General features: G+C 42.0%; 2 long non-coding RNA genes across 4 annotated transcripts; one reads left to right on the forward strand and one right to left on the reverse strand.

The window, feature by feature from the left end:
• Positions 1-441: 441 nt before the first annotated feature.
• On the reverse strand, positions 442-60,175 carry LOC113601344 (uncharacterized). Of its 2 annotated transcripts, none has more exons than XR_003422557.2 (7): positions 59,962-60,175; positions 32,533-32,661; positions 15,570-15,778; positions 7,202-7,395; positions 6,840-6,943; positions 6,211-6,396; positions 442-1,259 (listed from the first exon to the last, which is right to left on the reverse strand). It is a non-coding gene; the product is annotated as an uncharacterized LOC113601344 (long non-coding RNA). The 2 variants fall into 2 exon arrangements; XR_008299468.1 differs by lacking the exon at positions 59,962-60,175 and adding an exon at positions 57,939-58,403.
• Positions 34,259-51,497, forward strand: LOC113601345 (uncharacterized). Of its 2 annotated transcripts, XR_008299469.1 has the most exons (4): positions 34,259-34,513; positions 41,438-41,513; positions 42,618-43,106; positions 51,088-51,497. It is a non-coding gene; the product is annotated as an uncharacterized LOC113601345 (long non-coding RNA). The 2 variants fall into 2 exon arrangements; XR_008299470.1 differs by lacking the exon at positions 41,438-41,513 and having other exon boundaries at positions 34,262-34,513; positions 51,088-51,496.
• Positions 60,176-72,089: the final 11,914 nt, after the last annotated feature.

Consider the following 72,089-nt stretch of genomic DNA (forward strand, 5'->3'; position numbering starts at 1 on the left):
CCCCGGATCAGAGGTTGAGAAGGTTGAATCTTTTGCCTTCATTAACCTACCGAGCTGTTCTCTACCATCTTGAACTGACTATTCTGTGTCTTTCCGTGTTAACTGGCTCTGCCAGTATAGTGAGGGCCAAGACGGGAAGGAGGTGGAAGAAGGGGAGAAAAGAGGGCATCTCTAATATTACTGTCACAGGAACTCTGAGGACATCTATTCATGCTTTCCACACATGTTAATTGGATGCCTGCATGTGTCGGGACCTATTCTAGGAGCTTGGGACACAGTGGAGAATAAAATAGGTAATCAGTTCTGCCCTTGAGAGTCTTGTATTCTAATAGGGGACAAGAATAATAAGGGATAAATAAATAATAAATAAGTAAATTCCATGGCAGTTTCAAAGGAGATGAGCCACTTAGAAAAAGAAAAAAAAGATTAGGACAAAGAGGATCAGGAGTGGGTGGTGAAGGGCAGTGTGGTATTAAACAGCGTGGTCTAGAGAGACCTCACTTGAGCAAATTTGAAGGATGTGAGGAAGGTCCCAGAGCATCAGCTTGAGGGAGCCGCTAGAGAAAAGACCTTGGGGCGATGGGTCATGGTCTGTTTAAGGACAAGGACAGGTGTGCCTGGAGCTGGGGAGGCTAGGAAAAGATGTAGGAGGGCACTCAGGGAGTTGACAGGGGCTAGATTCCATAGAATTTTACAGGCTTTTTTTTTTTTTAATTTTTAAAAACACTTTACTTATTTTTGAGAGAGAGAAAGAGAAACAGAGTGCAAGTGAGGGTGGGGCAAAGAGAGAGCAAGACATAGAATCCCAAGCAGGCTCCAGGCTCCGAGCTGTCAGCACAGAGCCCAACTCGAGGCTTGAACTCACCAACTGCAAGATCATGACCTGAACTGAAGTTGGAGGTTTAACCAACTGAACCACCCGGGGACCCTGAATTTTACAGGCTTTTACTCTGAAAAATGAAGGATGTATTCATTTCCTGTGGCCACTATAACAAATTACCACAAATTTGGTGGGTTAAAACAATAGAAAAACATTTTCTCACAGTTCCAGGAGTCAGAAGTCCAAAATCAGTGTCCCTGGGTTGAAGTCAGAATATCAGCATGGCTGTGCGCCACAACGGCTTTAGGGAAGAATCTGTTTTTGCCTCTTCCAGCTTCGGTGCCTCCATGATCACATTGAATCCTCCTGTTTATTGGTCAAGTCTCCCTCTGCCTCCCTTTTATAAGCATACATGTGGGCTGCTCCAGTCTCAGAAGTTCTGGGGGGAGGGGAGAGTGGCAGTAAAGGAGCAAGCCTAAGAAGACATGACAGCAGATGCTAGGGCCTTTGGGGGCCAGAGACAGGAATGGCTGCTCAGCCCCAGATGCCCTCTGACCCTGCACTGGGGGCTTCCTTCTAAAATACCTGAAAAAGAAAATTACCTGACAGAAAGGACCATAAACTGAAAGGGCCAAGCAAACATCCAAAAGTTCAAAAAGGCTGTGACCATTTAGGGGCCAGGACAAATATTCAGAGTCATAGTGTCCCTGGTGGAGGGTGGAGGGCAGCCAGAGCAGAGACATAGAACAGAGATCATGGCAGTGAGTTATGTGACTCACCTGGGGTGAGGCTGTCCCCAGCTGTTGTCACTAGCCTTCTGACCAGGAGGGAATGAGCCCAGCCCCAGATTCCATCTTGCAAGTTGTTCTTCAGAAAACGGATATTCTGCCAAGTAGCCTAGCCTCATGCAATTTGGCCAGACCTATTTTGGAGGTTGTCTGACCCTTCCCAGCACTGAGAGGAAATGGGAGAGACTAAAGAATGTGCGTTAAGCGCCTCCAGCTGCTGACATGCTGCTGACAGTGGCAGATAAGAGGAGTTGAGTGGCATACGTGAATGCAAGCTCCAATAGTCCTTGACTTGACTGCATTCAGATGGCTGGTGTGCAGTGTACTTGAAATTATTTATGCAGACCCATCAGCTCTGTTTGGGAAGGCTGATTAATGTTTGCAGGAGTTAGGGAAGAAGCAAATCAAATATTATCATGGCTCACACTGGCCCAGCCCACACACCGTCACCCCTGACCCCAGACACATGGTCCTTGAATGGACTTCCTCTTCCTTTTTGTCATTGTGAAAGAGACTTGTGTCTTAGGGATCCAGGCAACTCTCTGACTATCCAAAGGGCAGGTTTGTATGCTATTAACTCCTGTACTTCCCAAGCAAGGAGAATATATCATTTTTATAAGCACCCAAAATGGAGGTTAGAGCAAAGAACTGTAGCACATTGATATAGTAGGCCCTACGGAGTAGGGAAGGCACTCTATTCATGAGATGGGGAGTTGGGTCACTACTCATATTATATTGGGTGGGACATATCATGTCTCTGAGCTTCCATGTTCTCATTAGTAAATGGAGAGAATCAGATTAGAATAGAAACAATTCTTTCTTTTTTCTTCTTTTGCCTTGCTTCCTTCCTGTCTTCTCTCTCTCTCTCTCTCTCTGTCTCTCTCTCTCTCTCATTTTCTTTTAAAGTATGGAACAATTTTCTCAATGATGAAAATAATTGCACTGGCATTACTTCTGTTTGGTTCTTGGGGCGCCTGGGTGGCGCAGTCGGTTAAGCGTCCGACTTCAGCCAGGTCACGATCTCGCGGTCCGTGAGTTCGAGCCCCACGTCAGGCTCTGGGCTGATGGCTCAGAGCCTGGAGCCTGTTTCCGATTCTGTGTCTCCCTCTCTCTCTGCCCCTCCCCCGTTCATGCTCTGTCTCTCTCTGTCCCAAAAATAAATAAACGTTGAAAAAAAAATTAAAAAAAAAAATAAAGTACGGAACAATTTTCTCAATGATGAAAATAATTGCACTGGCATTACTTCTGTTTGGTTCTTGTTCCTAGCTTTTTAGGGTTAAATCATCATTCACAGAATAATTTATGGACAATCTGGTATATCTAAGGGTCAGTAAACTTCTTCTTTAAAGAGCCAGATAGTAAATATTTTAGGCTTTGTGGGCCATTCAGTCAAGTGAAAAAGCAGCAACTGACAAAGGTAAACCAATGGGAGTGACTGTCTTCCAATAAAACTTTATTTCAAAAAATATCGGGGCGCCTGGGTGGCGCAGTCGGTTAAGCGTCCGACTTCAGCCAGGTCACGATCTCGCGCTCCGGGAGTTGGAGCCCCGCGTCAGGCTCTGGGCTGATGGCTCAGGGCCTGGAGCCTGTTTCCGATTCTGTGTCTCCCTCTCTCTCTGCCCCTCCCCCGTTCATGCTGTGTCTCTCTCTGTCCCCAAAATAAATAAACATTGAAAAAAAAATTAAAAAAAAAAACCAAAAAATAGGTGACAGGCTGGATTTGGCTTATGGGCTATCTTTTGCCCACCCCTGGGATAGTTATCCCAGCAATCTCCTTCACTCTTGAACCCTATCAAAGAACTCCAGAGTTAACCTCAGCGAGGGAGGAGTGGAGACAAAAGAACTAGATAACCTCATTTTCCTGACCCTAAACCAATAGCATTTCTCTTACACCCCAGCCTAGTAGTAGAATATATATAGGCTCTATAAGGAATATTTTGTATTTAGAAGTAAATTGCTCTGTATTCATAGAGGGAAAAGAGGTGAGAGACAAAAACCTAAACTGTTGTTGACTTACCTGATGAGCAAATTGACAATCATTCCCCTCTGCCCCACAGGGCCAATGTCAAGTCCAGACTAGATACTGGAATTTATGGGGTCCTGCCATCTTCTTCTACCACAGCCCATAGAATGTCCCACTCTGTTTTCATAGTACTGGTTATATCAATAGCTTCCCAAAAAACCCAGTGTCAGGTTGTTAATTATATAATTAATCTGCCCATGTGAGGATGGAGATTCTAATAAGACTCTCAGGTCTCCACTGTTTTATAGTCATAGGGAACACCTCCTAGGCTAATGGTCCATCCATTTTTTCTGAATACCATTTCTCCCCACCTCCAGGAATCACATCCTATAGGATATGTGCCTAAAGAAGGCCCAAAGCCCCAATTTCCTGCCTCAGGACCTTTGTACATGCTGTACCTGGGCCTAGATGTCTCTTCCTCCAGTTCTTACTCTGATTAATTCCTATTTAAGTTTCAGGCCTCAATTTACATATCATTTCTAAGAATTACCTTCCCTGGCCCTCCAATGTAAACCATTCCCCTTTATTATTCTCTCTTAGTATCCTAATCTCCTCCCACATTTATCATAGGTGTTATTACATATTTAATTTTTGTCTTTTGGTTTAAGTCTGTCTTCTCCAAAAGAATTTAGGGGGAGAATATGAGGACCATATCTCTTTTGTACAACACTGCATCCCCAACTTCTCACACCATGCAGTGAGTTGGCACTTACTTAACACTTGCTGAATGAATGACCCATCATTTTCCATTTTTGCAAAAGAAAAGAGAGACATCGTTCCAGTGGGCTGGAGTCTAAGCACTCTCTCCACTCTGCAATTTGGATTGAGGTTCTGTTATGGACTGCATGTTTATGTTCCTATAAAATTCTTATGTCAAAATCCTAACCACCAATGTGATGGTATTAGTAGGTGGGCCTTTGGGAGGTGATTAGGTCATGAGGGTGGAGCCTCATGTATGGGACTAGTGCCCTTATACAGGAGGCCCGAGAGGACACCCTTGTCCTTTCCACTCTAGGAGGACACAGTCAGCAGTCTGAACAAGGAAGAGGGTCCTCACCATAACCTAACTGAGCTGGCACTCTGACCTTGGACCTCCAGCCTCTGTAACTGTAGGAAATAAATTTCTGTGGTTTATAATCCAGATAGTTTATGGTGTTTTGTTATAGCAGTTGACTAAGACAGGTTCTTACTCATCACATGCAGGACTGCTCACGGGAAGATGTAAGTGATGCACTCTGGAAACTTGCACTGGCATTAACAGGGGAAAAGAGTAGGAGGAACAGTCAGCAGAGTACAATGTCCTTGTTTCCAGAGTGCTAAAGGAAACTTTGGAACTCTAAACCAGATGGGCACGTGTTGTGTCTTCTTCCTCTTGTGGGTTTTCTTCTCCCTTGAGGAGAACTACCTACTCCTTGACATTTCCCAAACATATGGTAACCCTACAACTGTCCCCACTCCCATACTCCATCCCCAACACACCCAGTTACTTGGTCCACACTTAACCATGATCATGTAAAGTCCCTTTCTTGAGAATCCCAGTGGAAACTGAGAGGGAGAGATTCAGTCTCTCCCACATGTCAGTTGGGTGACCATGATTTATGTAGATCAGGAAAGCAGAAGGGATTTGTCTGCAGGTAAAAAAAGAATCAAACAGATGTGAAGGGAGGAGGAGAGAGAGCACTGTTGGATTCTAGTCCCTGATTCCATTCCTTCCCTGAAGCCCTGCCAATCTGCCCTCAGGTGATTTGAGAAACTCACCTTTTTGATTAGACAGATTACCTGCTGAAAAATGAATTTTAGGTAAATAGAATGATTTCACACAGTGCATCCTCTTTAATCCTCATAGCAGTGCAGCAGGGGAAGAAATTTACATTTTACAGATGCTTTTTGGTTACACAAAAATTAGTCCTGGGCTTGAGTTTTAGTCTAATTTCTATCATAACCATATCATCTGAAGCAAATTAACTTCAGGCTGAGGAGCCTCAGTCTTCCTCAAGAAACAATTTGAGGCTGCGGGAAGGGTCTAGCAAGAGGTTAAGCATGAATCTTGTGTGTAACTTATGAAATCAATGACCCTAACCTAGAAGATTTTGAACAGGTGGGAGCTATCAATAAACTTGGCCTCAGTCTGTCTTCTCGTTCCTAAATGTGTGAATTGGATTATACAGTATCTAAGATACTTCCAGCTCTAACAGCCAACAGATTATTTTCCAGCTTCAGTCACCAAAAGGTTTACTCTCCATCACAAAAGAGCTGAAAATGGCCAATAAATTTGGTGGGACATTTGGACAACACAATTATAGACCCACTTGTATCTGCAATAATTCTTTCTGGCTCTGAAGACCTTTGAAAATTTTCCCTTTTATTATGACTACAGGGATCATTACTTGGCAAAGAAATTTCCCCCTAATATTGATCTATGAACATCAAGAATTACGTGCCAGGATAAAAAGATATAAAAATAAAATCTATTAACTTATTGAGAATAAAAGCCAAGGCTGAATTTTCATGAAAATTAACCAACAAATGTGACTAGCAAAACTGGATGAGCTAAGAAAATACTAGCTTAATTGACTTACCCTGCATCAGTGATTTTCAAGTAAATGTTTTCCAGTTGTGGGCCTCCAAGTTTTTCTTGATTGTTCAATGGGGAAAATTGATCCCCCAACTCTTAGTCTATTGTTGGCTCACTGAGAGCTGCAGCGTTGGTTGATGTCTTCACTGTTCTAGCCAGGCACCTCCTAGGCACACTTGCTATAGCATTCCTTGAATGAACGAAATACCAGAAAACCAAGAATCTGTAATCTCACTACATTAGTGGGGAAACACAAAAACAAACTGCTAGCTTTGGATCTGAGTTCCTAATCTGAAAACTCATTAAAATAGATTCTGAGTATGATGGCCTACCAGTTGGATTGAAAGCACTTTCCCAAATTGTCACCAAACTTAGAAGTAAGTGATATTCAGAAACTACCTATGATTTTTAAACATGCGATATTGAGAAAATCCAAAGGCATTCAATACATGACTTTTGAATGAATAAAATAGCTTTACATATTTATGTGACTATCAAAGTTTTTAAGTGTGTATACATAAGGTGTTTATGTTTCCTTACACATAAAAGAACAAAATGGTTTGGTTTGTTGTTTGTTTTGTTTTTGTTTTTTTTTGTTTTGTTTTGCATTTTCTGTCTGTTTAAATTCTTTACCTTAGTTTCAATGTCCACACTTTGCTCAGCCATTCCAAAGTATATTCTTCTGTATTTCCTTTGGAGGCTCATCTTCTGACCTTTGGTGACCTCATCATCTGAAACTTGAATGAGAATGGGGAAAATGGGATTAACTGGGCCACATAAGAAGAGTCCTTTGCCTATCCAAGACATATTATTATTTTCTTCCTCTTGTCACACACACACACACACACACACACACACACGGATATAGATAGATGATAGATAGATGAACATAGATACATATTTATATAAATAGAGATTAGTAAGACATAAATGGAAATAGAGGTATATTTCAATTTTACCTGCCTTGTAGAGCACAATAAAAATCCTGAATTTACCTCTTTTCCTGCTCCAAGCGGCATGTGATATGGTGGCGTCCTCTCCCTGTAACAGAGCTGTTCATCTTCATTAGATCCCTGGGTCATTGGCCTTCATTAGCTTGCCCGTGGCCTCTCATTTGATTTGCATTGCAGGCTTCCCATATAGGTAATGATTCTAATTTAGAAAATCTCCAGAGGTCACAGCAAAGAAGCTGGGCCAGAAAAAAAGATGGACAGAAATGACAGGAAGGTGCTGACTTCCCTCACCTCTGCCTCACTCTGCCTCCTCCAGAGAGAGGAGACAGCTGCAGACTGCTTGGGACTGTGGAGCTTCAGAGCTATCCTGGTTTTGCTTCAGTAAGTGGGTACTCTTAGTTAATGCCACAGGGAGCTTGACGAAGGGAACACAGAACCTTAGCCTGAAACCACCAAAGGCTTTAAAAAGGCGCCAGCTCCTCTTGTGCCCTTTTCTCCTTTCTATACCATACACCTGCCGCAGCAACTCCCCCCTTCCTTCTTGTCTCAGGGCCTTTGCACATGATATTCCTTGAGCCTAGATCTCTCATCCTTCAGCTTGTCCCTGATAAATTCCTACTCCTCTTTCAGGTCTCAGTTCACATATGGTTTCCTATAAAAATACCTCACTTGGTCCTCTAGTCTAAATTTAGTTCCCCCTTTTATTCTTTTCTAGTATCCTAGTCTCCTCCCTCATCACATTTATCGTTAAGTGTTTTAGATTTATTCATTGTCTCTTGCTTTGAAATCTGTCTTCCCCAGAGGAAAGTAGAAGCATGCTGTGGACTGAATGTTTGTATCTCCCTACCCCAAATTCTTATGTTAAAGCCCAAATCCCCAATATGATGGCATTTGGAAGTGGAATTTGAGGGAGGCAGTTAGTTTTGGAGGAGGTCTTGGGGATGGAACCTCCATGATGAAATTGGCATCTGTAGAAAGAGATTAAGAGAGCAGTGCTCTCTCTCTCTGCCATGTGAGGACATAGGGAAAAAGTAGCTGTCTACAAGTCAAGAAGAAGTCCCCCACCATAACCTGACCATACTGGCACCCTATCTTGGACTTGTAGCCTCCAGAATGGTGAGAAGTAAATATTTATTGTTTAAGCCATCCAGCCTATGGTATTTTTTGTTAAAGCAGCCTAAGCCTGGGGTACCTGGGTGGCTCAGCCAGTTAAGCGTCTATTGATTTTGGCTCAGGTCATGACCTCACGGTTCATGAGTTTGAGTCCCATGTCAGATTCCATGCTGACAGTGCAGTCTGCTTGGGATTCTCTGTCTCCCTTTCTCTCTGCCCTTCCCTGGCTCATTCTCTCATTCTCTCTCTCTCTCTCTCTCCAAAATAAATAAATAAGCATTTAAAACATTTTTTTTTAAAGTAGCCCAAGCCTACTAAGACGGGGGAGAATATGGAGAACATATCTGTTTTATACAACAACACTGTATCCCTAGCATCTCATACTATGCAGTGAATTGGCACTTAACTCATATTTATTGAGTGAATGACCATTAATTGTTGCTGTCGATAAGAGAAAAGGCCAGCATCCTTCCAGTGGATCAGAGTCTGAGCATACTCTCCACCTTATTACTTTGGCAGAGGGTCTTACCGACTGCTCAGTAGACCCTTATGTCCTATGAGGACTGCTCATTGGACGTAAGTGATGCACTTTGGGCACTCAGCCAAGGTCCTTGTCTCCAAAGTATTAAAGGACACTTTAGAACTCCAAGGCTATGTGGCCCTGTTCATCTTTCATCTCATGGAGGAGGGGGTCTTTTCCCTTGAGAACTACCAACTCTTTGATACTTCCCAAACTACATCAACTCCACAACTGAGCCCAGCCACCCTCTGGCTTGGGCTTAAGTTTATGTTTTATCATTTTCTCCCTCAGTCAGGCAGCACCCAGCCACTTGCATGAAGCAGAGGTGTTCAGTTTTGCAGTCAATACAGCCAATTATTTGTATCAGTTTCCTGTGGCTACTATAACAAATTACCACAAATTAAACACATATTTATTACCTTACAGTTCTGCAGGTAGACACCTGAAGCAAGTCTCACTGGGCTAAAATTACTGTGTTGGGAGAACTGTGTTCTCTTCTGGAAGCTATAGGGGGAGAATCCCATTCCTTGCCTCTTGCCCATTCTACAGGCTGCCCACATTCCCGGGCTTTCACCCCTTTCCTTCATCTTCAAAACCAACAGGTTACATCTCTCTGCTCATTCTTCCATAGTCACATGTTCCTTTCCTGCTCTTCCTGAATTTCCCCCTTCCACATTTAAGGATTCTTGTGACTATATGGAGGTCCACTCAGATGATCCAGGATAATCTCCTCATCTCAGGATGAGGACCTTACCTTAATCACATCTGTAAAGTCACTTTTGCCTTGTAAAGGTTCCAAGGATTAGAACACATGGACTAGTTTGTGGGGACTAGGGTGGGGGCATTATTCTCTCTACTGCACTGGTAAATTATTCCCAGGACAAGTCTCAAAAAACAGGTGAAGAGGTTGTAGCTCCACAACTGACAGTTCCTCTAAGGATTCAAGGAATACAATAAGAAAGAGGTGAGGATTGGAACACTGATTAATAAACAAAAGGAGTGGTAGAATCCTCATGCCAGTGAGACCCATTCTCTAGCACATCATCCACTGCAATCAATAAAAGCCAGCTGTGAAAACATTCTAAGCCTGAAGAAAACGATGTTAAATAATAGACTCAAGAAATGGGAAGTCTCTGATATTTGCTAATAACAAATTTGGGGTATTCTGGGGTAAATCTTAAAGCTATTTGTGCCAGGAATTATTTCAACTGCAAATAACAGATGCAAATAACTGCAAATATTTGCAAATAACTGCAAATAACCACATGAAAATGGCTTAAGCAATAAAGACATTTTATTATTTCATGTAACAGAAAACTCAGAGGTAGGTAGTCCAACATGCGGGCAGCAGCTGAGCATCAGCCAAGACCCAGGCTCTCTCATCTTTCTGCTCCTTCTCAGGTCAGTCATGTCTCCCCTTGTGGTAGTAAGATGGCTGCCACAGTTCCAAGAATCATGTCCTTACAGAACATCATCCCAAGCACAAGAGGTGAGCATGGGGAAGAGGACCCTTTCTTCTCCTCCTGCTATCTTTCATCAGACATGAAAACTTTCCCACAGTAGCCAGTAGACTTCACCTCAGATCTCACTCTCAGTGGGCCAGTTAGGTCACATGCCCACTCATTGGCTATTTCTTGGCAAAGAGGAATGACATTCCATAATTGGCCTAGACTAACCAGAGTTGTCCCTCTGGGGGTGAGCACATTGCCACTCCAAGTAGAACTGGGGGTCTCCTAAAACAGAAGAAGGAGAATAGCTATTGGGTTGACAACCAATGGTGTGTGTCTCAAAAACATTAGCTGCTATTTATTTTTCAGTGTGCTAACACATAAGTAGGTGGCTCTCCATTCAGAACAAAACAAGTTTTTTGTTTAGATCTGAGATACATATCAAGCTAATCTTCTCATCAATTTGGACCAGAATGATTATGGTAATATACACAGTTAGTCTAACTTTACCTAATTTTGTGTCAAAAATAAGCAAAGACATTAAAATTTGTATCCAGGGACAGGAACATTAAAATTTATATCCTATGTGGTAATCATCCATTGTAAGCTATTTATTAAACACCTGTAATATCCCTGGCACAGGAGCTAAGCACTAGGTTTAAGATATAGTTCCTCTCCTTGAATAGTTACAATAGAGATGGTTAAGTATTATTACAGGTGCAAGTACATGGAACAAGGAGAGCCCTATGTTGGGGTTATGGAGAATGTTTGGAGGATGTGACACTTTAGAGATAACTGAAGGACAAATGGAGTTAGCCAAATGAGGCATGAGATGGGGACTAAGTTATGGGGTGAGGAGAGGATGAGGAAGTATTCCAGATGAAGGAACTAGCTGTGAAAAGACCTAGAGGTAAGACTTCTTTTTTGAAAGACTTTATTTTTGAAAATAAATATAATTCAATATGGCAGGACCAGAGTGATTAGTGGTGTGAGGAGATAGACTGGAGTCACATCATGAATTCAGACTCTCTCTCAAGGACAGTGGTGAGTTACATAATCAGATTTGCATGTTAGAAATCTAGCTGTTGGTGGGGCACCTGGATGGCTCACTCGGTTGGGTATCCAACCTTGGCTCAGGTCATTGTCTCACAGTCTGTGAGTTTGAGCCCCATGTTGGGCTCTATGCTGACAGCTCAAAGCCTGCTTTGGATTCTGTCTCCCTCTCTCTCTGTCCACCACCCCCTCCCGTCCGCTCTCACTCTGTCTCTCTCTCAAAAAAAAACAAAACAAAACAAAACAAAAAACAAACACACATAAAAATTAAATCTAGCTGTTGGTGGAAAATGGATTAGAGAGGTCCAGTGGTAGACTGTATTATTGGCCCTATTGCTTACTGCTCCCTGCATCCACACGGTTGCCATGGCCTCATAGTGAGCCAAATGTATTTCTCCACCTTTTGACTTTAGGCCAGGACATGTGACTTGTTTTGGCCAATGGCATGTGGGTAGAAGCAATCATGTGCCATTTCTAAGCTGAGTCCTTAAGAAACCTTGGGTATTTCCTCTCGCCCTTTTGTACCTCTGTCTTTGCCATGAGGAGAACGTGCTGTGGCCGGTTCACTGGGTCCAGGAGGAAGAGAGGAGACAAGTGGAGCAGAACCACTCCAGCTGCTATAGTCTAAAGCATAGCCGACTCAGTTGCCCCACAAACTCATAAATGTTTTTGCCTTTATGGGATGTTGAGATTCTTCACTATGCAGCATCATTGTGACAACTACTAACTAAGAGAGGGCCACACTAAAAACAGAGTGGTGTATTAGGAGACTATTGTAGCTGAAGGAGAAAGCTTATAGTCACCTGAACCAAGATAATGAGGATGGGGATGGACAAAAACAGACAGATTCAAAAGATATGAGAAAACAGAATTGCTATGACATAGTAGGTATAGAAAGGAGTTGCTTATGAAAGTCCCCTGAGGTTGTTTCTTGGATAATTATCCACTGAGATGGGGAGCACAAAGGGAGGATGATGTGTTTTGTTATGTTGAATTTGAGGCATCTGTGAGATATCCAAGAGGAGAGGTCCAGTAGACATGGATCTAGAGCTTGGGAAAGGTCTAAGCTGAGCCATAAATGAATATGCAGGTGGTCAACAAAGCCATGGGCCTAGATAAAGACCCTTGAGGAAAAGTACAGAGCAAAAATGTGGAGGATAGAATTCTAAGGAAGCTGCACTCAAGGACAAAACTACAAGAGTCTTCAAAGAAGACCAAGGAAAAGTAGCCAAAAAATAAAAAGAAATACCCAGGGAGTGTAGTGTCTGGGAGCAAAGAATAAAAGGGCTCTAAAAAAAAAGGAGGGTGTGGTCAATTGTGCAGAAAACTGGTGAGGAAAGAGGTAAAGAATTTATGAGGAACCACAAAGAATCTACCTAATTTACAAAGAAAGGAAAGATATTTTTGCCCCAGAAAGTCAACATAGTCCTAACCCCAAGGTCAGACGCTGAGATTCGTTGAGATGTTCAGAAAGTGAGCAAAAGCAAAATTCAGGGCATTTTGAGACATTATCCTCTCCTGGTCCCTCTGGATGAGCGGTGCATTGGAGAAGAACTCTGCTTTCCCTGCAGCAGGTTACCATGTCATCCATGCTACTCTACCAAGAGGTCTTGGCAAGCCTGATAAGTCCAGTAGAAGCAGTGTCTGATAGGTGCCAGGGCTGTCCACAGTCCCTCTGACTCATTTCCCATTAATTCGGGTGAATTTTCTGAATGCCTTGGAAGCCTCTAATCGATCCAGCCTGGCTTCTGCTGTTGGGACCCATGGTAATGCCTGCTTTCAACAGCATAGTTGGCTCTTTCCCCTTGTGTTCTGGAGTCTGAGTTCTATAGACCAGCTGGGGGCTAAAATATCAATACCCCTCTGAGGGAGAACAGGAGGACACGCTGGAGAGGAGGTGAGAACGTGAGCATGTTGAGGAGTGAAAGCCTTGCATGGCTCACATGCAAACACACATGGCCACAGTGCCCAACACAGGATCTGCTGGGGCTCTCAAACAAGTACCACATTTATGACCTCGGTGATTGCTCAGGTTGGGGAACACCAGAAGTTTGTTTTCTTTTTCAATTGGAACTGACATTTCCCCACGATTGGATTCCTTTGAAATCACGGAATTGCAGCCCAGATAGTTCATAAATTTATTCTGTTCCACCTTGTAGCATTTATTACGAAGACCGATCAGCCAAAGAATATGGCCTTTCTGCTTTTTATTTCCTGCTTTACTGCAGTCACTTTTAAGATATGGTGGTGTGGTTGGCAGGATGGGGGTGACTCACAGGCAGTGGTAAGGGTGTGACTGAGTAGAGAGAGGCATCCTGATGCTCTCTGGGACTCCATCTGTTGCCTACTCCAGCCAGTCTCCTGGAGGAAGGGTCTGGAAAAAGATATCAAGCGTCCTGGGGGAAGCAGGTACAGAGGGGAAACTGCACACCACGGTGGAGGCCACCCCAGAAGAATTAGAGTAGAACAGCCATTCTCTCCCACCTCCACCCCCTTCAGCCATCTTTGAGTCTAAAGGAAAGAATCATTGGTTAAAGTGTTCTGGAGAGGAATTCTGGGACTTTGGGCAGCTGAAGTTTGTGAGTCCTCATGTGCTGGGGGGGATGGTGTGAGACAGAAAGACTTATTTGTTATACAAACATTTACCTATTAGTGGCAGACTTTGGGTGAGAGCATGAGGATTCAACATTGAATTGTCTCTGTCCTCCAGATGCTCCCAGTCACACGGGGTCACTGAGCTGAGAGTCAGGACAGGGTGGGCCCAGGGTGCCACAAGAGCACTAGGAAGAGCTTCCCGGAGGAAGTAGAGGCTGCTGCTCGGAAGGCCCCTTTGATGTGAGATAAGTGCCCTCTAAGTTGTTAGGCCCCAGGTGCTGAATAGGAAAGAAGGTAGAGGTGCAGGACCAAAGCCCATTCCAAGAACGACAGTTGTGTATTTGGTAGGCCAGCAGGGTGGAGAAGAATTCTCCTGTGTTGATATCGTGGCCCTCTCATTTGCTGGCTCTGTGGCCATAACCTTTTTGTATCTCTATTTCTTTAGTGTATAAAGTGTGCGAAGATAACTTGCCTCATCGGGTTGCTGAGGGGACTGAGTGAGAAAATCCACGTAAAGTCCGAGGAGTGCTTTCCCACCAGGTGCTCTCGATAAGTACCAGCTCTTACCAGGGCAGGACCCGACGCTGTATGAGTTTCAGAAAGGACAGGGAGAACAAGGAACACCAGGGTCTGCACCTTTGTTCCTTGGGCCCTATTCACACAGAATGGGTGGCCGACCCCGTCAGAATTGGCCCGAGAGTTAATGTACAATTACTTTAAATGGAAAAAGGAGAGCAAAGTTTTTCTTCATCTCTTGTATGCCTTATTCAGGGTTTAAATACCAGTCGTAATTCTCATTCATTTCCTTGTGAAATAAATGGCAAGGAGCATGGTCTACTTCTCCTAATGGGGAGAATGAAACCTCCCATTGGTTAACTCATCCCCAATCCCACACTGAGATTATTGAAGAGTGGGGACCTGAACTCTGATCCTCTAAACCACAGGCTCAGGCCTCCTAATAAATCACCAGGCTTCCTGTCTGTCATTTACTACCCAGCTAGATCTTCCCTCCACCGTTGCTGAACTGCTCACACAAGGTGGAATGATTTCATCGCGCAAGTCACGGCTCAGAAACAGAAAATGTTGCCTCAGGCATTTTCTTGGATGTTTGATTTTAATATCAAAGCTGGTTCTGACCATAAGGAGCAAATACCAAGTGACTGACTCTCTTAGATTTCTCAGACAGCTGAGAATGGAGGCTAGAAGCAAACTAGCCTTAAAGGGTCAGCAGAAGGGACAGGGGCACCAGGTGACTTTTATTGGTGTGAGTGGGAACTTGACTCTGCCGTCTAACTCTGCTCTGCTGTTCACCCAAAGGAAGACTGTGGCTTTTAATTACAGAAAATCAGTAGCTAGAATTATTAATAATAACAAAAGAAGCTGTTTGCACAGCAAGTAATTTGTGGTAATGTTTTGCAATTGATAGTCATTTCTATTATTTAAACACTAATTAATTCATGGACTCAGGAATGTATTGACTTTACTTACAGTGTTATGGCAGCCCTCCTAGCTTAAAACCATTCCTTACTGGTTCCTTTAGATAATTCAAATGCACTGGTTATTTGTTGTAGTTGTGGGTGTTTATAGGGCTTGCACCTTCTGAGAGAGCCTTATGGGCAGTTTACATAAAAATGACCACTCATAAGGTCCTTCTAAAGAGTTAGTCTGATGCTTTTCTTACCAGTAGAATTCCCAGAACATCCCTCCGTTATTTGTTGAAAAGTCTCCTGTTGTTGTTGGTTTTCTATGGCCCATCTGCAAACTGAGAAGAGTGGATTCTGTGAATGCAGCTGTCATTTTGCAGCAATGTCCTGGCAGGTCTGGCTTTTCTGCAGACAAGTTTCACAGAAATCCTTCCACCTCCCCAGGCCCACAGGTCTGCTCTCTGGGCTGCAAAATGAGGGAGATGAAGTGGTCAGCCTTGCAAGTTTTCGAAGCTATAAATTTGAATAAGTTAAGAGAATAAGTGAATATGCTTTCTTGCAGGTACATGAAGGTTCTCACTGATGGCAAGGGAAAAAACAGAGGAAGATTCATGGGCCAGTGTCACTAGAGGATTCACTGCCGACAGACATGAGCTGCCTGTTCCAGTTTAGTATCTCTGCATCTTCCTGAAGGCTGAGTTTTACTATTTGACTCCTATCCCTTTAAACAACAGGCTGCGCATAAAATAAAATCTACTGAATCTCAACTGAGGCTCTAGGCTGCTATTTTATAGAAGATATTCCAGAATATTTTTCCAAGTTTATTTACAAGATGGGAGTCTTTACATTCCATTTATTGGACATATTAATTTTGTTTTTGTTTTTGTCTCAGGAAGACAAAGGAAGGCATTTATAAACTGTCAGGCTTCACCTTACAAGGTCAGAGCTGAAATCCCCATTTAGAAAAAGTCAACTCTAGAATGCAAATATGTTGTACTGTTACTGCTGGCTTGTGGCTGTGAAAGTCAGCTGGTTTCAGTCACCTTGAGAGATCACAATCATGGATTAATGTTCTTATAATTCCATTAGCTTTGTTCTGTTTTATGGTTTCATACCATAGTCCTAACTTCACTCAGCTCTTACAAATGTGTGTTACTGGTTGTAAGAAACATTTATTCTAAACTGAAGTTTGGTACTATGTTCTTGTTACCTGTGGATGGAATTTCTTCTCATCTTGGACCTACCAACGTTGAGCACTTTCCTGAATCACAACTGGAAAGGTCAAGTCTCTTGGTATAGGAAGCCTTGTCTGCCTGGTTGAATCCTGACTTTCATATAGCATCCCCCAGCTCAATGGCTTTCCTATCATTTTCCTAAGCAAGTCTAATGTCAGGTGTAAACCTTACCCCACACTTCTCTGCCGAGCCTTGAGTAAGCTGTTGTGAGCCTTGCCAACCCATCATGAGATGCAGCCAGGGACAGAACCTCTTAGGATATTGTACAACATTTGGAAGAGATCAAACAAGCAGACATGGTCACATTTTAAATAACGAAATTGTCAGAGAACCAAAGGGCTACCCAAAAAATTGACTTTGGACTTTCCTTTTGCTGGAATTCATCAAGAAATAATGTGGATGAAAGCAACTAAGCTTTGGGGCTGCTGGGTGGCTCAGTTGGTTGAGCGTCTGACTTTGACTTAGGTCATGATCTCGCTGTTTGTGGGTTTGAGCCCTGCATCGGGCTCTGTGCTGACAACTTGGAGCCTGGAGCCTGCTTCAGATTCTGTGTCTCCCTCTCTCTCTGCTCCTCCCCCCCCCTGCACTCTCTCTCTCAAGAATAAATAAATATTAAAAAAATTCTTTAAAAAAAAAGAAAGCTAAGCTTTTCTTTTTTAATAAAATAAAAATAATGAGGAGGGACATGCCCTAGACTTCAAAATATACTATTAAGCTGAAAAATAAAATAAATAAACATTTTGGTACAACTAGAAAAATACACATATTAAGAAGACATAACCTAGATATAGACCTTGAGATTTATAATTGATCTATAACAAAGGAAGAATTACAAATTCAACAAATGGATTTGGGGTAATTAGATGTTTCAGGAGGAAAAGAATTAACTTAAATATTACTCCCACAGCATTTTATAAAATAATTTCAAATGAGTGAGATATATGAGAGAAGTGTATACACACACACACATATACACACATATGTACACACACATACACATATGTACACACACATACACACACACACACAATGAAACTTAAAATATCATAAGAAATTGTAAAAAGATTTTTATGTGACATCTATATGGCAAAGGACTTTCTAAACATAAAAATAATAGAAGTTCAAATAGATTTGACTAAATAAAAATTTAAAACACTGTATCTATTTAAAAAAATCATTGTCAATATTCAAAGACAAACTATGAAAAAATGCTTATCAAATGAGGAAAGCAAATGACAGTGGATCAGTTTTTAAGTCTCCCAGAATTCCCACACAAAGATGAAGCAGCTAGAGAGCAAAAAATTAAAAAGCCATGGACAACGCTTCCAACAAGTCCAAGCGACAAGGTATCCCCAGAAACCCCAAAACACAAGTAGGCAGGGCACGTCACCAGTAGCTTCAAGATTTGCAAGGTATTAGCAGGTGTATCAGAGGAAGCTGAAGGAGGGAGGGGAAGCTGACAGAAGTACAGCCAATTTGAGAACAGCAGCTGAATCTAGAAAGGAGTTTGCCCAATCCAATAGCGGTGAGTGAAAGGGGGTCTGGGATGAGGCCTTGAGGGCCCCGGGGCAGTCTTTACACTGCCTACTCTCGAGAGTGACCACTCGGAACTCTCCCCTGGGAGAACTGTCGATAATTATATAGGTTGTGGCAATTTTTGTATTGTTATTCTGATAATGTTGTGTGTGTGAGATGGGCTAAAGCAAATGAGTACTTATGGAATGTTCTACCATCTCCTACATCCTTGAGAACCAGGATTTTGGCATGGACGAAAGGAGATACAGATGTACTACAGAAGAGGTTAAGTAAGTGAAAATCTTACAGCCCTGAAATTGAATTGGAAGGATGAATACGAACTCATGAGGTGTGTGCATGCAGAATATGATATACGTGGTCCTAAGAATGATCGCCGTGTGCAAAACCATTCCATAAAAGTCACAAGGCTTATGGCAGAAATGAGAATAAAGGCACAACACTCAAACACGTCATCGGTGACATTTTTTTAAGGGTAGACATTTAGCAAAGATGGTGGCGCAATTCTATACATGTTAAATGGGTAAGAAATACATAAATAGGACAATAAATATGGCACTTTGCCTTGAACAAGACCTGAGGGTTGCTTGTGGAAGGGGGCATCGGAAGGGTGTGGCTTGTTGGTTATTGTGAAGCAGTGGGAAGGAGGCTTAGTTGAAACTGGGTAGAAAGTTGGAATACCTGCTGTGTGTGGGCGGCTGGCTCATTAGCCTCTGTTGGGCATTGGTGCTGAACACCAGAGTTCCGAGATCTTTTGTAGCCTTAAATCCTGGGTCATGTTTTTCTGCCTTTGAGATGGAGGCCGTTTGAGCATTGCATTTATAATAGATACCTGTTTCATCACCATCGAGAATGTGACCCGATGCACAGCTTCTTCGGGTAGCTTCTGTGTCGCTGCTGGAAATTCGTTTGCTGCTTTCTAGTCTGTACTTGTGGCTTCACCTGACAGCTGAAAATTCTGGAGATTGGAGATATTCCAAACCACCAAACCAGCCACTCATCGCAGCAAAAGATGCCACTTCTGCAGGATTTGGCAATTTGGGTTTAAGGCCTTTGTGTATAGCTGTGCTTTCTCTCTGTCTGTTGGAAAGATTAGTCCTGATTGTTTTTTCACTGTTTCATGTATTCTTAAGCAGCTTGGATCAGCTGGGTGTGGTTTTCTGCCTTCACCCAATATTTCTCCTGTATGAAACCACCCATAGCCAAACACAAAATCTGTGTTAGGCTCAAATTGTTCCTTAATATACCAATCATATTTGAACAAGTTTACATTTTCAAAACAAGCATTATAGCAGAACTGACTGTACATAGATATGCCCCCCCCCCATTAATTCCTTAGGTGTGTCCACTGAAAGGACTAAAAACAGTGACTAATATTGTAGCAAATTAGCAATGAGTATCACTGGCACCATATCCCAGTCTAAGAAATCAGGGCTTCTTGGAGGAAGGGCTGGTTTTGGGTCTGGGGCAGGTGTATAAGCTGAACCTCATCATCCTGAATAGCAAGAAAGGTATCAAAGACTACTGGCACCATGCCCAGAGGTTTCAGGGGCCAACTGAAGAAACTCCCACTTGCCAAAGATGGCAAGTTTGTATTTCAATAGGACAATAATTGTAGAAATATATTTGAATCCATCAAATATGTTTAAAGCCATAGTTTCTAGTGATTTTTTCTAGTGAAAAAAATTTAATTGATCACTAGTGAAGGATGAGAAGAATTTACTCATTATCTGGAAAACTGATACATAAAGACAAAGAATCAAGCATTTGGCTTGCCTTTGTGAATGATACCACTGGGTAACCAAATTGTAGATGAGAGGAAACATCTCTTTGTGGAAGTATCCAACAATAAATGAAAAAAGAAGTGATAGAACATCACCATTTTGCCACCCCAGTGAATGAGTGGATCCAGGCATTAGCCATCAACAGCTGCTAATATCACAAAAAGGGGACATGCAGACACGATGTGCCTCCTGATGAAAAACACACCACCATCTATAATCTTGCCAAAGGGATCAAACTTAAGCCTAATCAAGCCTTTGGATCCTGCTACTAATTTGCAGGAAATACAGTCTCATTGGAACATATTAAACTGTTCCTTGAATATGCAATCAGCTAAATCCAGACTGTGGGAAACTTGACAGGTTAAAAGGCTCAGGATCTCAAACAGAAAATTTATAAAAAATAAGAGGGAGTTTGTGGAATTTGTAGGTTAAAAATGATTTTAAAGACCTACCACAGTTTTAGAAATTGGCAGTACTAAATTATAGTGTTTTAAGGGATGCACTTTTTAGTGAGAAAGCTATCAGGAAACACAAGTGGTTGCTGGAAGAAACAGGAGAGTCAGTAATTAAGCTGAGCTAGAGAAAATAACAGAAACTGTTCCCTGTGCAGCTGGGGGTATGGATTGAGCCTCATGTTCAGTATATGTCTCTATGGCTGTGTTTTCCCTAATCAGATGGTGCATAGGTTTGCCTCTCTAGCTGGACTGGTGTCCCCTGTGGTAGCAGCCATGGGGCTTCCCACCCGACAGGGCCTGAGTGGTCCTCTCCAGGATGAGCCCTTGCCATCCTCCTGTGGTCTGAGACAGTTTCCTGGGAGGAGCAGAGCCACCACTTGATCCTGAGATCTCCTCTCTAAGGTTGCAAATTCAGCCTTTGCTTTTTTCCTCCCTCCATCCAGGAAAACAGAACGGAAAAACAAATGCTGGGCCTGTCTGAACCATTCTCCTCACCATCCCTGCAAGAGCCCGTGAGTCCTATTTGGCTGTTTCAGGACAAGCCAATTATATCATGACTGTTAATCAGAGTAATGAAGGGAGAAGGAAACTGAGAAAAAGGAAGGAGGGAAGGAACACAGCAGAGGCAGTCATGGAAGACTATGAGTGCTGCCCCCCTCCCTGCTCTGATGTTTTATTCAAGCTATTTGCAAACGAGCCAGTGGAAACAGCATTAACAATAAATGAGGTGCAGGAGGCTGTGGAAGGGAGGGAGGGAGGTTTGAGTGCAGCTCCTCACCAGCCAGGCTCAGGGACACCCTGTATTACCCACCAATATGGGCCCTTCTTCCTTCTCAGGTGGCTTTACCTGTTCACCCACCTGTACGCAGGCCTTCTGAAGAGAGTTATGTCCCATTTAGCAAATAATATGAAGAAGTTCAGAGATTTTTCTAGCACACAAGAGCCAACCTAAAAGGCAAAGCCAATATGTCATTGCCTTGAGGGCGGAAAACCTTTACTCTCGGTCTCAGCATAGCATTGAAGTTGTCACAGCCCAAAGGATCTGTTCAGTAATTGCTCCACTTGATTAAAGCAGCTAATACTTGATTTGTGCTTTACAATTAACCCAGCACTTTGGCATGCATTGTCAAGTGTTTCTGTAATAACCCTGTAAAGTAGCGGTACAACCAATTGTATAAATAAAGAAACTGAGCAAGGTTCCTCAGGGCCCAAAAACCCCCACTTTAAAGAATTCAGGTGTTTTCATCATCCTTTCCCTTGGGAAGATTTCCATGAGCTCAAATCCTCCCATCTCCTAACTTATCTAGACTTGTGTAATCCCTTCCTTCTGTCCAACAAATGTGTACCGAGCATCTCTGTGGGCCAGGCGTTGAGCAGGCAGGGAAAAGGAGGTCCCAATGGCTGAACAGTCCTGCTGTTTTATTCTATAGGCTCTTAGCCTACCCATCTTCCTCTTGATATGGATTCTGATTCTACTATGATTAGTACGTCCTGTTAAACAAAATAACAATAGCCATCATTCATTATGTACTAAGAGCCAAGCACTGTGGTAAACAGTTTACAAATTCTTTTTCATTTAAACATGTAAGCCCAGAGCTCCTGCTTTTAAATGAAATGCTATAACACATAATCTTCTCTTCCAAAGGAGAAAATTTTACTTTTCCATATTAACTCCCTAACCTTGTATAGTCTCAGTGAGACCCACCTCCCAGTAGAGAGACACTATCCATCTGTCTGACCTGGAAGCATGATTCTTCCACTGCAGACATACCCCATTTCATTGTGCTTTGCTTTATTGTGCTTCATAGATATTGTGGGGTGTTTTGTTTTGTTTTGTTTTTTATCAATTGAAGGCTTGCAGCAACCCTGCATCAAGCAAGTTTATTGGCACCATTTTCTAACAGCATTTGTCACTCTGTGTCTCTGTGTCACATTTTGGTAATTCTCACACTTCAAACTTTTCATTATTATTATATTTGTTATATATATCTATCTATATCTATATATACATATATTTGTTCAGTAAGAATCACTTATTGAAAGCTCAGATGATGGTTAGCATTTTTTAGCAAAATATTTTTAATTGAGGTATATACATTATTTTTCTAGACAATGCTGTTGCACAGCTTTAATGGACTACAGTATAGTGTAAATATAACTTTTATATGCACTAGGAAACCAAAAAGTCCATTTAATTCACTTTATTGAAATATTTGCTTTATAGTGGTGGCCTGGAACCAAACCCGTGACATATCCCAGGTGTATCTGTATATCTTTTACACCGCATTTCCTCTTCACACCCATCAGCACTCTGAGTAAGGGGCTTTTCAGCAAAGGGGGATAAAGGAAGGCCAGGTTTCCTTCTGGGATAAAAGCCTCCCTTGGCATGCAGACATTGGATTCCTGTTGGCTAGACCAATGAGACCTTGGAAACTTCAGTTAGAATGAGGTACCCCCTCTTTCTAAGGTCATCCAAAACATCCCCTAATATCCCAAGAAGGCATAAAGGGAGGAAGAGATCTCTATCAAAGAGGACCAAGGCTCAAGAAAGTGATGGCTTACCTGAGCTTTGCTTCTGAGTATGTGGTCCTCACTGTGGCAGTCTGGGCACCAAGCTCCAGTCCAACCTACTCAATCTGAGTCTAGGCTTCAACAACCACATCATTGGAATACACATGAAAATTTGCATATGAGGGGAGACAATGTAGTGTGGCACAGTGGTTGCCAAAGTGTGGTCCCCACAGACCAACAGCATTGGCCTCACCTGGAAACTTGTTAGAAATGCAGATTCTTAGGCACCACCCTAGACTAACTGAATCAGGAATTTTGACAGTGGGGTCCAGCTATCTGTGTTTACTATGCCTTCCAAGTAATTCTGATGCATGCTCAAGTTTGAGAACCATTGGTTTAGACAATTCCCTCATCCAGCCCTGGCTCCTTTCCTTCTTATACATCACTTAGGCTGCAATCTTGGCTGACACTTGGGGAATGGAAGGAAAGGCTTGTGTGCTTGGTTTTCCCTTTGCCATTTTATTACCCTGGGGATGGTTCTGAAAACTCAAACTTCTGAACAAAACCTTTTTTGCTTGTACTTTAATCCATCATTTGTATTGCCAATAATGTGGGAGGAAAGAAGTTCCTGGATACCAACTGGCTTTTAAGTGCTTTATTGTATCTGCTCAGAAGCAGGCTTGGAAGTGGAAGGCTCAGGTTTCCCAGGCCAAGAATAAGTGAGGCCTTGAGGTCACAAGGAAGAGGGGCTCTTATGGTCACAGGCTGGGGGTGTGTATGGGCATGGACACAACAACACTGGCACAAGACAGAGCCAGATTGGGGGAGTGTCTACAGACTGAAGAGACAAGAGGATATGAATATCCCCCAAGTCAGAGAATTGCTGGCTGTCAGAGAACAATCTAGTTTACCCCCTAACTCTGATTGGTACCTTGTCTACATCTCTCCAGACCCTGGACCTACATTTCTTTGGTCTGGGGAGGTGCTGACACCACTAGCTGATATTAAAGGAAAGAGCATGATAACATCCATTAATTTTTTTCAGCAAGTCTTGTTTCAGATTGCCCCATGTGCCAGGCACAATGCCAAGTAAACAAAGACAGACACCATTCCCAGTTTCACAAGATGTACATTCTAGTGGAGGAAACTGGCACCTATCTCTCAGTTAAGTTTATAATTACAGCCTGTGAGCATGGCAGGGGAATGTGTAACAGGGACCTGCCAAGTCTCAGGTAAGGGAAGGCTTCCCTGGGGATGGGGCTGTTTGAGGCAGGGTCTAAAGGTATTTACTAGGCAAAGGTCAGTGTTGTGGTGGTGAGAACAGTACAGGCAAAGGCACAGGACATAAGCCGAAATGGAACATGGCAAGTTTGAGGCTCAGAAAGAAGACCCAAGGAAGGGACCCAGACCATGGCAGAGGGAGGCACGGTATCAGATGACACAGGAGGGACCCTGCAGGTTATGTAGCTTGGCAGGTTTATAAAGCTTTTGGTCTTTATCCTCAAAGCAATGGGGAATCTTTGAAGGATTTCAAGCAGAAAGGTATCAGGGACAGAATCACAAGTCGTAACCCTCACTCTGGCTGTGCCATGGAGAGGGGAGTGCAGATGGCAGGAGGGTACACCAGTTATGAAGCCAGTAGAGTGGTCCAGGGGGTTCTGCTGAGTGCTGGTGGTGGGAGTGAGGAGAACACAGAGTACAGAGATGTAGATGAAATACACAGTCCTTGGGCATGGATAGCGAGCGCATGTGGTCAGAGCTGGAAAAAGCATCAAGGGTGTCTCTTAGGTCACTAGATAAGGGCTGCATGTGGTGTGGGAACTGGATTGGGAATGAGGTAGAGTGGATCAGCTACAACTGCAGAAGTGATGTACCCAGAAAGGACAAGTGATACAACTGGAACAGTCTTCAGTGAATAAAACTCACCTAGTGTTTAATTAAAGCAGGTGTCCAAACTTCTCTCAGGTATTCTTAGTGATCTCATGTATTGATCAGGGTCCCTTCCTCCTAATGGGATCTCTGGGCTTTGTTCACTCATACCTCTGCTGCAGGTGGAAGGAGAAGAGAAGGGATGGGGTGGGGCACCAGGTCACTTTGTCATGTGTATCTGGTGGAGAGATGGGCACCTATCTACTTGCAGTGCCTGTTTATTGTTACTATTTAGCTTACAGAACAGCAATCCACTCCCTGAAGGGGAGAGTTGCCTAGAAATGCAATAATTTACATCTGTGGCAACTTTCTACAACCATCTCTCAATGAATTAGTCAAACCATCAAGGCATCAAAATTGGTTCTTGTGATCCTTTCATCTTCCAGGTTGTTCGCCTTTAAAGTTTAAAATGGAATTGAAGAGCATTTATAGCAATGAGACACTTCTGTGAGCCTAGGGGAAGGGGTATTTGATAACTAAACACTAGAGAATTACAGAAAATGAACCCAGCTATTGAGGGGTTTTTTAGGCAGGTTTGCAATGACTTGTACTGGCTCTTGGAAAAGCGTGTGGGCAGCAGGCACCACTGGGCTTGGAGATTGTGTGTGCATATGATAAAATTTTAATAGTACATTTGATCTGTTTCAGGATGAAGACTCCAGATAGATTTAGGTTTCTGCATTAGTCTGGATTGGGTTGGGGCAGGGATCAAACAGTACACTCAGAAGAGATGACTAAAGAGAAGTTAATAAAGGACTAAAGGAGGCCAACCCAGGGTTAGGGAAGCACCCAGGCTATCTGGAAAGCTCTAACACCCCAAGGCATGAGAGGGGAAGAAGAGAGAGTGGTTAGTTTTTCCTATAGCTGTAGGACTACCCCGAGTCTGCAGAGAAATGAAGCTGCTGCCAGCCACAGCCCAGCAGGCAGGGAGCCTGGGGAATAAATCCATAAACCTCTCTTCTTGCAGGTGCTTCTCATCAGTTCATCCAAATCAGAAACCAATGAACAAGGAACTGTGACTCAGTTCGCACAGGCAGCCTCCCCAGGCACAAGGCAGGGCCAGAAAGGTGGAGAATGGATGAGCAGGGACAACAGAGACAGCCCAGCACGTGAGCTGAGAGGCTGAGTCAGATTTGCAAATTTGTGTGGTTCAATATATTTATCAAAATCTATGAATTTCACCACCAAAGCTCTTCTGGGTTCATGATGATATCGTTAATCCCACCTTGGATGGTATTAAACCAAGAAATAACAGAAAACACCTGCTAGCCCAGGATGTGCCTGGGGTGAGGTGGGGTGGGAACTGTACTGAATAGCACTGCCTGTTGTTTCCTCAGTTTCCCCTCTGAAGAAGACAGGGCTTGCATTATTGATGGAATCAAAAGGATAAGTTTGGGGATTGCATGTTTCCATCCTGCTTGCTGTTTGTCCAGTAAATCACATTTCCTCTGTAGAGCTTGAGATTTCATCTCAAGTGTGTGGACCAGACATAAGCAGACATCAAAGCTGCCCTTGGAGAAAACCTTCTGTGATCCTGGCTAACTTTGATCAGTTCTTTCCCAAATGCAGTCATAACACACAGACTATACCAGGACACTTTCCCCTGGGCCCTGTTTTATTTCCCACCATGTAGCACACTTGCAACAGACTTTGCTCCTCATCTTTTTCCTGACTAGACATATTTTCTCTTCACTGGCACTTGCTAATTTTAGAGCAGTTAAAATGTTCCCTTTGGTGAGTCAGGGAACCCCCCTGAGGGTCCCAATATAGGGAGGCACACTCGCTCAGACACTGTCCTCTGCTGGAAATTGTTGGGATTGCTCAAGTCTTCAGTGAGGATTGTGTGACAGTTCTGTGATGTCAGGGTCTAAACCTCCCACCTGGGTTGGGCAGCTACACCTGCTATGTAGGTAATGCCTTACATACCTAGAATATTCTTCTCATGAAGAACCTAGATGCAAAGAAATATTTTAATATGATGCAGGAAGATGTTTTTCATGACTTGGTATAGAAAAGGAAACAAGGTACAAAAACACATGAAAGACTGAAAAATTTGACTACCTCAAAAATAAGAACTTCTGTATGACAGAAGACACCATAAACAAAATTAAAGAAAAAAAGGAGAAAATACTTACAGCAAAGGATCAGTATCCAGAGTATATAAAGAACATCTACAGATCAAATAAAAACAAAATAATCCAATAAAAACATTCTAAAGATATAAAATTCTAATTCACAGAAATATAAATGCAAAATATAAGTGTAAAATTTATGAAATAAAAAAGTAAAATATAAATAAAAAGGAAATATGAATGGCTCCAAAATGTGTGACCAAAATGCTCCATATTGGTAAATTAGAAAAATGGAAATTCAAACATGAGGGAATTTTTTTTTTTTACCTACTAAATTGGAAAAAGTTAAAAAGGAAAAAAAAATGTTCCATGCTGTATCAGTGGGATTGTAAGCTGGTATGATCATTTTGCAGAGTAATTTGGCAGTATCTATTAAAGTGAAAAACGTTCAAGGTGCCTGGGTGGCTCAGTCAGTTAAGTGTCCAACTTCAGCTCATGTCATGATCTCACGGGTTCGTGAGTTCCAGCCCAGCATCTGGCTCTCTGCTGTCAGCGCAGAGATCACTTCAGACCCTCTGTGTCCCTCTCTCTCTGTCCCTCCCGCACTCGCACTCTCTCTCTGTCTCTCTCAAAAATAAATAAACATTTTTATAAAGTTAAAAATGTTCATATGCTATGAGTCAGTGATTCAGCTTCTCCATATCCCCCCCAGAAAAACAATTATCCACGTACTCAGAACGCAGGTCCAAGAATTTTGTGGCAACTTTGTTTGCAATAGCAACAAGTCCATAGTCCAAAATGACCATCAAAATGGGATTGGCTAAATAAAGTGTAGTTTATTCATACCACACACATGCACACACCTGTATAGCAGTTTTTAAAAAATGTACTATATGTACTGACATGGAAGGATCTTCAAGACCTATTGTGGTATGAATAAAAATCAAGCTGTAATATGACACTTAATATGATAACATATATAAACACACTCATGCACATTAAATGATATTATATTTTTTTCTATGGGTATAGATACCACAGGTGGTTTGACGCATGGTAAGTGTATAGAAGATGACACATCAAACTGATGGCGTGAGTCTTTCCTGGGGTGGAGGTGAGGGCTAGACATGGTGTTCAAAGAAGACATCAGCCTTACCTGTAAAGTTTAAGGTTTCTAAAAAGAGAATATATTTCTGTAATACTTGTATAATTAAAATTAATGAAATCTATTCTTATACTAAAAAGAAGAAAACCTTTCTTAATCTTTATTCATAAAACTCCTGGAAGAGCCAGGGAATCTGAGCTATAAGCAAAATGGTGCCTTGGGTGATTTGCCAGGAAACCTGCTAAGTGGAAGGCACTGTGGTTGTCATGGAGATGGCTATCCTCACCACAAACCATCCTATGCTCTAGCCACATGTCAGCTTCTCCCATTCAGTGTCATGCTTTTAAATCTCGGTTTAAAAACTCAACTGTAAAAATGCAATCTCTATCACTTACTAAAATGTAACATCTTATTTAATCCTTTATCTTCTCCCTCTCTCTGTCTCTCTGTCTTACTCCAGCTGAGGTTATGTACCTTTAGAGATGTTAAATAGCCTGTCCCAGGCCTGCTGACCAATATGTGGTAGAGTCTGTCCTAACCCCAGGGGCTATACTTTCAATAATGTAAACTGTGTTACAAAGTCACAAACATCTTTGTAGTTTTGTTAAATTCAGAATATCAACTTCCTGTCAGGAGTTTTCCTGGGTTTCTCTGCCACTTAGGTCATGGCCACCTGCTGCATTGCTTTGTGACAAAATGACAGCTGGTTCATTCTGGGAGAAAAATCTACCATAGCATGAGGTGTTATTCAAGCCAGTGCAACGAAGAAGCTCAAAGACAACTACATACTAAAGGAATTACTAAGAGATTAGGAGTAATCCTCAATTGCAAGACTACGTCAAATATGTTTTAAGTTAATTTTAGGAACAAAACTAATCAATATTAGCAGAGGTTAAAGTCTGACAATAACGTAAGCCTTGCAAGATTCTCCTAAGATACAATGTGCTCCCTCCTCTAAATTCTGGAAATTTTTTTATATCAAAATTAAAGGTTTTCCAGTGCTTCCAGACCTGCTCTCACAGCTGAACCATTCCTGTCAGGCAAAGAACACAACTGAACAACATCCAAAGTTACAGTGGCATGCCTCTGGCCAGAGGTCCCCACAGCAGGCACCCTGCTGGAGATCTCCTTTGGAGAGGAGGCAGGCTTTTGCTGTGGAGAGAAGGGCTTTTGAGAGATGTTTTGGGAATAACTTCTGAGTGGAGGGGGCAATGGGTTTACAACCAGAACTGTGATTCCTTCTCTTCCGATTTAAAAAAAATAAATAAATTAATCTCTATTTGGATTCTTACTTGAGAACAGGTGTGTCTATGAATAATACATAGATGGGCAGGCCACACACAGATCTGAAGGCCCAGAAGCCTGAAAGTAAATGAGACCCAGAGTGTGAAGATTACACAGTAGATTTTAAGTAGCATCACGTAAGCAAGGAAAAACCTGGGAAAGCACGAAACACACTCTGCAAATAATAAGCACATCTAAGCCCCTGGCTATGTACGCAAGCACATCTCCTCTCAGATAATGGTAATTGCAAGTCGCTAGGTTCCCATTTGAGGAGAGGGGAGATAAATCAAGAAATGCAATCTAAAAAAAGATTGAAGCATTAGGGTTTTAATGAACGATGTTTCAGGGCAGAGAATTAAGGACATTTAAATCTTCCTTTCTGGGTTAGAACTCCTTCCTGCTCCTTAAACTCAGCAGGGACTGGCATAAGAGGAAAAATGGTTGGGGCAGCAGATGCAGGGTGGGGTGGGTGGCTGCAGAATTCCTGGGTCCATTCCAAGATTACACTCCTGGCCTCCGACAGCTTACCTCTGACTGGTCTGCCCACCGAGGCCAAGATGTGTGGTTTTCATTTGTTAAACATGACATAATGCCTTGACATCATATGGATTAGGGAGATTAAACTCCAGCAAAACCTTGTGATGCGGGATTTCTAACCAGCAGGGTCTCAGCCTAGAGCTCTCTGGGAGAAACAGGAAGAAGATCTTGAAAAATGTGCCCTTGGCCAGCCTGAAGAACATGAGGAAGGATCTCCGACTCTTTGATTTAGTCCTTTGAAGACCCACAGTGTTCCCAGATAAAAAGGAAGCCTTGAACATCACTAAGACTCCTCTTCTTTCCAGTAAGGAAGTACTGCTGGCCAAGAAGGGTAGTTTGAGATCTCAACAGCTTTAATGTGCATGCTTGCATGTGTGCACATGCGCACACACACACACACACACACACACACACACACAGTACATATGCTTCTTATCAGCTCTGTTGTGCAAAGACTTTTCATAGGTAAAGGATTTGGGTTTTTATCTTGCCCAAATCCTTTCAGGTATTGTCTTGAGGTCGGACAAGTTCCTTTAACCTTGCCTCATTTGAAAATGTAAGAAGAGAAATATTATCCCCTGTCCACCCTGAGCCCATAAGTAAAATGACCCCACATTTATGAGCAGAAGATATTTGGAGCTATAGCAGAAAGCAGATTAATATGGAACTGAAAACAGACAGATCCCTTAAAAGTCTGCCCACAGTGCAGAATTGGTAATAAATGAACCTCTTTCCCATTACAGCAACAATACCACAAGGCAGGATTTGTTTGCAAGAGAATAGATTGGCAAACAAGCTGGGACTAGAAAGTGGCTCCCACCTTGCTCTACAGCCTGAGCAGGGCTGAAGAGGAAGAGGAAACCAAGGTGGTGGCAGGCTCCCACAGGAAGCAGAACAAGGGGCTGCACAAAACACCCCAGCCTGTTCTCTCTCTCTCTCGATGGCTGGCCTTACAGGTGGAACCCCCCCACCCCCAACCAGGTCATTCATGGTTAGAGCCAAGGAGGGTTGGGCTGGGTTGGGTTGGCAGGTAGCTTGCCCTTTATTCTCCCCCTGATGGAATCATTTGTCATGGTGACAGAGGCATTGGAGTGGAGGGATAAAGGGCACACTGACATCTACGACCCAACTTTGTATTCTGGTTCCACTGTGTATGAGCTGTGTGACCTTAGACAAGGCAGAATACAGCGTGGCCAGAAGGCAGATGAGAGGAGGTGAGTGGTAGGAAGGAGCCCTAGAAAGGGCTGCAGAGCCTTAGGTACCAGAGATGGGGTGGCAGCTTTATTCTTGGGCACATACCATGGGTCCTTCCTGGGAAACCCTCACCCTGGCTCCCAAGCCCCAGCTTGCCCATCTTTGTGAGTCACTTTCTAATACCTCTTTCCTGACTCTTCTCCGGGCCCTCCCACACACCCATTTAGCACTGCCTGAGGCAAGCCACCCGGTCACACAGACCTTTAATAGCGAGTGAAACAGTAGCAGGTGTCAGAGCTGAGAGAGGAAAAAAAAAATCTCAATCCCCACTGGAGGGCGAAGATCATTTTCTTTCTGCATTTCCATTTAAAGGGAGAAGTGAAAAGCATGAAATCACATGCCAACCGGACGAGAGAGTTTAAACCAGAATAACCTTGACAGGAGCAGACACCAGCAGCTTCCAGGTCACAGTTCCCAAAACTGAACTCCTGGGGAGGAATGGAACATGCACACAGGGAAACACAGGCGGAAGTCACCCAGCCTTCCAACCTAGGTGCCAACTCTCTACCCACTGGTCTGCTGGACCTTTCTACTTGGATGTGCCTCAGGCACTTAGGCTCACCCTGCCCCACACTCATCCTGTCATCTGTCTTCCAAATCTGCTCCTCCTTTGGGTCTCTTGTCACATGATGACTCCTACCCAAGCCAGAAGTCCAGGGGTCTCCCAGAACTGTTCTCTCCCTATTCCTCCTGCCTTCCTGAACCATCACCAGCTAATCAGCATCTCAGCCCAGCTAGTTCTGTCTCTGTCTCCTTCATGCACATGGCCTCTGTCTGGCTCCATCATCTCGCATGGACTCTGAGGCAGCCTCCTGCCAACCCCCATGCCACTCTTTCTCTGATCTAGCCTGTATTTTTCTCCCAAGATGACCTACCCCCTGAAATGCAAATCAAATGATGGAACTTCCCTTCCTAAATTCCTTGAGTGGTTTTCCTTTGCTATCAGGATAAATTCTAAACTCAGGCTAGTGTACAAGGCATTGCAGGCTTTGCCCCTATCTAGTGGTCCAACTTTATCTGCTTGTCTACTTACCCACCCCCAACTCCATTCTCAACTCTTTCCCTCAGTGTTCCAGGCCCTTTCACACATCATGGCTCTTTGCCTTGTCTTCCTGACGAATTCTTGCCTGTCTCTCCAGATTCCGTGCAGGTGTCTCCCCGTGGGCCCTTCCCCCTATCACCTCACGCATGTCCTCTATCACACCAGTGGTTCTCAGGCACCTTTCTGCCTCCCCGACCGGTTTCCTGAGAGCAGGAACTCCATCTTGTTCATTTTAGATCCTCAGGCCCAGGACAGAACCTGACACAAAAGTCTGAACAGGGGTCCATGGAAGGTGTGAGCCTGTGAATTGCTCCTTCTTGGGCAGACACACCGTGGAGAGAGACCAGGGACAACTCAGGGCACACCGTGGGCCTAGAATCTTGCCTGGACAAGTCCTGGGCCTCTAGGGCAAGTGGGAAAATTGAGTGCAGACACCAAAGTCCATCAGAAAAACAGATGAAACATAAAAATACCAATACCTTGTCCCCATGGTGTCACAGGAGAGAAATCGTTGCCTGCTCCTGGGATTAGAGAGACGCCGATCTTGCATTTTGTCCTATTCTGCAGGAGCATTCTAAAGTGGATTCAGGCCCATCCAACTTCAGAATCTGTAAGAACCAGGACAGAAGGACATCTGAAACACCACTGCTTCACCACTCCGTATACACAGGAGGCTGAAAGATGACTTCGCTCACTTTTCTTTTGAGATAAAATTCACAACATAAAAATTACCATTTTAACCATTTTTAAAGTATATAATTTAGTGACTTTCATGACATTCGCAATGTTGTGTAACCATCACCACCGTCCACTTCCAAGATATGTCCATTACCCCCAAGGAAACCCCTACCCATTACGTCGTCACTCCCCATTCATCCCGTCCCAACCCTTGGCGGCCGCTAGCCTACTTACCGTCTGTAGATTTACCTGTTCTGACCATTTCATACTTCATGAAGTAACATAATATGTGGTCTTTTGTGTCTGACTTCATTCACTTTGCGTGGTGCTTTGCTGGCCATCCATCTTAAAGCGTGCATTAGCACCTCCTTCTAGCTTTATGGCTGAATGATATCCTTTTGTACGACGATCTGATTTGTTTATCCATTCATCAGTCAATGGACGTTAGTTTGCTACCACTTTTTAGCAATTACGAATATTTGGCTGCTATGAAATTTGTGTACAAGTCTTTGTGTGAACATATGGTTTCGCTTCTCTTGGGTATATAGCTGGGAGTGAAATTGCTTCATCAAATGTTTAACGTTTTTTGAGGAACTGCCAATATGCTTTCCTCAGCAACTGCACTAAATTTTACAGTCCCACCAGCAATGTCTAAGGGTTCCAATTCACTCACTTTCTGAAATCTTAGCTATCTAAGCCAGAAGTCCAGGGGTCTTAACTCCTCATATTGGTATCTTCCTTATAGACCTTCCAAAAATACAACCAATTGGATAGCGACAGAGTCCAAATCTAACATCTGAAATGGGGAAATGGCCTCCAGCCGAACCTGAGCTGATAGCCAACACCTCATCACACATCCTGAGAGACACTCTCCCTGCAGCTGCCCCTGAAGCAGGGCTTCTGAACAGCTCAGAATTGCAAGGACACCTTATGCCCCATCCCCTAGATCTGTTAGGTATGAACGTGCAAGCATGGTGCCCCCAGGGCCCCCACTTGCAAATCAGATGAGGAAAGAAAAGGGGAGTCCAGATCTTATTGGGAAGTAGAAGGAGCGGAAACAGGCCAGATTCGGGGAACCATTTTATTAGCCAGAAATTAGTGCTGCTTTCTGCAGAAGCCAGAAGACCGGGAACCCCCTGGGGCAGGGCAGGTGGACCAGCAGCAGGGCACAGAGTGGCAGGCTGCCGGGCAGGCAAAGAGCAGCATCTGCCCCGTCCAGTGGGAGGTGATTCACTGAGGTCTAGGCAGGCGTCTTGGCACAGCCTCAAGGCATGGGCATGAGGAGCAGGGCCAGGCCCTTGGGCGACAGATGAGAACGAGGCAGGGTCCTGGCAGGTCTGAGAGGCTGAGCCACAGGACTTCACACTGCCCCTGCCTGCTGGTTTCACCTCTAGTGAGACACTGTCCCTCCTCAAATTCCATCCCAGTGGTTGAAAACAACACTTCTCTCTAGATCCCTGAACACAGGATGCCCCCGCCATCATTTACACCATTTGCTCCCTGAAAACTTACACCCCTCCCCCCCTAGAAAACTCAGGTCTCAGCTCAAGCACATGGCTTCTATGACACTCCCCCACATACACATGTCTATGCTCTCTGATGGCTTGGGGGGCTCCGACCCCCGCACCCTCTGCCTTGTGGCACTGTGCAACAATGGCCTTTCTCTTACTGTCCTGATTTGTGGCTGTCTCCCCACAGTGGTGAGCAATGCCAGGGCAGGGACAGACACTTCTCCCATGTATGCCCAATCCAGAGCCCTAGGCAATCAAAGGCACTTTTGTGGTAAGTCTGCTCCTGGGGGACTGGACAGAGAATGACCAGAACTGGTGACAGAGAACCAGACAAGGGGTTCAGCATGAGAATAGCCACAGGCTGAGTGGTTTGGCAAACTATGGCCCACAGGCCAAATCTAGCTCACCTCCTGTTTTTGTATGGCTTGGGAGTACAGATTGGATTTCATATTCTTAAGTGTAAAAAAAAAAATCAAAAGAATAGTATTTCATGATGTGAAAATTATATCAAATTCAAATTTGATTATGTAAATAAGATTTTTAATTTTCTTAAAAGTTTATGGCAATTTGTTTTTCCTCTTGTTCTATGATTACCTACATAATATTCTTGATTTTGCTTCTTGGCCCATGAAGATTAAATTATTTACTATGTGGCCTTTTACAGAAACAGTTTGCTGACCTCTGCTCTGAATGGCTTGGCATGATTCAGTCCTAACATCCACCCCCACCCCCACAATCCACCCAAGACCAAGCCTGTGACTCCCCTTCCTTGAATGGCAGCATTGTCTGTGGAGAAGGACTTACTCCCTGTCAGTGCTTAACTCCATGCTCCCAACCACACACACCTCTTATTTGGTATCAAAAGGCTTCAGGAAAATACAAAGCCATTACAGCTCACAGAAAGATTAACAACCCTCCCTACAATCAGTGATGAAGGTGGGATAGTCCTGAAGTCTCTTTGTTTATTGACCACCTACTACATGCCAGGCACTGCATGAGATATTTTAAAGACACCATTTTGAGTTTCGGGAACCTCTTTAGAAGTTCTCATCCTTATTCCCCTCATATATGTGGAAGAACAGAGATAATGGTCCCCTTTTCCCCTTTTATTCTCTTCTATCTTCACTCTGAGTGGAAAAGGAATCTAGCATAAAACATCAAGTCACAATAACTTATATAGCACTTGTCATGAGCAAGGCATTGTTTTGAGGAGTTCTCAACCATGTCACTACTGACATTTGGGCTGGATAATTCTTTGTGTGTGGGGTTGTCCTGTGCATTGTAGGATGTTCCGCAGCATCCCTGGCCTCTATCCACTAGGTAAATGCAACTCTTCCTCCAGTTATGACCACCAAAAATGTCTCCAGACATTGCCAAATGCCCTTTGGGGGTGAAGGTGGAGGCAAAGTTGTCCCCAGTTGAGAACAACTATCCTGCATGTTTTACATATAAACTCACAAAAACTAAATGAAATAGGTCTTGTTATTATCTTCATTTTAGAGATAAGTAATCTAAGGCACAGAAAGGCTAAGTAACTTCTTCAGGGTCACACAGCTGGTAAGTGATAGAATGGGACAACAATCCATATTGTCTAGTTCCTGTATCCATGCTTTTGCCACTGTCGATTTTATTAAGTCTCAGAACCCACCAAGCTGACCCCACCTAGAAAACTGTAGGGGATACCCCTTTTGCCCTTGTAAGATAGAATCGAAGGCCTCCTTGGCTTGACCACAGGAAGCACCATTAAGATAAAACAGAGACAGGGAGAGGGCTAGAAAAGAGGGAGTAAAGACAAGGCCCCAGAAACACAAAACTACTAGGCATCCATTGAGGCTGACTCTGTGTGGCCTGATGGGAAATGAAGCAAGTCCTATTTTGCACCACACTCTGCGCTATGGGTATTCATGACCAGCTGGGAGAAATTTCTTTCCTGTTGCTCTCCTCCCTTCATCCCTCCTTCCCACTGTCCTCCTCCTGCTCCTTCTCTTCCTCTTTTCTTCCCTCGTTCCCTCTCTCCTCCTTTCCTCGCTTTCTCTTCCTTTCTTTGATGCTGTTAATGGCTGTGCACCTGCCTTTCCAGATATTGTGAGATACAACATGAGACATAAGAGTAAATAAATAAACTGAGGCTCAGAGCTTAATGAGGTCAAACACAGACATGCATACACACCTCCCTCACCTGACAGACCTATTAGTACAGCTGGGGTTTTATATCAGTTATGATTGCTGTGGGCTCCAGGTAAGAGAAAGGAACCAGACTTAGAGTAGCTTCACTAAAAGGGGGACAATTATTCTCTTTCCCAGAAGGGTCAGATGTAAGCCCTCCAGGACTTCTGAGTGGTTTTGCAATGCTATTGACATCCCAAGCTCCCTCTGTCTTTCTGCTTCTTTATACTGCCATATGGCTTTCATCCCTTTGCTCACAAGAAGGCTATTGAACTTCTAGGCGTCACAACTGTAATTGGGCAGTAAAAGCAGGGAGGGGACAAGATGGAAAGGTGAGGGCCAGCTGAGTCTGTCCCTTTGGCTTACGTCTCATTGGTCAGACTGGGTCACACGACCACTCTACCTACAAGAAAGTCTGTGGAGGTGCTTATGTTTATTTTTATTTTTTAGGTTTATTTATTTATTTTTGAGAGAGAGAGAGGGAGAGAGAGAACACACTATCAGGGGAGAGGCAGAGAGAGAGAGAGAGAGAGAGAGAGAGAGAGAGAATCCCAAGCAGGCTCCACACTGGCAGTGCAGAGCCTGAAACAGGGCCTGAACTCAGGAAAGAACTTGCGCAAAATCATGACCTGGCCTGAAATTAAAAGTCCAAGGCTTAACCAACTGAGTCACCCAGGTACCCCTGTAAGTAGTTTTAATTGGGCATGTTATACCACACTGCAAAAATATTTGGGTTCAGTGAGTAAGGAAGTAGGGAAGAATGAATATTGAGGGGATGTCTAGCAGTGTCTGCCCCAGATTCCAAAGGCAGTGTCCATTCCACCAGGGAACACTGTTTGCTGAGAGCCAGTGGGCTGGAAAGGAGATACAAACTCTGGGGATGGTGGCTAACCTTGAATCTTGGCCGTTTCCTTTACTGTCTGTGCGACCTTGGGCCAATTGCTTTATATTTTCCTTCCTCACTTTCCTCATCTATAAAATTTGGGGGGGGGGGGATATCCCACCCAACTCACAGTATTTCATGGGGATAAAATCAGTTAGCACATGTAAAATACTTAGAATAGTGTCTGGTGCATAATAAGCCCTCGATAAATATTAGCTATTTTTAAGCTGTAACTATTTACTGAATATCTATTATATGCCAAATGCACCAAATTATCTTTTCTAATCCTCACAACAAATGCACAAGGGAAATAAATGTCCACCCACATGGTATGAGTTCAGGAGGGGTCCCAGGCCCCAGTACCTGTCATTTTGACATTTCATTCAAGACTTCTAATCCTTAAGAAATTCTTTAATGAAAACACCTCTATGAAAGGTCTCTATGCACTTTTCAGCAAGCAGCTTAACATCTGACACCAAGGCAGAGATTTGTAGCATCAGCACACTAGGATGTCAGACAGAGCCTTTCCCTGGCACTTTCGAGTAGGTCTTGCCCTGGTTTAGTTCCAAGTTTTGAGGGAAGATTTAATCTAATTTCTGTTCTTTTTTGCTTGATCTGCAAATTGACTCACCCACCCCAGATACTTAAAGATATGTGATAATGGTGCTCTGGGAATCAAGCAGGGGCTGACGCACTCAGAGCTTTTACGGTCAATTAGGACAGGGTGGAATCTATAGAAATGTTCGAGTATAGGAGCATAGGGGAGAGAGGAGACTGAGGGTCACAGATTTCAGCAGTTGGCCCCTGGGTAGAGTCAGACTAAGCTGGAGAACAATCAAGTTCAAGCCCCACACCCTTACTTTAGGGTGTCAGCCAGCCAGGTGCTGACTGAAGAGCAGTGATGTCTAAGGCAGCCAGCAGGAGAGAAGGCATCGGTTCTGCTATGGAGGTGAAAATAGACATGACTCCCACCAAGCAGCCCCTTTGTGCTTGCCACGCTCCCAAATCAACCATCAGATTGGGGCTGACTCCTAGAAGTTCAGTCTAAATAAAATCACATGTTCCTGGAAGTGCTCTGAAAAATTCAAAGACTCCCATCTTAGAATAAATTCTATTCCTAGGAATATTTTCTATATATTCTATATATTCTATATATTCTACATATTCCTAGGAATATGTTCTATAGAGAACATGTGCAAAATTATTTTTCACTATGGCATTATTTTTAATAGTGACAAAACTGGGAACAACCAAAGCATTCATGAATAGGGGGCTAGTTAATTTATCAAATACATATTTTTAAAAACACAGATGGGCATCAGACTTTATTAACCTGAAAAGTTATAGCTGATATGTAGTTAAGTAGGAAAAAGCACAATATGAAGCAGCATGTAAGGTAAGGACCATACACGTGAAAATCAAAAAATTGAATAAATATATATATTTAAAAAAATATTAGCAGAAAGGCAAGAACATGAACTGAGATGAATACCGAGATGTTTGGAAAAATTTCACCCAAATGTTAGCATTGCTTATCTGCATAAAAAATTTCCTGCAGAACCAGGTTTCTCGCTGTTGGAGTTGAAATTTACAAATAGGCAAGGGAAGGAAGCTGGAATAATCCATATGTTAATGGATTAGAGTTTGAGGCAGCAGTATGAACTCATGTTTAGCTTAGTATAGACACAGATGGTGGCATATAGAATATTTATAGATATGTGTACACACGCAGGTTAATATATGTGCACATATTTCTTTGTTCTGTCAGCTGAGAGGGCCTGGAAGAAATGACATACCAGTACCAAGGAGCATACCTCATGCCCACGTCTTTATTTCTAATACCATTCTCCAATAAAAGGAACCAGGGCTCCTTAAAGAAATGGCTGATTCTAGGACTAGGGTGTAAAACATACAAGATGAGCCTAGAGCATCTTCTAATGCCATAAAGTAAAAAAGGACTAAAAAAAATTAACATGAAGTAACCCATATGGATGTGTATGTCAAAGCAGTACAGAATTCCCTATGGCCAACATTGGAACAATGTGAGCAACAATGTAAATAAAGTAGTATTGGACTATAATCCAAATATAAAATAGATACCTATGAGCCCACACTAATATAAATAAATTATAAATGGTAGGGAGAGGAGACAAAATAAATCTCGTGCAAAAGAATTCCAAATAATTTCTGTAGATGCTCGGCCCTAAGAGAGGGAGGGCATAATTTCCCACTCCTGTAATGTGGCTGTGCACAGTGGCCTCCTCGCAAAGAGGACAGCAGGGAAAGAGGGAAAAAGAATAGCTTCACAGTGGAGAAGACTGACAAGCTCATCTCAGTCTGGTGGTCAAGGTCAACATCAACAGTCATAAATCATGCTAATAGTATGTAACCTTGGTATCATGTGATAAAGATGACACTTTGCCCCTGGGATCTTCCTCCTCAAAATTCACAACCCCAGCCTCGTCATGAAAAAAATCATTAGATAGATTCTAGTAAAGGGGCATTCTCCAAAATGCCTGACCAAGGTCCTTAAAAACGAGGAGAAGCTGACAAACTGTCACAGCCAAGAGAAGTCGAAGGAGATGGGTAAATCTAAAACTGTTTAAAAAAAATAACGTTTTTCCTTTTTAGTTCCCACAGAATGATTTTTCCCTAAACAAAAGGATCAAAGTGAATTTTGATCTCAACCTTTAAGAATGCAGAAAGTCAGTAAGGGCTTTGAAAATAAAGCTTTTCTTTAAAGGTTTTCCAACATCCTGGATCAAATTCTTACATGGGGCCTTAAGGTCAAAGTTCTTGGGCTTTCTCCAGGAAATTAAAAGATTTTCCCAAATATATCAGAGGCAGGCACAACCCTCACTAAGGGGAGGGCCTGAAGAAGGTTGAGGTTTCCTTTCCTGGGCTCTCAGTGTTTTTCTCATCACACATACCTGTAGGTTGCACATGTACATCTCAGCACAGCCATTGTGACATGACAAAGCCTACTGTTTCCAGGGACATTTACAACACTTTTATCAGCCCCTAGTCCACTTTTATCAGATGGTGTTGACCACTATCTGTCCCTAGAACAGACACAGAGGAGCTCTTCAGAGAGGCCGTGGAGTCTCCAAATAGAAGTGCACAGTTGATGGCCAAATACTGGCGGTCCCATAGCCTCAGGCCCCTGAATTCATGGGGATGGTCTGACACTTTGCCATGAGCACATCTGGAGGACAGACTGATTTATGAGATATCCCCAAGATTCTCCCAGCCCCCACTTTAAATGAGAAAGAAGAATCCTCAAGCTGAAAGGGGCAAGTCATGGAATTGTTTTATTTCTTATTGATTTTGTACATATGCAACTCAGCTAAGTAGAATTATAGCCAATTGTGTTCCTGATGACCCAGGAAATATGCTAAAAAAGTAATACTTCTGAATAGTCAGAAAAGTTCCAGAAGTTAGCCCTAGGATTTAGAAACAAGGTCAGAAAATGACATCTTTGAAAACTGGAAATGATAAAAATCAATATACAACGAATGGGATTAGTCCCCTGTAGTTATTCATCCCCTGTAAATCATCCACCTCAGAGATGCTCAGCAAACATATCTTAGAGAAGACTGGAGTGCCTCCCAAAACCAGTCAAGGGCCCCAGGAGACTTCTGCATTGCCACCGGAAACTACTAATCTCAAATGGACCTTGTCTTATTGAGATAAACTATAATTTTGAAAATTGTAACATGCTAATGACAAATACAATGGAAAACTCTCCTTGGAATCTAGAGATAGGAAACAAATAGAAAAGTCCTGGTCAGGGTTTTAAAAATAAATCTAAAGGAATAAAAGTCACAATATAGGGAATATAGTAATATAGTAATACTATAATAATGTCACATGGTGATAGATGATAGCTACACTTGTGGTGTGCATAGCATAATGTATAGAGCTGTTGAATCAATATGTTGTACACTTGAAACTAATGTCACATAGCATGTCAACTGTACTCAAAGAAAATAATTTTTTAAAATGGAAAATAAGTCTAACCAAGAGTGACCAATTTATGGCTTTGGTTGGTGGAAAAGTGTCCTCTCCTGAAAAAATTGGGACAATTCTTCAGGTTCTGGAAGAGCTAGTCCTGTGAGACTAGGTAAACCCTCTCTTTGATTTCAGTTCTCCAAGGAACCTTAGGATCTCCAGGGAAGACACTGTGAAGGAGGCGATCCAGATAAGTGGACATGAGTATCCAGTTAGTAGGAGTCCTACAATATTGTGTCTCTAAATCAGTGTCTCATGAATTTCGAAAGTGGCCCTCCATACTTCAGAGCTAGCACATACTGGAATGCTCCTTGGAGGCAAGGGAGTTCCCAAATTGCAAGGCTAAGGACTCACATGCTGAACTAAGTTGTCCTCCTAGTGGTCACTTCATGAGGCCCACATGGGCCACCAGCCGGCCACATTAAAAAAGTCATATCCTACATCTTCCATTCTATAAGACAGCCTATTTATTTAAGATGTTTCTTAGAGCCTTCTCCTTTGGGGACTGGCTAATGTTACAGTAGATGGATGGGTCTGACCTACCCAGATCTTCCTCTAACTGTTGATTTTTCAAATTCATCAAAGAACAAGAGAGTTGGGTACTTTCTTAAATGCATTGAACCACTTGGTGGCCCCTATCTAGTAGTTGGGTATCAATGAAGAAACCATGACAAGACATGTTTGGACACGAGCAAGAATTCCTCATTCCTCATTCATGCTGCACACACAGGCTTTACCATCCATTTGTATCAGTATCATCCATGACCTGAAAACAGCATTACTTCACGGACGCCACAATTTTTCAGTTACAATTTAAAAATCAACACTCACAAGAGGGGAAATTGTGTTAGTCTCTCATATGCAGAGAATAAGCCATAATTTCCTTGAAGTTTTACCCATGGGTTACAGAGAATGTAGGTTTTAAAATATTTGCCTGTATCTGAGTAGAAACAATCTTACTCCTCAGTGTATGCTCTTAAAAAAAAACAACAAAAATAACCTTATTTGGACTCTATTCTGCCTTCTAAGACAACAACTATCACTTCTCCTTCCCTACTTTGCCCTCTTCTCTCTGTCAAATGTCTTTTGTCACAAAGAAATTGCAAGGCTTCGGGTCATACTCAGCTTTTCCCTTGGTTTCGGTAGGGCTCCTTGGTGAACACATACCCTGTTATGATTAAAAACATTTGCCAGCTCAAAATGTCTTCTCCAAGCCCCTCTATAAAAGAATATTAAAATCAAGGCTCGTGCTGTTATGAGTTTCTGGAACAACAGTCCCAGAGGCAACAGCTGCTCTTTCTTATTGTTGTAACAGCAACTCTCTTGGCAGCACTGAGATGGGCTTTTATAACTTCCCTGGAGGGAACCCACTGAAGTTCAAAAGTGATCCCCACCAATTCCTGACCTCTGTGTGATCCAGAAGACGCCCTGCCAGCCACCAGCTAGCTATGCAAGGTGGGGCCCATGAGCCCCTCCTCCAATGAACTACACAAGAAGGAAATGAAAAAGAGAGAGAAAGAGAGCTCTCCAAGAGCCTGGACAGCATTCCTCTGTATTTAATGGCCCTCCTCTGAGGCAGCTGCTTCCTTCAGGCATGACTTCCCATCTGGATACTGGGAAGGCCTTAGGTCAGGCGTCAGCACTTTGCACCAGAGATACTCATGAGTTTTAACCTCCAAAGGAACAAGGCAAGAATCCTCTTTGCTGAAGAGACTCCAAAAGAGAACAAAAATGGAGCTTTTGGGGAAGAAGCCTGACCTGACAGGTCTCTGGTTTGCTAAGGAGACAGCAGCACCACTTGCAGGTAAGAACACAGAGAAGGAATGGGACTCCTGCAGCTTGAGAGGCTCAGAAATTAAAAATTGGGGGTAGTGCAGCATCGGACCCCTGCTTTTTGACTCAGTTCTAGATGCAGAGATGAGCGTAGTTCACCTCTCGAATGAGGGCAAGATTATTTTTTTCCCACTACTTCTGTCATCCTTGGGAGCCCAGTAGATAAGCCATTTTAATACATAGTGATATTAGGTATCATTTATGTTTTATATACATTATATTATTAAATCCTCACAATGAGCCAATGAGATGAGTATTATTATTTTTATTTTGTACGTGAATATCTTGAAAATATTAGGGGATAAATAGCTTATTTGAGAATATGCAGCAAGTCAATGGCTGAGGAGGGATTTGAACCAGGCCCCAAAGCACATGTTCTTTGTCAGGCTATCTTCCCTCTCTTCCTTCCATGCCCTCCCTGCCCAGAGTGACTGCACCTCAAGTCTTGGGCCTGTGACCTTGTGTATGCCAAACCATCAGAAGAAAATGATCTCTATAACACTCCTTGAGGTCTGTCATCTGAATATTTTATGCACTATTTGCTGAAATTAAAACCTACATTGGTCTATCTCATACGAATGAAAGTCCTTTTTACTTTTTATTAATTTTATACATTACCATTTATTTATTTGTTTATTTATCTATTTATTTTGTTTTTGAGAGAGAGAAAGTGACCAGGGTAGGGGAAGGGGGGGGGGAGAGAGAGAGAGAGAGAGAGAGAGAGAGAGAGAGAGAAGAGAGAATCCCAAGGAGGCTACATGCCCAGTGCAGAGCCCCATGCAGGGCTTGATCTCATGACCATGAGATCATGACCTGAGTCGAAATCAAGAGTTGCATGCTAAAATAACTGAGCCACCCAGGTGCCCCTGGAAGTCCTTTTTAAATGCCAACATCTCGGGGCGCCTGGGTGGCTCAATCGGTTAAGCATCCGACTTCAGCTCAGGTCACGATCTCACGGTCTGTGAGTTCGAGCCCCGCGTCGGGCTCTGGGCTGATGGCTCAGAGCCTGGTGCCTGCTTCTGATTCTGTGTCTCCCTCTCTCTCTGACCCTCCCCCGTTCATGCTCTGTCTCTCTCTGTCTCAAAAATAAATAAAAACGTTAAAAAAATTTTTTTTAAATGCCAACATCTCAGGGATGCAAGTCCCCAACAGAGGCATCTAATTTTCATATACATCTCAGGAGTTCTGCAGGTTACAGTGTTGGCCTTTTCTGCAGGAGGGTCAGATAGACCTGCTCAGAGAAATGGTACAAAATATGGGGAGGACTTCTAGTAAAGCCTGGATATGAAAACATGTAATTAGCTTTGCTTCGCATGGAACGATCTCAAAAATGACAGTACAGAAATGTAAAGGAGGGGTGCTTGACCAGCTCATTTGGAAGAACATATCACTCTTGATCTTGGGGTTGTAAGTTCAAGCCTCACATTAGGTGTAGAGATTACTTAAAAATAATCTCTACTTAAAAATAACTTTTTAAAAAAGAAATATAATGAAAAAAAATACGTGGTCAAAGAGAATGCATGGCAAGATGATGGGAATCAAGACAATGGAAAGTGAATGGATGAGTGATACCTGCAGGTCAGAGAAAGTTCAAACCCAACTGCCTTCAGAGAGATGGCCAATGACAAGAAAGCAGATGTGTTCCATGGAGCCCCTACAAGGCTTTGGCTTTGAAGGCACCAAGTACCTCTAAAGGCAAGGATGGGGAGTGGGTCTGGAAACAACCTGAGAGGCAAAAGCCTTCATGAGGAGCATTTACACCTCAGCCCTGTCCCTTCCCATACCACATGCAATCAAATGGCCAGTGTTCCTCTACCTCTCATGGTCAACAAGAGACATATTCCCTGGAGAAACTGAGCTGACACGTTTTCAGGCCTGGAGACACCAGGTTCAATAAAGGGTAAAGTACTAAATGCATGAATGTTTACATACTGGACAGTCAGGCTCCAAGCCTTGTCTCAACCCCTCCCCGAAGGCTGGCATACAGGTGCTTTGGAGAAAATAAACAACACTAGAGAAAGACTTACCTATGATGACATTTCAGGGCTGCTAATAGAAAGACACAGCATCTGACAATTATTTCACTAAAAATTTTTAAGCTTTTCATTTTGAAATAATCTGACTTACCAAAAAGTTGCAAATACAGTACATAGAGTTACCACAGAACCTTCATTCACCTTTCCCAAACGTTAATGTTTTACGTAACTACAGCAAAGTGATCAAAATCGGGAAATTAACACTGATACCATACTATTAATTAATATAGAGACCTTATTCAAACTTCACCAACTTTTCTTCTCTGGTCCGGGATCTAATCCAGGACCATGCATTGCACTTAGTTGTCATGTATCCTTAGACTCCTCCTATAATTTAGAACAAATGCTCATTATTTCTCTGTCTTAGATGACTTTGACATTTTTTAAAAGGACTGGTCAGCTACATTCCAGAATGTTTATTCTAAGTGCATCGTATTAGGAAGCACATGATATCAATATATCTCATTACTGGCTATGTTAACTTCAATCACTTGGTTAGGTGATATCTGCCAGGATTCTCCACTCTATTGTTTCTTTTCTAATTAATAACTATATTGTGGGGAACAAAATATCCTGTTTCCCACACACTTTAATTTGCTAATTTTATCATCCACTAATGTTCTTGATTATAACAATTATTACTGAGTTGTTTGCCAAATAGTGATTTTTTAAGATTTCCACCATTCCTTCTACAACTTTATTTTTGTTGTTCTTGCTGTTTTAATAACTTATTTTCATGTTAGCTAATATACAGTGTATACAGTGTAGTCTTGGCTTTGAGAGTAGATTCCTGTGATTCATCACTTACGTACAGCACCCAGTGCTCATCCCAACAAGTGCCCTCCTCAATGCCCATCTCCCATTTTCCCTGCCCCCTCCAACCTGCCACACCCACCAACCCTCAGTTTGTCCTCTGTATTTAAGAATCTGTCATGGTTTGCCTCCCTCTCTGTTTGTAACTTATTTTTCCTTCCCTTCCCCTATGGTCTTCTGTTAAGTTTCCCAAATTCCATATATGAGTGAAAACATTTGACATCTGTCTTTTTCTAACTGACTTCTTTCACTTAGCATAATACCCTCCAGTTCCATCCACATTGTTGCAAATGGCAAGATTTCGTTCTTTTGTGTGTATATGTATATATATATATATATATACACACACACACACACACACACACACACATACACACACACACCACATCTTATTTATCCATTCATCAATTGATGGGCATTTGGGCTCTATCCATAATTTGGCTATTGTTGATAGCACTGCTATAAACATTGGGGTACATGTGCCCCTATGAATCAGCACTCCTGTATCCTTCTACATTTTTAATTGAAATTCTTTTTTTTTTTTTGGTTTTATTTTTTATTTTTATTTTTTTTAATATATGAAATTTATTGTCAAATTGGTTTCCATACAACACCCAGTGCTCATCCCAAAAGGTGCCCTCCTCAATACCCATCACCCACCCTCCCCTCCCTCCCACCCCCCATCAACCCTCAGTTTGTTCTCAGTTTTTAACAGTCTCTTATGCTTTGGCTCTCTCCCACTCTTACCTCTGTTTTTTTTTCCTTCCCCTCCCCCATGGGTTTCTGTTAAGTTTCTCAGGATCCACATAAGAGTGAAACCATATGGTATCTGTCTTTCTCTGTATGGCTTATTTCACTTAGCATCACACTCTCCAGTTCCATCCACGTTGCTACAAAAGGCCATATTTCACTTTTTCTCATTGCCACGTAGTATTCCATTGTGTATATAAACCACAATTTCTTTATCCATTCATCAGTTGATGGACATTTAGGCTCTTTCCATAATTTGGCTATTGTTGAGAGTGCTGCTATAAACATTGGGGTACAAGTGCCCCTATGCATCAGTACTCCTATATCCCTTGGATAAATTCCTAGCAGTGCTATTGCCGGGTCATAGGGTAGGTCTATTTTTAATTTTCTGAGGAACCTCCACACTGCTTTCCAGAGCGGCTGCACCAATTTGCATTCCCACCAACAGTGCAAGAGGGTTCCTGTTTCTCCACATCCTCTCCAGCATCTATAGTCTCCTGATTTGTTCATTTTGGCCACTCTGACTGGCGTGAGGTGATATCTGAGTGTGGTTTTGATTTGTATTTCCCTGATGAGGAGCGACGTTGAACATCTTTTCATGTGCCTGTTGGCCATCCAGATGTCTTCTTTAGAGAAGTGTCTATTCATGTTTTCTGCCCATTTCTTCACTGGGTTATTTGTTTTTCGGGTGTGGAGTTTGGTGAGCTCTTTATAGATTTTGGATACTAGCCCTTTGTCTGATATGTCATTTGCAAATATCTTTTCCCATTCCGTTGGTTGCCTTTTAGTTTTGTTGGTTGTTTCCTTTGCTGTGCAGAAGCTTTTTATCTTCATAAGGTCCCAGTAATTCACTTTTGCTTTTAATTCCCTTGCCTTTGGGGATGTGTCGAGTAAGAGATTGCTACGGCTGAGGTCAGAGAGGTCTTTTCCTGCTTTCTCCTCCAGGGTTTTGTTGGTTTCCTGTCTCACATTCAGGTCCTTTATCCACTTTGAGTTTATTTTTGTGAATGGTGTGAGAAAGTGGTCTAGTTTCAACCTTCTGCATGTTGCTGTCCAGTTCTCCCAGCACCATTTGTTAAAAAGACTGTCTTTTTTCCATTGGATGTTCTTTCCTGCTTTGTCAAAGATGAGTTGGCCATACTTTTGTGGGTCTAGTTCTGGGGTTTCTATTCTATTCCATTGGTCTATGTGTCTGTTTTTGTGCCATTTAATTGAAATTCTGTAGTTAGAGCTTTATCTTCTCCCCTAACAATTTATTTATCTACTAAATCATTTATTTATATCAGCATAGACTCACAGATATTTATCTTATTCTATTCTATCTTATCTTTTTTTTTTAAATGGAAGTATAGTTGCTACGCAATGTTATATTAATTTCAGGTATACAACATAGTGATTCATCAAGTTTATAGGTTATGCTATGCTTACCACAAGTGTAGTTACCATCTTCTATCTTACCTTATTCTGCTCTTATTATTTATTTCATTGCTCAAATTGTCCCAGATCTGGCCAGTGAAAGCTGTTTTTAGTTGGCTCCTCTGTCCTTTCAACATGTCCCCACCATTTTTTGAGCACTTTCTCACTTTCTGACACCATAAGATTTCCATGCTTATCCCATCCTTTTTCTAATTTAACCTAGAATGAGCCATTTCTCCAAGGAATGCCAGTTGCTTTTACTAGAGAATGATATATAAAAACAAGGGTGAGCCCTATGTGTGATTATTGCCATTGGGGTGCATCTGTTTTAGACCCTCTCAGCAGGCAGAGCTAGAAAATCAGTGCATGGGCTCATAAACACATACACACATCTATATTCTATAGTTGTATTAAAAATAGAGACTCAAATCTTAGATTAAGATTGACATACACTAACATCTGCTTCCAGGAGGAAGGATGGAGAAGCAGAATACAACAATGGCTCAATTCCTCAGCCTTCTCAATTCCATGAAGTTGTCAATGTTCTTTCATATACCTTCACATGAAACAATTATGCAAAAATATATTAGTAACATGAGCAAGCTGCCAAGGGTTTCTTCCTGAAAGCTATTTTTCTTTATAGTTTCTATTTACACTATTTACATAGTTTACAGAATATTTACATGGGTTCAAAATTCCTTCCCATAAAATACTTATTAATTACAAGGCAAAAGGTAAGCTTTACAGAGAAGCCTGGAAGATACATCCTTCAACAAATAATCAAAGATAACATCACCAGTAATAGGACAAGTCAAAATCATGCAGTGGATATAGTAAGAAGCACCAGTACCCCTCTGTGATATTCCTACCAACGATGCAAGACCAGACTACTCAAGAGGAAACATCAGACAAACCCAAGTTGGGGGAAAGTCTACAAAGTAACTGAATTGTACTATTCAAAAGTATCGAGGTCACAAAGGAAAGACTGAGAAATTGTTCTAGATTGAGAGACACTAAGAGAAACACATAAATGCAATATGTGAACCCAAGTTGGATCTTTTTGCTATCAAGGGTCTTCTTAATGAAACTGGAAAATCTTGACTGAGGTTTGAGAATTAGATGGTAAAAATGTACCAATGTTAATTTTTCTGAGTTTTATTGTAGTATTGTGGTTATGTGGGAGAATATCCTTTTTTGTGGGAAATACCTACTAAAACATTTGGAGTTCATGGAATTATGTCCACAGTTTGCTTTCAAATGCTTTAGGAAAAGAACAGTTCTTTCTAGTATATCTGCAATTTTTTTATGGTTGAGATTTGCTTTAATTTTTAAAATTAAGTAAGTAACCAAGAGAAAAATCGTGAGAGAAAAGATTTTTGAAAAGTTATACGTATAGCCCAGGAAATCCAACAACCAAATACTACAAGCTCCAGAAAGACTAAACAGAGTAAACAGAGGGGGACAAAATTATCAAAGAAGTGTAATAGGAGAAAATGTCTGAGGTGTTTTTCCTACAGGATACCATTTCTCAGATTAAAGGCCCCACCAAGCACTTAGTACAATAAATGGAAAAAACCAAGGCATATCATCATGAGATTTTAGACATAAAAGAAGATGCAAACAATTTCTGGGAGTTGGGGGGAGAAGTCACATACTCTTTATGAAGCCATTTTTGAAAAGTAGAGCATTCCCCTTTGCCAAGCCGCAAATCAATAAAATTCTTTTTATAAAGACAGTGAATGAAATGTTCAGAGCTAGAAGAGACACACATCAGTCAAAAGGGGCTTTTCACCAAAATCTTTCCATTTTCTACCCAAGATAATGTTAAATTGTAATCAGAAAATACTCAAACTAGTTTCTCAGCCCTTTCCTTTAATGAGATTGCCTCTTGAATGGTGCCAAATGTTAGAGCAGAGATTTGAGACCCATCTGCTGCTTGTCCTGGGAAGGCTGAATGAAAGAGGGTAAGGCCATCCTACACAGAACATAAGAGGATACAGCAAATAAAGATCCAAGGATAAGGTGCGTGGGCACCAGTTGCTCACTGCTGCTCTCCTGGAGGTGAACAGCCTTGTTCATTTCCACCCAAATATGTCTAACAGGGATGCCATCCGATCACAACTTGTTCTTTGCACAACATGCCCAACATACACGGCAGCTCTGGGCATTTGGCCTAACCTGGTCTTCATCTGGTATGCTGAACCAGAAGCAGGTCAGGTGGCCCTTCTGGCTTCTTCCCTGAGACTTACATCCTGACTGAAGCCTCAAATTCTGGCTGCTCTGCTGGTGAGAAGAAGCACCAGACACACACAAGAAAAGAGGGCATTTCTCTCTCAGGCTTTGGACAGCTGGTCTAAGCCTGTTCATGCTTTCCTCTTGCCTCCTGCCCCACTTTTGTTCCTGCTTGCAGTACATGAGCAGGGGGCTGGCCTTCCAACCAAGAGGCTGTCCCAGGCCCACAGCTTCTGGAAAGAAGGTCATAGGAACTTTCTCTTAAATTAATCCAGTGGGGAGGAAGAAGATGACAGCAGGAAGAAGGGAGCCCAAAAGTATAACTAAGGAAAATATTACAAAAGAAGGACAATTCCCTAGAAAGCAGAATTTTTAACTTCTTTCCTTCTCTTCCAAATCCTACCCACTCTTTAAGCCAAATCAGTGGTCCTCAAGCCAGTCAAAACCAGGGTGTAGGACTGACTGTGGAGACTTTGCCTTCCCTAGAGGCTGGAATGTGATGGCACAGCCATCAAGAACCAAGCTATGCATTGGTGGCCACAGGAGGAACTGAATGGTGCCAAGTAGAACACAGAGGCCACCAGCAACTGTGTCAGGGAAGAGAGACACTTGGGATCCCAGCAGTCCCATTGTCTGAGAACTCATTGTCAAACATGGTTTCTGTTATCATTCTAATTGTTACACTTTTTGAATGTCCTTCTTAAGGTTAGTGTGGCCCCGGGGAAGCAGAGGTTACAATGCAGAAGGCTCCAGACACATCAGTCCCATCTGGATGACAATCTTTTGAGACACAGCCCCCCGTAGCTCCCCATTGCCATGAGAAGTGCATAAGACTTGTCAACAGCGTGCCAGTCCCTTTGGACAGCTCCAAGGTCTTTTCCTCATCATTGTGACACAGAACATCCATTAAATTTATCTGTACACCAAGAGAATTTAGACTCAGCATTCATGAAGCCTCTGCTCTTTCTATCTGCCCTCAAGCAATCCGCATCATTGAAAAGAAATCATTCCTGATTCCAGCAAGTAGATTTTGAAATTTTCTATCCATCTTCAGTTATTCTTAACCATTCTCCTTCTTGCCCTGTGACCTGACTGGGAGCAGCCTTGAGGACCCACACCCCCATATAACCCATCAGCCATCAGGAATGCATTAAGTTTTGTCTTGAGCTAATTTCAGTCCAAATTTGAGAGCCTTTGGTTATCTTAGAAAGTTCTGAGTCACTTGTCAGGAGTCTCAAGTTTAGGCTCCCATTGCAGAGACATTACTGCTTCCTTAGTTACAATAAAACTCTTCCAATTGGCCAGTGTCTAATTAGGCACTAATTAGAGTGAATTCTCACCTACCAACTATAGGACTCAGTCAGGTCTCCTTCCTTCCCTATGCCTGTGAGCTATGGAGCCAGACTGCCCATTCAAATCTTGACTCTGCTACTTCGTAGCTCTCCCTTTGAGCAAACCTCTGAGCAAATGCCTCAGTTTCCACATCTGAGAGATGTAAGTAATAATGGTTTATTACCTGTGATGTTATTGTGAGGAGTAAATGAGTTACTATATGCAGAACAGTTAGCACACTATGTGGCATCATTAAGCACTCTATAAATAATAGCTGCTATTACTATTATTACATAACTTTGGCCCAATTTGGGAAAAAGTGTTCATCTCAAAGTGCTATATGAGTACTTACATCATCCCTAAAAGACAATAAAAAGCAATCACATTACCCCCCAAAACCAGAACAATAGCTTACTTTCTAATATGGATACTTTGTAAGCAAGTTATTTTGATAAACCACTGCCACAATGCTTATGGGCCTTTAAGCTCAGTGAAGCTTCTGAGTTAACAGTAACATTCAGAAACAAAGAAATTTTTTCACTTCTCTAGACCTGTTTCTCCAATTCCATACCCTCTCTGACATCTCCATCTGAGTTTAGCCTCCAGGGAAACAAGCTTAGTCTGACCTGGTCAGAGCTGATGGCAGGAAACAGCACTGATGTGCAGGAAGAATCACATGGGGTTTTAGTCCTGGATGCTGGTGTATCCCTCCCTAGAAGACTAAGTCCAATCCCATCTAAGCTCCCCTTGGTGCTGCTGGATGTTTGCAGCTCTTAAAGAGACAGTAGGTTACAAAGGAGCTTCTGACTGAATGTGAGGTTCTTTGTGGCCTTGGTTTCCAGGGGGTTGGGAACATGTGGCGAGAAGCAGAATTAGGCTTTATTCTCAAAGAAAGGATTAACTTCAGATCCAGTTTTAGCACTGGTTTGAGACAGGGCTAGCTTCACTGTCCTGCTAAACCAGGATGAGAGGGATCAAGAAAATGGAAGGCTAATCTTCCATTTCTGTGCAAGGTGGACTAGAGAACATAGATCCAAAGACGGGAAATGGTCCAGGAGGGAGACAAACAGGACTGGGCCAGGTAACACCAACCATAAGCATGTAAAGGAAAGAATGGTTTTCAGTCCATTCAGTCTGCTATAACAAAATACCACAGACTTGGTAGCTTATAAACAAGAAACATTTATTGCCCACAGTATTGTGCACAGTACTGCATACTGCCACAGTATGCAGGAAGTCCATTATTCTGCATACTGACGATATGTAGCTTTGTGTGTCACATAGGAGGCCACAGATGTGCTACCAGGTGAATAATTCGGATGCTGGTGCTTGCTCAAAAGAGTCAAAGTTTAATTTAAACACAAAATAAGTGTAGTTGACACTTTATAATACTGAAACAGTTTCCTTTGTTTGTGAGCTCTCTAAGCCTTTCCATACTCTCTCTGTCTCTTCTCTTTCTGGTCATTTTCCAGTTTATTTATTTTCCTCTTCTGTTTGAAGAACATAAGACAAAATTACCAAGAGGAAGATGTTTGCTTTTGGGAGAGGGCTGAGGTCTTCGCTAGGTTAGACATTTGGTGAATCCATTGGCTCTGTATTCTTCATTAGGGTTGGATAAATGAGAATTGGCTTCAGGCAGGGGTGGAAGAGGGAAGCTATCAGAGTACCTGGTGAGAAATTGAATTCAGAGAGAGGGAATGAAGTGGAATATGTTCCTTTCAGTCCCATTGATCTTTCTTTCCATCAAAGCATCTCCTGCAGGCTTCAGTTAAGGATATAGAATTATAGGAATTAGATATGTTACCCTATCTACAATGATGGCAGGATCATTTGTCAATGAAAAAAATTCAATTGGAGAGTTTTTGGAACACTCTTTATGCTTGACTTGTTTTTGAGACCTCTTTAATTGGATTTGAGTCTTTTGTTTCTTTGGACAAAGTCATTAACCCCTGTTTCACTGGGCTGAAAGAAGAAATAAAAGGTAGTTGACCGTCTAGGAGCCCTGACATACGTAGATGCTGAATCTGGGTCAAGGCCTTGAGACCATTTGTGAGATCACAAACCATAGTATGTTCCACTAATCCTCCTGTCCTAAGTCTTTTGTGGAGAGTGGTTGGCAACACCTTGAAGTCCTTGTGACAAATGGGACTTAACGCAGAAATCACTAAATCTGCACAGGGCAAGGCAGTACTAATCCTTGCGTCTTGCCTCACTTCTTCCTGGCCCACATTCCCTACTGCCGTTGCCATGGTAACCAGCTTTGCACAGGGATAAGCTGAGAGCATTGTGCCTCAGTTGTGCTATGTCTCCGGGTTTCTTGGACACAACAGCATGCAGTCCAGCCAGGATCTGCAAGGAAGTTAACAACTCACAGCGCAATACCAAAGTACTCGATGGATGTTCCTCCCTTCTGTCACTTAAACAGACAATTCTGGGCACATTCTGCATGACTCCTCAGAGCAGCCCAGTGGGGCTGAGTCCCAGTAGCCTGCAGGAGTGACTCAGTCAAGAACACCACCTCTAGTGCCCTTCCCACCTTCTCTGTTGCAAGCTTTCCAGTCTCCACCCCTGTGCCCCAGAAATCATTTCCCCAAATTGGCTGCCCACACTAAAGGTCTTGACTCAGCCTTTCTCTGAGAAAACGCAGGCTAAAACATACACCTGGGGGAGGTGGAGGAGGAGCTGCAGACAACCACAAAGAGGAATATGCAGGTAAATAGAGACTGCAAAAACTCACAAAGGAGAAAGGTCAGAGGAGAAAAGCTTCATATTCCAAGACCAATCAAATCCTAGGACAGTTTCTGGCTCAGAGAGGCAGCATTGAGTTTGAAGTAGGAAGGAGAGGCCAGTGAGGAATGTGGGAGGAGAGGGAAAACCGTCCAGAAAACCGTTACAATCCACACCACTCACCACCCCTACCTTCCCTCCACCCAGATTGCACAGCCATATCTCCAAGCATCTCTGCTGCAGAAAGGACCACACACGGCAGAGCCCAGGACCCCTCCAGGGTAAGGCATCCTCCTAGAGGAGGCAGTCTGAAGGGCCAGGGCATAGATGTGGATGGGCTGAGCCACCCACTTCAGGGAGAACTGAAATCCAAGCTTGGGAGACAAGGCCAGCTTCCAGGGGCAGGAGCAGAGTCATAAATAAGAGACCAAGTCAGGGATTCTAGGCCAAGCAGAAACAGGAGTAGAATGGGAACGTTCTACTGTGCACCGGCAGGGACAACTCCTATCTATGACTCTCCTTGGCTGCATGTGACTCCCTCAAGGGTACAGAGAAGGATGGCTCAGGGTCAGTGACACAAAGGAAAAGCAGTCAGTCCTGCCAGGGTGGTAAGGACTGATAACAGCTCAGTGCACTGTTCCAAAGGTATTTGCACTTTAATGCAGTATCTCTTGAAGACCTTTTATCCAACCAATGTTTATTGAGCAGCTATCATGTGCTGGGTGCTGTTGTAGGCACAACAGCGAACAGAACTAATGGAGCACAGTCTCGTAGGGGAGACATGATGACTTAGTGTAAATAAATGATGCTGAAAGAATTCCAAGCAGAGGAAGGAACATGGCCGGGGGGGGGGGGGTTGCTGTCCTGGTGTCCCTCAAACCATACCCCAACAATCACTGTTTAGCTACTGGTAAAACTGGCCCAACTTTAAGCCCTGTAAATAGAAACTAAACCTACAGCATCACTGAATCATCATGATGAAAAGTGAAGTGTCTCAGAAATAGCACAAGGGGAGGGGTGGGTCCTGAGACAGGATGACAAAAGTAGGCCCACCCATGAGCTAACAGAGAGTAGGTGTTAGTCAGAGTCCATAGGCCTACTCATGAAGTCTGCACCTGGCCCTCCCGGTGGTTGAAGGGGAGTTCCTTTGACATGGATGAGTCAGGATTCACAGATAAGGAGACTCTGGTGAGCCTTATTCCCTCTGGTTCAGGTTAAGCTCCTTTCCCTACACCATGAGTCTTCACCTATGGCAGGCGTAGGTGGGAGGAAATGAGGAGAAGTAGGTACAGCCTCAGAATGCGCCCCCAGGATTCTGCTGAGGCTCCAAGCCCAATCCTTCCTTTGGGACAGGTCAGTCCCTGCCTTCCCTGTGTCTTCTTGGCTCTAGCATCGACACCCATCCTGCATATTTGGTCTCATTTTTCCTAAGTCACACAGTGCACAGGCTCTATAGAGGGCTCTGTGCCTACCCTGGTCACAGAGTGGCTGTATTCACTTGCTGCCCTGAGCCGGTGTCCCAGGGATGAGTGCCAGGTGACCCCTGAACTATAGCCTTTCCCTCAGCCTCCTCCATGTTTACCTGCTCCCTAATCTGGTCTTGTTTCTAGTTGCTCTGGTTCCAGCAACCAGCTCCCTTAGCTGCATGAGGAAACCTTACCTGTCCCCTGTTTTTCATTACCCCCTGGAGTCCTCTTCCAAAGAGAGGAATCACTCGTAACCACAATGCTGCCACTGCAGACCCCAAGTACTATTCAAGGTACCTGGCTACTCCTGATGCCACACCTCATCCCTCAAAGTCACTCTGAGTGAGCAGTCTGAGTGGCTAGGCTAGTTCAGATGATCTCGTTTCAGTGACCTTTTCCTGGCTCTTCCTTCTGCTCAGCTCATTCCCAGCCTGACTCATGCTGAGCAGCATGGATTTAGATAGCAATGACACTTCTGGCCAGGAAACGAATATATTTATTTGTATATTATATACACACATATATATAATATGAGATATAGATATAGATATAAACAAGTGAAACCTTTTCCTAATATAAAGATCGAAGGCTTTGCAATGGTTTTAAATTACCCTATTTTCCATAGCAAAGTTACACACACACACACACACACACACACACACACACCATATCCTAAATATAAGTTCAGAGGGTGTGAAACTGCATCTCATTTACTATATAATGAAACACTTTAATGATACTCTTAGAAATAATGCCTTTTCTCTGAACCACTTTTCTTTTTAGTATGTAATGTACGTTATCACCACGATTTTCATCTGTTTTTCAGAAATACTCTGAAAAATCCATTTTTCTTGTTGTGAAACTAAACCCAAAGAGCAGGGATTCCTGTCTACATTGTTAACAAGTATTTTGAGATTTCTTTAGAAATGCGTAACTCCACAGAACTGAGCATACAGACCTACATACAAAAAGATGTTGAAAAGGTGTCACATCAGTAAGGATGCCTTCCGGGCTTTAAATGGGCAGGGGTTCCTACCCTCAGAAATCTTTGCTTTGCTGGTTATCTGAGACCAAAAAAGTTATAAAGGCAAAACCATTAACAAAGCAAACAACCAACAAATAATTTTTACATCCATCAGGACTTGCCTTTCAGTTGAAGTGACCAAATACAACTCAAAATAACTCAAGCAAAGAAAACCTGGGGAGAGTGGACAGTGGGGGATCAGGTTCCAACACACCCAAGTTTAGGAACTCACCGGGAAGTTCTCTCCCTCAGCTCTACTTCTTTCAGTGTGATAGCTTCATTCTCTCTGACTAAAGAAAAATCTTAGTTGTAGAAAATTCTAACCATCATCCCAATACATTCCAAAAAGCCCAGAGAAGGACTCTGCGTGGTCCTGCTTCAGACACATGCCCACACATGTCCAATAACTTTGACCTGAGGGTGGAGCACTGATTGACCAGACTTGGGCCACATGCCCACACCCATGGCTTAATGGAGCAGAGCATCATGAATAATTGTACCACCAGCATCACACAATATAGAAAAATGGGCATTTCCCTAAGGAAAGGGAGCACTGGAAGAAGGATGGAGGGGAAACTAGGCAGACAAAACCATAGATACCTACTTCAAAATTTAATGAGTTGGTTTTCCTCAACTTAGACTTAACCTCTTAACAGTTTCTCCTGGTCTCATAAAAGTGGAAAAGAGAATTTATCTATATTCATCTATATACACAGACAGAAGAATGAAGAGAGACCCAGAGAATGCTCAAAAATCTACCAGTTGGCATTGCACAGAGAAATCTCTGCTTCTGGAGAATGAGCCAGGTCAGAGGTGATGGATTCAAGCAGGAAAACTCACGTCCTGCAGGACCATTCAGGGGCAAGTGGAAGAAGTGTTTGTCAACACTGTGAAACCACAGCAGAGTCAGGCAGAGTTCAGGGGGAAAGCTGTCATTACCACCCCACCGTGACCAATCCAATGCAAACAACTACCTCATGCAGCCCAGCATGACCACATCTACCCACCTCCACTGAGCACTGTAGCTCCCTTGGCCCATCTTCTTCCCATTCTCTGCTAACCAGGATTTAACTATCCTTTTGGATTATGCTTTCTTGCTTCTGTTCCACCAGGCTTGGATTTCATAATTTGGCTGACACTTGCAAAATAGTTTTAAAGAAACTTCCCACCCTACTAAAGTAATTATGTGCTTCTAGCTCCTTCTTAAACTCCCCAAATCCTTGTTCTGGAAAAACAGAACTTAATCACCCTTTCCAGTCTTATCCCTACTATTTTCTTCATAAATACTCCTTTCAAAGCACTACACTTTAAATTATGGTTCTTCAACTAGTTTTTTACATCTTAGTCTTTGGGCTTTTGCCTGTGTTATTCTTGTTTCTTGGTGGTTATTTCTCCATCAAAATTCCAGTCAATCTTCAAATTTACCTCAAAAACAACTTTCCTCATGGAGACTCCTACTGCTCCCTCAGTGGGAAAAGATTGCCATCACTGGTATTAGAATCTGGTGTTGGAATCAAGCTATTTTAAATAGCTTTCAAGTATGAGATTCTTCTACTTGTCTGATACTCTGTCACCACTTTTTGAAAGTGATTTCATTAAATTCTGGCCAGAAAAATCAAAACATGGTCTGGGTCTAAAGAAAGTATTACTTTTTGGATTTTTTTGTGAGAATTTAGGATTTAGAGGGGACTGTGAATGTGCCATGCAAAATATGAGCCTTCGTCTCATGAGCTTAGGGTAGCAAATTTATGTGAATCTATGAATCTCAGAACATATAAAATGTGTGAGGATCTGATACCACAAGGGTTCTTCATTTGAAATTTGGAGATTTTGCTATCAGACTTCATAAACTACAGTACCTACTGATAACTGCCTTCATTAGAAGTTTAGCCAGAAAAAGACATAAACTATGTTCCAAGGGAATCCAATATACAAATAAGTTCCTAGAAATTATAAGTCTTGTGATAGAGCGAGCACACTAGCAGCCAGAGCTTATGAAAATGTAAACAGCTTCTAAAATATGCTTCTCCTTTATAAAATTGCCCTAACTTAACATAGATTAATTTTCGAAATTGTCTCTACACCAGAGCTTTCTACTTGTTAGTATTCTGTTCTTTATCACAGCAAGCCATTCCAGAGATTTCCCTGTTGGGCACTTTAGATTTATAGATATCTTTTAAAAACATATTTCAAAAAAATCCAGTAATTTCCCCTTGCAATCAGATTTCTAAAAGTTGTTCTGGCCTAGTTTTCACCTTGTCACCCACTGCAGTCTGGCTGCTGGTCTCACACCTAAAAACCTCTCACCAAGTTTATAAACACCACCTGCTGAAAAACATAATGAGAAACGTTGGGGTCCTCTGTTACTTCACTCTGCTGTGGTGTTGACATTGGGGGACATTTTCTTGCTTTCAAAATGTATCCCCTAGAGCTCTGTCTTTGCCTCTCTTTCCTCTACATTCTCCAGAGGAGCCTTGACTGCCAATGAATTCAACTCCCCACTGAACATCTTCACCTTAACACCCACCTCACTGATCCTCCCCCAACTTTCTCGTCTTAAGAATGGCACCACCTCATCTGCCCTGTTGTTGGGAGTCATTCAAGTTTCTTCTTCTCTCAGCCCTCACATCGGATCAGCTCTTACTAGTTCTGCCTCTGCAAATCCCTCAGTTGGTTGCCTCTCTCCTGGCCTTTGCTGGTGCCTCAGCACACTCATTATCGTCTCTTGCTAGTGCCTGGGAGCCTTCTGGTTGGTCTCTCTGCTTCTATTTCTTTCCTTCTCCTCTTATCCTCCCAATGCTGCCCAGTGATCTGAGAGCATTTTTGTGTCATCCCTGATCAGAATCACTCAATGACTTTAAATTCCCCACAGGACAGATCTCAAACCCCATCATGGCATATAAATGGGTCCCTGTTTCCCTGCCCTTTCTCCTCCCCAGCCTCTCCCCCACCATACTCTCTGACCATGACATTCCAAACCACAACTGGTGTCGCAAATACACCACCTCCCCCATGCCTCTTTGCTCTCACCTATGTTGTCTTCTTTGTCTGGAATGCCCTCACTTGGCTGGTCTTCCTGGCAATCCACTGCTTCCTCTTCAAGTCTCGACCCACATGCTACCTTCTCTGAAACATTTTTGACTCCCTGGACAGTATTAGGTTCTCTTTCACCTCTGTTTTCACTGTATTCAATACATGATGACACTAATTTTCATTCAGTATACATTGAATAATCAATCAATCAATCAATAAACTTTACTGAGCGCATATAATGTATGAGGCATCATTAAAGCACTTTTACAATTTAAATGATCACATAATAAAATATTTTAAAATTTAAAAGAATCCTATTTTATAGGAATAATATTTATTCCTATTTATAATGAGGAAACTGAGGTACACAGTGATTAAATAACTCGCCCAAGCTCACCTGAGTAGTGACCATGTCAAGATATGAAGCCGGTAGCCTGTGCTCAAGAATATTTGCATTCTCTGGCCTTCATTAGAGCAATCACATTCTTAGATGGCAACCATTCCTTGGCATGTACGTGTTTCCTGTCAATGCCTTTATTATCTTTGTTTTCTCAGGAACTGCACAAGTCCAGGCACACAGGACTTGATGCGTGTTTGGTAAAGGAATGCATGAATGAATATGTGACTGACTGAATGAAAGAAGAAGTGAGACAAGTGTCCACAATACCTCTTATGGGCATTTCTAATTAGTGCCTCCCAAGTCTCTGATCTGTTCTTTCTTCAGCATGAGTGTATCCTGCAAAACCTGACAGTACATTCAGTGCAAACAGCCTTTAATGAATAGCAAGAGGCAAAAATCATTAATCAAGCCCTACCTGCACAAGAATCAGCTGTGGAGAGTTCTGCTGAAATATGTCACAGCCACTGCAGCTCAAGTGTACAAAACAGTGACCACACAGATCAGAGGCAGCAGCAGACACATCTTCCAGGGACAAGAATGGACCGAGCTGAAAGACTCACAGTGTGGGCATTTGGCCTGGGGTTTTGTTGCTTTCTCCTTTGCGTGTTGTTGTTGTTGTTGTTGTTTACCCTAGAGAAGAATGGAGAAAAGAGGACATCCAGGGAAGAGTTCATTTGTACAGTTCTCAGCTTTGCTGATTCTACTTCAGGTTCTTTCCAGAGGAGCTCCATGCCCTTTTCCCCTACCTGCCTCATTCCTGCCCTGCAGAAAGCCCTAGAGCACACTAGAAATGAGGTCACTGGGGCTTGATCCTTTCTCCAGGGTTTTGGTTGATGGTTATGGTTAATGGTTACCAAAACCACCCAGGGTTTTGAAGCTGACTACAGTCTTAAAAGTTGTCCAAGCACATGAAATTGTATGTCCAAACAGTTACACACCGAAACTCCAGAGCCCAGCTATGAACCTCAGTGCCACTGCTTACTAATTCTGTGTGCAAGCTTTTTAGACTCCTGATGCCCCAGTTCCCAAATCTGTAAAATATAGATGTCATAGTACACGTTTCATAGGTGGTTGAGGGATTAGAACAATATGATAGATATAAAATGCTTAGATAATTGCCTGACACATAATAAGTGCTCAATAAATTCTCATTTTTATGATTATCATTAATAATAAGTACTGAGTCCTTAGGGAGTCGTGTATCCAGTGTTGTGGGGAGATACAAAAAAAAAATGAAGAGACCACAGGAGTTCATTTTTGTCCCCACAAAAGGGGGAACAAGAACAAGAGTTTGTGAACAAAAAAGAAGACAAAACATAAAAGCAAGAACTTTCCCAAGGCTATAGAAGCAAACGACATTTCTGCCAACAGGAACATTATATTTTTTTCAGTAGCTTAGCACATACTTAGAATACAACTCTCTTCAAGGGAACTCAGAAAACTTGGGAGACATTTTTCACTCATCTTTGGCAAAGTTACTTTTGGGTCTATTGCAGTTCCTCAAGTTTGGCACTGTTGACATTTTTGGCAAGATAATTCATTGTTGTGGGGGCTGTTCTGTGGATTGCAGAATGTTGGGGGTTTTTTTATTTTTATTTTTTAACGTTTATTTATTTTTGAGACAGAGAGAGACAGCGCATGAACGGGGGAGGGGCAGAGAGAGAGGGAGACACAGAATCAGAAGCAGGCTCCAGGCTCTGAGCCTCAGCCCAGAGCCCGATGCGGGGCTCGAACTCACGGACCGCGAGATCGTGACCCGAGCTGAAGTCAGACGCTTAACTGACTGAGCCACCCAGGCGCCCCGAATTGCAGAATGTTTAGAGGCATCCCTGACTTCTCTCCACTAGATGCCAAGAGCACTTCATCCTGCAGTGTGACAACTATAAATATCTCTGGGTAATTGCAAATGACACCCAGGTGACACTGCAGCTGGGGTTCGCACCCCAGTTGAGAACCACTGGTCTATTAGGATTTTAAGAACAATACCCAGTGTGAGTTTGCTATAGCAATAGGGTCCCATTTCACTACCCTCGACAGGAGACATTGGTCTTACCATTTCATCTCGCCCAGGCTACCTTTCTTTGTTGATAGAATCAAGTTATTGTGGACAGCCTCTCAGGGTTGGGTAGGGATAGGGATTAACCAGATTTTGTTTGTGAGGCCACTTTAACCATAAACCATCATTCCATGTAAAAAAATATCATTTTAATCACCCAGAGGACTATTGTTCTGCTGTTATTGTGTCTCTGTGTGGACAAGTAAATTCAAATCAAAACACTGTCACATTACAGTCTAAGATTTCAAACACAGATTATTCTGAAGTTAATTTATAAATAGTTACCTAGGGCCTCCTCAATGGTAGGCACCATGCTGTGCCTTCTAGAGAACTATAGATGGATTAGGCACAGACTTTCCCTCAGGGTGCTTTGATCAGCAAGTATGTTCTCTGTTCTATCATCACCCATGCCCAGGATTGGACAAATCAGCCCTTCAATGTTCACAACACCAAAAAAGATAAAATTTGAGTTGCAAGGTCCTATCTAGTTCTACTGCCTTGTGCGGTTATCTGGCATTGGGATTTCATGGGGACTGTAACTTAGACCTTAAAAATCTCTCAGAGGACAGGAAATGAATATTTATTGAGCCTGTATCATGTTCCAGATTCTTCTCAGGTTCATTCAGGACTGTGAGGAAAGTATAATTGCCCTGTTTTTTACTGATGAGGACATTGTATATCATAAAGAAGAAAGTCATTTTCCCAGTGTCACAAGATAAGTGGTAAAACTGGAACTTGAACCAACCACATTGATCTTAATTCAAAGCTTTTGTTACCACACCATACAAATAGAGGTATATTTGGAAATGGCACTATAGATAGTAGGACAAGGTGCATGCATTTCTCAGACCATCTATCCCAGGGATGTGGATGTCAGAGGAAGACATTCTGCTCTCCCGTGCTAGTTAAATGGCTTTCACAGTGGCCTGCAATTCCTCTGTTGAAGAAATATCTTCTAGGCTGAGCCAGTAGAATCTGGATACAGAGTATGCAAAAGAAGCAATAACAATGGATGTTCCAATCTGTGGCTTCTTAGAGCCCAGTTCAGCCCAGTCTGCATACAGGGCATGAGGAATACAGCATCTCTCTAAAGCCAGCTCTCCAGAAATCAATCAGGTGAGAACAAACCAGTACAGCCAATGCAAAGGCATGGAGTGGAAGACATGTTGGCCACAAGGCCAGACCCATAGGAATCATGCTCATGTCACCCTTGACAAGTAACAATAGTGTTATGATTGTGCAACACTGTAATTTCTATTACAATACATGATATGCTTGGGGACCAAAGAAAGACAGATTGATAACTTCATTTAGAGCAAATAAACTGGATTCCACTGACAGATTCATGAATCATCCAGGAGATATAGGAGGGGTATCAAGGAACACTGAGTCTTCTCTCCTGGTGATTTTTACAAGCCTCATCAATTTCTGTCAAAAAAACACTCCCTTTGGGTTATTAATATAAAAGTTCTAGAATTCATGAAGTTAAATCTTACCTAAAATTCTGACACCTTTGCCAGTAAAACATTGCTGTCGCACCTTTGATTTAATTGACATGAGTTAAGGAAAACTATGACTATACAAATGTGGGCTGGTTATCCATGACACTTAGAAAAAAAAAAACCATAAAGGCAAACATTGTCAGTGTCCATAAAACCAGTGTCCTAGAAAAAGTAAGACTTAAGTCTTACTTAAGTGGCCCAGATGCCCTTATCAAAAGATCTTAGCCTTATACCTTTATACACTTAAGCAAACATTTCTTATTCTTATCCCATGTGGATTGCTTGAGTTGGAACTGGCTGAGTTAGGTTATCCCACCTTCTCCAATATATCCATGTGTATTCCATGATTTACATAAAGGGTGAAAAGTTGCTGTGGTGAAGTCTCAAATTCTGGGGTTCAGTTATAAACAACACAGCTGGTGAACATAGACAATAATGAGGCTTGGTACAGTGGTAAAAAGGGGATACAAAGTGTCCAAGGTAACCTTCATATTATTTTCCATATTGGTTGGGTCAATTTACATTCCACCAAAGATCTATCATATGATCTAGATTCCATTTCTTGGTATATACCCATAGGAAATGAAAACAGGATTTTGAAGAGATATGCACACCCTCATATTTACTGCAGCATTATTCACAATAGTGAAGATATTAAAACAACCTAAATGCCCATCAATGCATGAAGGGATTACAAAGACGTGGTAAATAGATACAATGGAATATCGTTCAACCATGAAAAAGGAAGGTATCTTGCCGCTTGTGACAACATGGATAGACTTGAGCACGTTGTGAAATAATGTCAGATAAGTCAGAAAGAGAAAGACAAGTACTATATGATACCAGTTTTGTGTGGAATCTAAAAAAGTCAAATTCAGGAAAAAACAGAGAGCAAAATGATAGTTACCAGGGGAGGGGGGTGGGGGAATAAAATTGATGTTGTCTAAGGGTACAAACTTGAAATGAATAGTAAATTAGCCATAGAGATCTAATGGACAGTATAACGAATACAGATAATGATATGGTATTATAATTATGTAATGTGATAAATATTGCTATAACAAGAATCATATTACCGCACCCAGGGCTGGCTCCCCTTCTCCCCAGGTGCGTGAACAGGGAGCTGGCCCCAGTCTGAAAAAAGCCCTGCAGGAAAAAAACCCCTCTGACCTCAGCCGCAGCAATTTCTTACTTGACACATCTCCAAAGGTAAGGGAATTAAAAGCAAAAATGAACTACTGGGACCTCATCAAGATAAAAAGCTTCTGCACTGCAAAGGAAACAATCAACAAAACTAAAAGGCAACTGATGGAATGGGAAAAGGTATTTGCAAATGACATATTGGACAAAGGGTTAGTATCCAAAATCTATAAAGAACTCACCAAACTCCACACACAAAAACCAAATAATCCAGTGAAGAAATGGGCAGAAGACTTGAGTAGACATTTCTCTAAAGAAGACATCCAGATGGCCAACAGGCACATGAAAAGATGCTCAATGCCATTTGCTTGTCAGGGAAATACAAATCAAAACCACACTGGGATATCAACTCACACCAGTCAGAGTGGCTAAAATGAACATCTCAGGAAACAACAGATGCTGGTGAAGATGTGGAGAAATGGGAACCCTCTTGCACTCTTGGTGGGAATGCAAACTGGTGCAGCTGCTCTGGAAAACAGTGTGGAGGTTCCACCAAAAGTTAAAAATAGATCTACCCTATGACCCAGCAATAGCACTGCTAGGAATTTACTCAAGGGATAGAGGACTGCTGATGCATAGGGGCACTTGTACCCCAATGTTTATAGCAGCACTCTCAACAATAGCCAAATTATGGAAAGAGCCTAAATGTCTATCAACTGATGAATGCATAAAGAAGTTGTGGTTTATATATACAATGGAATACTACGTGGCAATGAGAACGAATAAAATATGGCCTTTTGTAGCAACATGGATGGAACTGGAGAGTGTTATGCTAAGTGAAATAAGTCAGGCAGAGAAAGACAGATACCGTATGTTTTCACTCTTATGTGGATCTGGAGAAACTTAACAGAAGACCATGGGGGAGGGAAAGGGGAAAAAGAAAAAAGTTACAGAGAGGGGAGGAGGCAAACCATAAGAGACTCTTAAAAACTGAGAATAAACTGAGGGTTGATGGGGGGTGGGAGGGAAGGGAGGGTGGGTGATGGACATTGAGGAGGGCACCTGTTGGGATGAGCACTGGGTGTTGTATGGAAACCAACTTGACAATAAATTTCATATTAAAAAAAAAGAATCATATTAAAATATAGAAATAAAGTAAACATTGTACACCTTAAATTTATACAATGATATATGTCAAATTACGAAAGAAAGAAAGAAAGAAAGAAAGAAAGAAAGAAAGAAGAAAGAAAGAAAGAAAGAAAGAAAGAGAAAGAATGAAGGAAAGAATGAAAGAAAGAATGAAAGCAAGCAAGCCTTTTTCAAAAAACATTGCCCAGGTACAATGTAGTGTGTGTGTGTGTGTGTGTGTGTGTGTGTGTGTGTGTGTGTGTGTTTCCTCTCTATATTCTGCTGACACAACACTGAAGTTAGCAGTTAGTGAGTTTCTGGTGCCCACATAGGTGGGTGTCTGGAAACATTGGTCTTTCTTTGCCCCTTGCCACTTCTTTGTCATTTGGTGGGGAGCAGGGAACTAGTAAAATCTGGCTTAATGGAGGCAATAATGGGAGTGTTGAGAACAAACTCACCATAACTGAGGGAGAATTATGCACTAATGAGCTAAACTCAATGCTGGGGCCTGATGTCAGAGGGGGTAGTGGTTCTCGGTGATGTACAACAATTACCATGAGAATCTGTCCTGAATCACGTGCCTGCCTTGTGATAGAGAGGTTGTATAAGTGAACTTACTCTGAGGAATCTGCATAACTAAGAAAAAATATTTCTTCAGAGAAAGGATAAAAGATCCTTGGCCTTGAATCCTGTAGAACTATCGGAGTTTGAATGTGTAGTATTTATATTCATCCAGTCCTGGTAGCTATTAATAAATGGGAGCCAGATACGTACAAATGTAAGAAGCAACTCTGGGTTTCTAAACCTATTTGAGGAAAATAAATTTGGAAAATATTGAGATTCCAGCAGCAAGAAGAGGGACTCAGAGCCATGAAGATTTGGATCTTACTGTGACTACATCTGTATTCTCGAGATGACAAAGCCAGAGATACCTGGGATATGCATGCTTACCACTCTTGCCCACCACAACAAATATTTTCTCTCTGTAAGGTATTGATTTCCCATGTCTTTGTTGATTTCTTTTTCCTATCTACAGTCAATCCTGCTACATGTGACTACTAGAGACTAGATCCCAAACTCTTCATTTACCCAAAGATTTTGCTACAGCAATTCTCTTCCTTCTCTTACATCATCAGTTTTTCTTCTCCCATTGTGTCATCACCATGAGCGTACAAGCATGCTATTATTTCTGTTACCTTTAAAACAAACAAACAAACATTCTTTTAATCTTACTTTCCCCACTAGCTCCAGCCCCGTTTCTTTGCTCTCCTTTACATCAAACTCCTCAAAAGTGTTATGTATACTAGTTAAGCACTATCCTCCCATTCTCTCTTGAATAATCAGGTTCTTGCTCCCCAAATTGCTCTTATCAAGGTTACAGGTTACTTACACATTCCTAAGTCTAATGACTTTTAGCTCTTATCTCACTTATCTACCAGCAGGACTTGGCATGATTTGTCATGCCTTCCTTCTGGACTCACTGTTCACTGGCTTCCTGGAAAAAATACTGTCTCTTTCTTACTCCTCCTACCTCAGTGGCTTCACTTACAACTTCCTTTGCTCTTTTTTCTTTTCCCCCAACCTTTTAATGTTGGTATCAGTCTTTTCTCTATGACTCTCATTCCCTTGATGATCTGATCCAATCATTGTTTTAGACCCCAAGCTTATGTCTTCAAACAGACCTTTCTTCTTTAGTCTAGGCTCATATATCCAACTGTCAGCTGGAAACCACTAAATTTTCGCTTGACATATCCAAAGCTTAACCCCCAAACTTTACCCCCGAACCTATTTCATGTGCATCCTTTCCTATCTCAGTTGATGGCAACTCTATTTTTCCAGTTACCCAACACAAAAACTTTGAGTTCATTATTGGATCCAGTGTTTTCCTCACACTCTTCATATAAAATATGTCTGAAATTCCTATATTTCAACATATATGTAGAATTTGACCACTCCTTACTACTTCCTTTTCTACCACACTGGTCTGGACCACCATTCTCTTTCTTCTGGATGACCATAACAATCCCTTAGCAGCTCTCCCTGTTTCTATTTGTGGCCTCTCTCAGTCTGTTTTCAACCTAATAGAGTAATCCTTTTTAAAAGTGAGAAAGTTGTTTAACATTTGAAAATCCATCAATGTAATTTATCAGTTTAACAGAATGAGAAAAACCACAGGATATTTTCAATAGATGGCAAAAAAAGCATTTGATAAAATTCAAAACCAGTTTTTGATTAAAAAAAATGTCTCAGTAACCTAGGAATAGAAAGGAACTTCCTTAAAATATCTATAAAACCAAGAGTATCTTCAAAAACAAACAAAAAACCCTGCAACTAACACCATACTCAATGGTGTTATACTGAAATTTTTTCTCCCCTGAAGTCAGAAACAAGATAAGGATGTCCACTATCATCATTTCTTTCCAGCACAGTACTGGAGGTCCTAGCCAGTGCACTGAGGCAAGAATAAGATATATAAGGTTTATTGATTAGAAAGGAATAAGTAAAACTCTTTAATTCAAGGATGACATAATAGTATGTTAAAATTACAGAAGAATCTATAAACTATTAGAGTTAATAAGCGAATTGGCAAGATTTTATTCCTTTTTATGACTGAATAACATATACATATACATACTCTTAACTATAGAGAACAAACTGATGGCTACCAGAGGGGGATGTAGGTGAGGGGTTGGGTGACAATGGTCAAGGGGATTATGAATACACATGATGAGCACTGAGTAATATATGGAATTATTGAATCACTATATTGTACATCTACAACTGATATAACACTGCTTATTAACTACACTGGAATTAAAATAAAATAAGAATAATTTAAAAATAGTCAAAGTCATAGAAAAAAGAATTAATAAGTGAATTGAACAAGGTTGCTAGTTACAAAGTGAATATACAAACAATTAATTATATTTCTGTATACTTGCAAAAAACAATTGGACAAGTAAGTGAAAAAATACCATTTATAACAGTATCAAAATGATCGAATACCTAATAAAAATATAACAAACGATATTCAAGATCTCTGCACTAAAAACCACTGAATATTGCTGAAAGAAATCAAAGATCTAAATCAAGAGATAAATATTACATGTACATTAATGGAAGACTCAGTATTGTTACGATGCCAGTTTTTGCCAAATTGATCTATAGGTTGAATTCATTCCCAATCAAAATCATAGCAAGATTGTTTTCTGGAAACTGAAAAAGTCATTCTAAAATTTATGAAAATACAAAGAACCTAAAAAGAAAAGATAATGTTGAAGAATAATAACCAAGTTGGAAAATTGCACACTATTAGATTTTAAGACTTATGAAGGTACAGCAATTAGGGCAGTGTGGAATGAGTGTAAATGTAGACAAATAGATCAACAGAAAAAGATCAGAAAAGATCCACATCTATGTGGTGATCACTTGATTTACCGAAGAGAAAAAAAAGCCAGTGCAATTCAATGGAAAAATAATTGTCTTTCCAAAAACGGATGCTGCAGCCCCCAGATACCTGGTGAAAAAAAATTAACTCTAACATCTACCTCACACCATACACATAAAATAATTCAAAGTAGATCACATACCTAAAAGTGAAATCCAGACCATAGTGTAAAAGGAAAAACACGATGAATTAGATTTTAGTAAAATTAAGAATGTTTGCTGATCAAATCTCATTTACTAAGAAAGTTTACAGGCAAGGGGCGCCTGAGTGCCTCAGTAGGTTCAGTGTCCGACTTCCGCTCAGGTCATGATCTCATGGTTTGTGGGTTCCAGCCCTGAGTCGGGCTCTGCGCTGACAGCTTCAAGCCTGGAGACTGCTTCTGATTCTGTATCGTCCTCTCTCACTGCCCCTCCCCTGCTCACGCTCTGTCTCTCTCTGTCTCTCAGAAATAAATAAATATTAAAATTTTTTTTAAAAAAAAGAAAGTTTACAGGCAAGCTACAGACTGGAAGGAGATATTGACAATACAAATACCTGACTAAGGTCTTGTATTCAAACTATATAAAAGAATTCTAAAAAACAATAAGAAACAAACTGTTTTTTTTGAATGAATAAAATGCTCAGAGGGTGCCTGGGTGGCTCGGTTGATCAAGCGTCTGACTTCGGCCTGAGTCATGATCTCACGGTTCATGGTTTGAGCCTTGTGTCGGGTTCACTGCTGTCAATGCAGAGCCCACTTCAGATTCTCCGCCCCTCCCACCCAAACTCTTTTGCTCAGAAATAAATAAACATTAAAGAATAAATAAATAATTAAATAAGTGAATAAGTAAGTATGTAATAAATAAATAAATAAAATGCTCTAACAGGCACTTTATAAAAGGTGAATTCAAATGGACAGTAAGTATAGGAAAAAGATACTCAATAATAGTACTCATTAGGAAATTGGACACTCCCATGCCCAGCAGAATGGTTAAAATTTTAAAACTGACAGTGAAAGTTTTGGTGAGTATGTGGAGCGATTGGAACTCTTACACATTACAGGGGAGAGTGAAATCATTTCAACGGCATCGGAGATATCTGCTAAAGTTAAATACTTTCCTACCCCATGTAATTGTACTCCTGGATGCAATAACTCTTAGATATGTATCTAAGAGATATAAGTGTATGTGTCTACATACAGAAGAATGTTGACAGTAACCAAAAATTAAAAACAAAGCAAATGTGAACAGGAGAATTGATAAATTGTGTTATATCCATATAATGAAATACATCAATTAAAAATAACAAACTTCTACTACTCCCAACCCATCAATGAATCTCACAAACAAAATGGTAAACTAAAATAGCCAGACACAGAGACTACATACTGTAAGATTCTATTATAGGAAATTCAAGAACAGGCAAAATAAATCTGTGCTAATAGAGGTCAGAATAGTGGCTACCTTAAATGGTGGCGGGGGGCGGCGGTTATGGATTTGGAAGTTGACAAAAGAACCTGGGTCCTAGAAATATTTTATATCTTGATCTGGATGGTTGTTACAAAACTATATATACATGAAAATATTCATGTAGCTGCACTTTACTATAAATTATACCTCAAAAATACATTATGTAACTGAAATATTTACTGGTTAAATGATATTATATCTGGATTTAGAAAGGAAGGGAAGTGAATAGAGGTATTTATTATTTTTTCATGTAATTTATTGTCAAGCTAGCTAACATACAGTGTATACAGTGTGCTTTTGGATTCATCACTTACATACAACACTCAGTGCTCCTCCCAACAAGTACCCTCCTCAATGCCCATCACCCATTTTCCCCTCTCCCCTGCCCCCCTCATCAACCCTCAGTTTGTTCTCTGTATTTAAGAACGCTTTATGGTTTGCCTCCTTGGTCAAAACTATTTGTCCCCTTCCCTTCCCCCATGGTCTTCGTTAAGTTTCTCAAGTTCCACATATGAGTGAGAACATATGATATCCATCTTTCTCTGATTGACTTATTTCACTTAGCATAACACTCTCTAGTTCCATTCACATTGCTACAAAAGGCCATATTCCATTCTTTCTCATTGCCACATAGTATTCCATTGTATATATAAACCACAACTTCTTTATCCATTCGTCAGTTGATGGACATTTAGGCTCTTTCCATAATTTGGTTATTGTTGAAAGTGCTGCTATAAATTGGGGTACAAGTGCCCTTATGCATCAGTAGTCCTGTATCCCTTGGGTAAATTCCTAGCAGTGCTATTGCCGGGTCATAGGGTAGAGCTATTTTTAACTTTTTGAGGAACCTCCACACTGTTTTCCAGAGCGGCTGCACCAGTTTGCATTCCCACCAACAGTGTAAGAGGGTTCCCATTTCTCCACATCCTCTCCAGAATCTAGTCTCTTGAGTTGTTCATTTTAGCCACTCTGACTGGTGTGAGTTGATATCTCAGTGTGGTTT

The sequence above is a fragment of the Acinonyx jubatus genome, chromosome B3 (genome assembly GCF_027475565.1).
Source record: "Acinonyx jubatus isolate Ajub_Pintada_27869175 chromosome B3, VMU_Ajub_asm_v1.0, whole genome shotgun sequence".
NCBI lineage: Eukaryota > Metazoa > Chordata > Mammalia > Carnivora > Felidae > Acinonyx > Acinonyx jubatus.